At 44.5% G+C, this 72,089-nt stretch overlaps 1 protein-coding gene across 1 annotated transcript; it reads left to right on the top strand.

Moving 5' to 3' along the window:
* Nucleotides 1–35,380: 35,380 nt before the first annotated feature.
* Nucleotides 35,381–38,444, top strand: LOC147960285 (uncharacterized). Its single transcript, XM_087533259.1, has 5 exons — nucleotides 35,381–35,692; nucleotides 35,789–36,398; nucleotides 36,831–36,991; nucleotides 37,442–38,300; nucleotides 38,419–38,444. The coding sequence occupies exons 1-5, from the start codon at nucleotides 35,381–35,383 to the stop codon at nucleotides 38,442–38,444; spliced, it is 1,968 nt and encodes a 655-aa protein (XP_087389385.1).
* The last annotated feature ends 33,645 nt before the right edge of the window (nucleotides 38,445–72,089 follow it).

Genomic DNA, 72,089 nt, shown 5'->3' with positions numbered 1-72,089 from the left:
AAAGAGGATCATTTGATTTATTTATTAGATCTTCAATTATTTTCCTATATCAAAAATAAGAGAGGGAATAATATGACTTTCCCAAATTTAGGAAAAATGAAGATTTACTGAATAAATCAAATTTTGGTTTTTCTGGAGTTTTGTTTGCTTTAATTTGGATAGGGAAAAATGCATGTTTTCAAAAATTGCATTTTAGGTCCGGAGTAAAGTTCATTTTGTTCGACTCATTTTTAGGAGTCGGGGAAAATTTACTTTAGAATTTTTGGAGCCCGTTTAGATTTTCTTTTCTATGTTTTTCTGCGCGTGAAACCGTTAAAAAAAGGAACTCCCGCAGGCCAGCCGGGCCAAAGGCCCAGCCAGCCGCCGCCCCAGCCTCCCTGTGCGCCAGCGCCAGGCGCAGGCAGCCAGGCCGCCGCCTCTTGCCTCTTAGCCGAGTCCTAGAAGGACTCTAGGCTAGCCCCCTTTCCTTTGTTTCGTTTTCCTTTTCCTTCTCTTTTTCTTGCCCCCTACCCCAAGTCTCCTCTCCCCTCACCTATATAAATACCCCAACACCCCCCCTCCAAATCATCAAACCAAACCCCAAGCCCTCCACCGCACCCCACCCCACGCCCTACACCGCGCCACCCCACACCCGCGCCGCCGCACCTTGCCCACGCCGCCGCCCTATGCCACGCCACCGGAGGCCCTCACCGGAGACCTCGCCGGAGGTTGCCCCGCATCTCTTTTCCTTGGATCGTTTTCTTCTAATCGTTCCGATTCTTTTCTTCTCCTCTGATTCGTTTTCTAGATCGGTTTTTCGTTTCGGTTTTCTTCTCCGAAACCCTAGATCGGATTCGTTTTCTTTTCCAATTTAGCTGCCTTTGGACCGTTCGCCGGACCGTTCGTCCTAACGAACGTGATCACCGGATTCTTCTAGGTTAACGAAGGTCCGTTCGTATAACCGTTCTTCTTTTTCTTCTCGTCGGATTTATTCCGCGATCGCGATCTCAGATCCGATCTTCGTTCTAGTTTATCTTCTCGCTCGTTTATCGGAATCAGGTGATTCAAGCGCCTGGAGTTTCGTTTCGAAACCGCCGTTCCGTCTAATCAACTTAAACAAGTTTTTGCCCCGGTAAAATTTGACCTAGTTTCAACTTGCTAGAACCGAGTTGTTTTCTTCCGCCGTTTGTTTTCCGTTTCTTTGTTCGGTTCGTTCTTTCTTTGCAACCGGAGTTCTTAAGTTGAACTTTATGGTTCAATCTCTTGTTCGAGTTTTACCTGTGCATTAGGTTAGTACTTATTGTGTGCTTGTTGTTTGTCTACAATAGATCACCCGGATTGCGCCGCTTGTTATTTCGAAACCCTAGGACTCGCGGATCATCAGCAAGGCAAGTAACACTTTGATCATACCTTTTCTACAACCCATGTTTTATTGCATTAGATAAATCCTCTCACATTGCATGATTAGGATCTAATTAAATTGTGGGATGGGAAGTAGATGAGGTAGTACCTATCACCTGTATTATTATTATGAAACCTTTGGGAGTTACTTCTACGTTTGCTTATTATGCCATGCTATGCTAGTAGACATGGATTGGGTGAGTGATATCCATGACAGATGTGAGTTGATAATTTTAATGGTTTATCTAAGGTGGAAACTTAAACACACATCTGGGTGGATTGAGGCACCTGATGTCTATCAGGACTTGCCTATTTTTTTTGGACCACCACCCAGGCTCAAAGGGATCATAAGATCTTTCATGCTAGAAACTTCCGTGTGCAGCCACAAGCCATTATGGGCTCTGGCATAGTTGACTAAGTTGTGCGAACTCTTACGGGGTGGACTAGCAGATGTAGGGGTTGTAGGTGGTACGGTCTACCCCACATGTAAGGTGCTAGTGCTTCTGAAAGACTGTGTCTCGGTCATCCGTCTTCTCAAACACCATGTAGTGCGAGAAACCAAACGGAGGCGATCGAGTCTTGTGGGGAAAAGTCCGCAAACCTCTGCAGAGTGTACAAACTAATCATGATTAGCCATGTCCCCGGTTATGGACAACTTGAGTATCTAGTACTAGAATATCATGTGAATCTCATCATGTTACTTCTCGATGTTTCACAACCACCATGATAGTTAAATAAATTTATTCCTTTGCAGTAGGGAAAAACTGGCTTTACGCAAAACTGTAACCATAGAGCTTTCCACCAGCCATATATGCATATAGTATAGCTGTTTCATTCCATTACTCTCTATGTGTTACTTTGCCAGCATATTCCATGTGCTGACCCGTTTTCGGGCTGCAACTTCTCATGTTGCAGACTTTTTAGACGACGAGTAAGGTGCTTTTAGGTCGTGCTTCTATACTCAGTGATGCCGTTGGAGTTGATGGACCCATTTATCTTCCAAGTCTTCCGCTGTTATCGACACTAGATGGCCTTAAGCCATTTTTATTGTAATAAGTTCTCTTTGAGACAACGATGTAATAAGTGTGTGATTGCCACTCTGCTATAAATCCTTCGATGTACTGTGTGGTGTCAGCATTACTGATCCAGGGATGACACCTGAGCACAGAACGCTTGATCCATTCGGGTCGGGTCGCGACAACTAGGGTTTTGAGACGAGATGGTGTTGATGAAGATGTTGATGGAGATTTCCCTCTCCCGATGAGAGGAGCGTTGGTGATGACGATGGCGATGATTTCCCCCTCCGGGAGGGAAGTTTCCCCGGCAGAACAGCTTCGCCAGAGCCCTAGATTGGTTCCGCCAAGGTTCCGCCTCGTGGCGGCGGATTTTCATCCGAGAAGATGGCTTATGATTTTTTTTTCATCGAAAGACTCCATATACTTGCGGAGGGCCACCAGGGGGCCCACGAGGTAGGGGGCGCGCCCAGGGGGGTAGGGCGCGCCCCCACCCTCATGGGCAGGGTGTGGCCCCCTGGTGAAGTTGTTGCTCTCAGTATTTTTTATATATTTGGAAAACATCTTCCGTGAAGTTTCAGGACTTTTGGAGTTGTGCAGAATAGGTCTCTAATATTTGCTCCTTTTCCAGCCCAGAATCCTAGCTGCCGGCATTCTCCCTCTTTATGTAAACCTTGTAAAATAAGAGAGAATAGGCATAAGTATTGTGACATAATGTGTAATAACAGCCCATAATGCAATAAATATCGATATAAAAGCATGATGCAAAATGGACGTATCATTCTTCTTCTCCTTAGAGGCACCCTATCCCTCTTTACAAAAGTTTGCATGAGAGGAGGAGGTCGTTTGGCCTTGTCATTCTTCTTCTTGTTCTTGGACTTGGGTGCGAACCCAATCCCTTCCTTGGCCACAACTTCCTTTTGATTGCTCAAAAGGTCATTGAGGTTCTTCTCGCCTTGTATGCATGACAAATGGCCTTTCTCAAGTTGCTCCTTCAACTTTGCATTCTCCTCAATAAGATGCACATGCTCACAACAGGGGTTGGTAGCATTTGCATTATCAATTAAAACCATATGAGGAAAAGTGGCTTTCTCCTTGCTTAGCTTCACTTGGAGTTGATCATGAGACTATTTAAGACTAGCATGAGTACCCTGCAAGGCCTTGTGAGCCTTGTCAAGTATATCAAACTCCTCCTTGAGTCTGGCAAGATCAACCCCAAGTTTGGCCTTCTCGGAATTTAGCACACGAGATACAACAAGAGCATGATCAAGATCTTTCTTTAATTTAGCATGATCATCTCTGCGTGACTCCTCAAGAGCCAAACAATGACCGCACTCTTCCTCAAGAGCATTAGAGAGATCCGATATCTCATCAGCATAGTCATGACTATGCCCCTCCATCTTAGAGATGGTATCTTCGTGAGCCTCGATCATATCATTGGCTTCACCAAGCTGTTCCAAGAGAGCAACGAAGTGCTTCTTGGATTTAACCTTGAGCTTACTCATAAAAGACTCAAATTCATTTTCCTCTGCGTTAGACTCCCCACTTTCATCAATGTAATCCGTCAAGGAAGGGTGAGCAATGATGGTAGTTTTGATGTTGGGGGTTACCTTGTTAGTGTCTTTAGCCATGAGGCACTTGGCGGTGATGTTCTCATTGGGTGAGTCGAAGAAGGATGCCCGGGGAGTTGTCGCAATGGCCATGGAAGCCATAGCAACCATCTCACTATCTTCTTCATCATCCTCATTATACTCTTCTTGTGCCACCAATCCCTTGGGAGGAGTCTTCTTGGTGAAGTTGTTCTTGTTGGGGAAAGACTTGGCCTTGTCCTTCCGGATGAGCTTGCCACCATTGTCTTCCCTCTTCTCATAGGGGCACTCCGCAACAAAGTGGCTCACATTGCCACAATTGTAGCAAGTCCTCACACGTTGCTTGACCTTGGCGCCACTTGAGTTGCTCTTGTTGAAGTTGGGCCTTGAGTTCTTCTTGCTCCAAAATTGTCTTGAAGGGAGAGCCATGTGCTCATGATAATCATATTTTGTATCCTCGGGGTTGCTCTCCTCTTCTTCCTCTTCCTCCTCTTCTTCCACATTAGCCTTGGCTTTCAAGACAAGGTTGGGCTTCTTTGCTCTTTGAGAACGTAACACCGCATTGTCAGTGGTCTTGTCCAAGATACTCATTGCCACAAAACTCATCCAACACTTCACTTGAGGACAAGGTGTGGAAGTCCGGCCTTTGACGGATGATGGAGGACATGGCCTTATGGAAAGGCATCATGGCTTTGAGAAACTTCCGCTTGATCCAATTGTCATTTGTATCCTTGCTCCCATGATCTCATAGTGAGACCGCGAGTGTGGTTAGTCTCCGGTAGAGCTCACGAGGTTCTTCACCTTCATTCATGGCAAATTCATTGGCTTCATCTTGCACCACCTCATAGTTGGAGCATTGAATGCTTGTGCTTCCCTTGTAAAGGGAAACAACATGGTGAAATGCTTCCTTTGCCACGGTGAATGGTCAGAGATGCGCAATATCTTCGGGAGGGATTGCATCTTGGATGATGAAGAGAGCATTCTCGTTGAATTCATGATCTGCGGCTTCTCTAGGGGTCAAGTTGCTTGAGTCATGCGGATAGAAACCTTGCTCAATGATTCTCCAAAGGTCAGTATTAACATGATTTAAATGACGTTTAAATTGATAGACCCAAGTGTCAAAATCCTCATTTTTCACAATATTATGAGGATAACCGGCATGGTTTAAATGAGTAGAGGGAATCGGCCCTCCATAGGTAAGTGGAGGTTCCACATGGTCAAAGATGCCACTACGAATTCTACCACTAGAGGAAGGAACTTTCTCACTAGTAGCTTCCCCCTTGTCGGAGTTAGCATCCGTCACCTTGTTAGTGGGATCAACCACTTCCAATGGTGCGGTGGATAATTTGACACCATCAAGAAAGTTCTTGAGCATGCCTTTGACCTCGACCATCATGGAGGTTTTCAATGTTCCCAAAGCGGCATTGAACTCCTCACGTGAGATCGTGGTCCCCCCCATCGGCCATAGACGAGGACGGAATCACACCAGGGTGCTCCTCCTCACCATCTACGGTGTCAACCATACTCTTCGGATGGAAAAGTCCTTAATAAAGAGACGAGGCTCTGATACCAATTGAAAGGATCGATATAGTTGACTAGAGGGGTGAATAGGCAACTAACAATTTTTAGCTTTTCTTTACCAATTTAAACTTCGCATCAAAGTAGGTTGTCTAGATATGCAACTAGGTGAGCAACCTATATGATGCAACAACAACAAGTACACAAGCCAGCAAGAGATGCAACACAAAGTAAACTTGCACATGTAAAGGTACGAGATAACCAAGAGTGGAGTCGGTGAAGACGAGGATGTGTTACCGAAGTTCCTTCCTTTTGAGGGAAGTATGTCTCCGTTGGAGCGGTGTGGAGGCACAATGCTCCCCAAGAAGCCACTAGGGCCACCGTATTCTCCTCACACCCTCACACAATGCGAGATGTCGTGATTCCACTATTGGTGCCCTTGGAGGCCGCGACCGGACCTTTAGAAACATGGTTGGGGCAATCTCCACAACTTAATTGGAGGCTCCCAGCAACACCATGAAGTTTCACCACAATGGACTATGGCTCCGCGGTGACCTCAACCGTCTAGGGTGCTCAAACACCCAAGAGTAACAAGATCCGAAAGGTATTAGTGGGGGGAATCAAATTTCTCTTGGTGGAAGTGTAGATCGGGGCCTTCTCAACCAATCCCTAGAAAATCGACAAGTTTGATTGGATAGGGAGAGAGATCGAGCGAAAATGGAGCTTAGAGCAACAATGGAGCTTAGGGGTGGAAGAGGTAGTCAACTCGGAGAATAAGACTCCCCTTATATAGTGATAGAACAAATCCAATCGTTATCCACTAGCTCAGCCTATGACGAGCGGTACTACCGCACACACAAGCGGTACTACCGCAAGGGACCACGGTACTACCGCAAGGCACTGCGGTACTACCGCTGGCGCGGCAGGAGCTAAACCAGCCCTGATGCATTAAAGCAGAGGGCGGTAGAACCGCTGGCGTGGTACTACCGCTCCCCCTTGCGGTACTACCGCAAGGCAGTGATAGTCTAGAATGGGAAGGCACAGACATATAAAAATACATCCGTGACAACTTCTGCTGAGTTTCGATCCATGCAAAAATCCAACACGGTACTACCGCAAGCCTGGAGCGGTACTACCGCATAGGGCGCGGATGTAAAAAATTGCATCTGCACCTACTTCCGCTCATGCTGTTGTGTAGGCCTGAGGCTACGGTACTACCACGCCCAAGAAGCGGTACTACCGTGAGCTCCTGCGGTACTACCGCGCCCTTGGCCGGTACTACCGCAGGGGCCTGCGGTACTACCGCTTTGAGGAGCAGTACTACCGCATGCCCCAGTTCAGCAACACTAGGAATCCTTCATATTGCGGAGATACAGAGAGATGGAGGATGCTCAAAGGAGCCAAAGGAAAGGTGGTGCAGAAAGGAACAGACGTGTACGCGATGATTCCACCGAAACCTTTCCAACGCGGACCCCTTCTTAATAGTACGGCTCTCCTACGACTCAAATCCACCGAAAAGAAACATAGAGAAATGCCATCTTCAATGATCTTAGAGGGCCACCAAATCGTCTTGTGCTTAGGCATGATGTATCTGAAATACTCAAGCACACGATTAGTCCGCAAAAGCATTGTCATCAATCACCAAACCAACTAAGGGATAAATATGCCCTAACAGCTGCTCCTAACGCTTCTACCTCACAGTGTCCATGTATTGGGCACGGGCCTCGCTGATGGTCATGGTGCAATGCACCGGCGAGGATGGCGCGGAGGAGGGGTGATGACCCACAAGTATAGGCGATCTATCATAGTCCTTTCGATAAGTAAGAGTGTCGAACCCAATGAGGAGCAGAAGGAAATGATAAGTAGTTTTCAGTAGGGTGTTCTCTGCAAGCACTGAAATTATCGGTAACAGATAGTTTTGTGATAAGGTAATTTGTAATGGGTAACAAGTACTAAAAGTAAATAAGGTGTAGCAAGCTGGCCCAATCCTTTTTGTAGGAAAGGACAAGCCTGGAAAAACTCTTATATAAAGGAAAGCGCTCCCGAGGACACATGGGAATTATCGTCAAGCTAGTTTTCATCACGCTCATATGATTCGCGTTCGGTACTTTGATAATTTGATATGTGGGTGGACCGGTTCTTGGGTACTGCCTTTCCTTGGACAAGCATCCCAATTATGATTAACCCCTCTTGCAAGCATCCACAACTACAAAAAAAGTGTTAAGGTAAACCTAACCATAGCATGAAACATATGGATCCAAATCAGCCCCTTACGAAGCAATGCATAAACTAGCGTTTAAGCTTCTATCACTCTAGCAACCCATCATCTACTTATTACTTCCCAATGCCTTCCCCTAGGCCCAAACAATGGTGAAGTTTCATGTAGTCGACCTTCACATGACACCACTAGAGGAAAGACAACATACATCTCATCAAAATATCGAACGAACACCAAATTCACATGACTACTTATAGCAAGACTTCTCCCATGTCCTCGGGAACAAACATAACTAGTCACAAATCATATTGATGTTCATAATTAGAGGGGTATTAATATGCTTAAAGGATCTAAACATATGATCTTCCATCAAATAAACCAACTAGCATCAACTACAAGGAGTAATCAACACTACTAGCAACCCACAGGTACCAATCTGAGATTTTGGGACAAAGATTGGATACAAGAGATGAACTAGGGTTTGAGATGTGATGGTGCTGGTGAAGATGTTGATGGAGATTGACCCCCTCCCGATGAGAGGATCGATGGTGATGATTTCACCCTCCCGGAGGGATGTTTCCCCGGCAGAACAGCTCCGCCGGAGCCCTAGATTGGTTCCGCCAAGGTTCCGCCTCGTGGCGGCGGAGTTTCGTCCCGAGAGCTTGCTTCTGATTTTTTCCAAGGCGAAAGACTTCATATAGCCAAAGATGGGCACCGGAGGCCTGCCAGGGGGCCCACGAGACAGGGGACGCGCCCCCACGCTCGTGGATGGTGGGTGGCCCCCCTCTGGTGCTTCCTTCGCCCAATATTTTTTATATATTCAAAAACTGACTTCCATGAAGTTTTAGGACTTTTGGAGTTGTGCAGAATAGGTCTCTAAGATTTGCTCCTTTTCCAGCCCAGAATTCCAGCTGCCGGCATTCTCCCTCTTCGTGTAAACCTTGTAAAATAAGAGAATATAGGCATAAGTGTTGTGACGTAATGTGTAATAACAGCCCATAATGCAATAAATATCGATATAAAAGCATGATGCAGAATGGATGTATCAACTCCCCCAAGCTTAGACCTCGCTTGTCCTCAAGCGGAAGCCGATATCGAAAAATATGTCCACATGTTTAGAGATAGAGGTGTCGATAAAATAGAATACGGACATGAAGGCATCATGATCATTCTTATAACGGCAACATATGTATATCGTCATATGATTTCTTATGCTAAAGTAACAATTTATTCACAATTTCAAGTTTGAATCAGAAACTTCATTGAAAACTAACAAACTATAACCTAAGCCATTGAAGCAATTGCAATTTATCATAACATCGGAAAGAGTCAATATACGAGCTTTTCAGCAAGTCCACATACTAAGCTATCATTTAGTCTTTCACAATTGCTAACACTCACGCAACACTTATGGGTATGGAGTTTTAATCGGACACAGAGAAAGATAGGGGCTTATAGTTTTGCCTCCCAACCTTGTACCTCAAGGGTAATGTCAACAATAATAGTTCATGAAAACTCACATCCAATTAGCTATATATATTAGGGTCTTTCCAACACACAGTGCTTGCCAAAGGATAAAATGTAAAAAGGGAAGGTGAAGATCACCATGACTCTTGCATAAGACAAAAATAAAAGATAGGCCCTTCGCAGAGGGAATCAGAGGTTGTCATGTGTTTTTATGGTTGGATGCACGAAATCTTAATGCAAAAGAACGTCATTTTATATTGCCACTTGTGATATGGACCTTTATTATGTAGTCCGTTGTTTTTATTTATTCACATCACAAGATCGTATAAAGCTTATTTTCTCCACACTAATAAATCATACATATTTAGAGAGCAATTTTTATTTCTTGCAACAATGACAACTTACTTGAAGGATCTTACTCAATCCATAGGTAGATATGGTCGACTCTCATGGCAAAACTGGGTTTAAGGATATTTGGAGGCACAAGTAGTATCTCTACTTGGTGTAAAGAATTTGGCTAGCAGGAGGAGGAAAGGCAAGCTCAACATGTTCGATAATCCATGACAATATAATTTATTTCAGATGTAAGAAAACATAACCCATTACGTTGTCTTCCTTGTCCAACATCAACTTTTTAGCATGTCATATTTTAATGAGTTCTCACAATCATAAAAGATGTCCAAAATAGTATATTTATATGTGAAAACCTCTCTTCCTTTATTATTTCCTATTAATTGCAACGATGACGAAAACTATGCTTGTCAACTCTCAACAACTTTTATTCATCATACTCTTTATATGTGAAGTCATTACTCTCCATAAGATCAATATGATCTCTTTATTTCTTTTTATTCTTACTTTTATTCCCTATGATCATAGCAAGATAACCAAGCCCTTGACTCAAAACTAATCTTTATTATATATGGCTCACGGACTCGATTACATAGAAGGATCATAAAGCAAAACTCAAAACTAAATCGTACTAAAACTTTATTCTACTAGATCAAGATATTACCAAATGGATCGAACTAGAAAAATGGTAAAGATAAAAGTGTGATGGTGATACGATACCGGGGCACTCCCCCAAGCTTGGCAGTTGCCAAGGGGAGTGCCCATACCCATGTACTTATGTCTCTTTTGGTGGTAGTGGTGATGCAGTTGTTGATGATGTAGGCTTGTCGTCCAACATCGAGCGTAGGAGGTGCTCCAACTTACGAATAATGCCATTGAGTGCGGTGATATGCTCTTGCAACAAAATATTTTCATGAGTTAGACACTTGTTCTACACCCAAACTATTTCAATCGTCTTGAAAGCTTCAATTTCAGTAGGGGTAAGAAGATTGTAATGAGGTTGAAGGATGTCTTCTTCTTCTGTAGCCAGAGCTTGATCCTCTGTGGCCTTCTTGATCCCATCATCCTTGTTCATCTCACCGGTTCTTCTCTCTTTAGCTCTAACTTCATTAGCCAAGCATCGTCGCCCTCATTGTTGGAAAAGGGGGACGACATGATGCCTGGCCTTCACAACTCTGGTAGAAAACATCTTGAAACAAAAACAGAGGACAATTGCGTGGTACGGTGGTCAAAACCTTCGGGAGATTATATAATGAATTTTTACCGACCAAAAGAAGTACCACGCAAGAAAACGGAGTCCGAAGGGCACACGAGGTGCCCACGAGGCAGGGGGTGCGCCCAGGGGGTAGGGCGCGCCCTCCACCCTCGTGGATGCCTCGTGTCCTTTCCGGACTGCTTCTTATTTTCCTATTTTCTTAAATATTCCAAAATGGAGAAAAATTGCTATTAGAACAGTTTTGGAGTCGGTTTACTTACCGTACCACATACCTATTCCTTTTCGGAGGCTGAAACATTCTGGAAGATGTCCCTTATATACTCCTCCGGGGTTACGGTTTCAATAACATTAGTTTCAATATTTATAGGATTACCTGAGATATGGTGTTTGATTCTCTGACCGTTCACCACCCACGGATTTGTGCCTTCGAAGTTGTTGATTTTTATGGCACCGGAACGATAGACCTCCTCAATGACGTAAGGACCTTCCCATTTAGAGAGGACTTTTCCAGCAAATCTTAAATGAAAGTTGTATAACAATACATAATCACCTACATTAAACTCACGTTTTTGTATCCTTTTGTCATGTCATCTTTTAACTTTTTCTTTAAACAGTTTGGCATTCTCATAGGCCTGGGTTCTCCGTGAGCTAATGTCAAATAGTCTCTTCTCACCGGTAAGTTTGAAATCATAATTGAGCTCTTTAATGGCCCAATATGCCTTCTGTTCTAGTTCGAGAGGCAAGTGACATGCTTTTCCATAAACCATTTTATACGGAGACATACCCATAGGATTTTATATGCAGTTCTATAAGCCCATAATGCATCATCAAGTTTCTTGGACCAATTCTTTCTAGATATATTAACAGTCTTTTGCAAAATTAATTTAAGCTCTCTATTGCTCAGTTCTACTTGACCACTAGACTGAGGATGATATGGAGATGCAATTATATGATTAACATAATACTTAGCAAGCATTTTACGAAAAGCACCATGAATAAAATGTGGACCACCAACAGTCATTAAATATCCAGGGACTCCAAACCTCGGAAAAATAACTTCTTTAAGCATCTTAATAGAAATGTTATGATCATCACTACTAGTTGGAATAGCTTCTACCCACTTAGTAACGTAATCAATAGCAACTAAAATATGTGTATACCCATTAGAGGAAGGAAACGGTCCCATATAATCAAAGCCCCAAACATCAAATGGTTCAATAACAAGTGAATAATTCATAGGCATTTCTTGACATCTACTAATATTACCAATTCTTTAACATTCATCACAAGACAATACAAACTTACGAGCATCCTTGAAGAGAGCAGGCCAATAAAAACCGGATTGCAATACCTTACATGCAGTTCTATCTCCAGCATGGTGTCCTACATAAGCCTCGGAGTGACACTTGCGTAGGATCTGTTCCTGTTCATGCTCAGGTACACAATGTCTAATAAGCCCATCTGCTCCTTCTTTATAAAGGTGTGGGTCATCACAGAAGTAATGTCTTAAATCATAGAAAAACTTTTTCTTTTGCTGGTATGTGAAACTAGGTGGTATAAATTTAGCAACAATGTAATTAGCATAATCACCATACCATGGAGCAGTACGAGAAGCATTTATGACAGCTAATTGTTCATCAGGAAAGCTATCATCAATAGGTAGTGGGTCATCAAGAACATTCTCTAACCTAGACAAGTTTTCTGCAACGGGGTTCTCATCTCCTTTTCTATCAGTAATATGCAAATCAAATTCTTGTAGTAGGAGAACCCATCTAATAAGTCTAGGTTTAGCATCTTTCTTTTCCATAAGGTATTTAATAGGAGCATGATCAGTGTGAACAGTTACATTAGAATCAACAATATAAGGTCTAAACTTATCACAAGCAAATACAACTGCCAAAAATTCTTTTTCAGTAGTAGCATAATTTCTCTGGGCACTGTCTAGAGTTTTACGAGCATATTGGATGACATTTAATTTCTTATCAACTCTTTGTCCTAGGACAGCACCTATAGCATAATCACTAGCATCACACATAATTTCAAAGGGTAAATTCCAAGCAGGAGGCTGAACAATGGGTGCAGAGATCAAAGCTTTCTTAAGTATTTCAAATGCTTCTACACAATCATCATCAAAGACAAAAGGAACATCTTTTTGTAAGAGATTAGTCAGAGGCCTAGAAATTTTCGAGAAGTCTTTAATGAACCTCCTATAAAAACCAGCATGACCGAGGAAACTTCTTATACCTTTAATGTCCTTAGGACACGACATCTTTTCAATAGCATCAACTTTAGCTTTATCAACTTCAATACCTCTTTCAGAAATTTTATGCCCCAAGACAAGATTAGTTTCTTCACATCTATACAAAACTCGATCAAGGTTGCTTAAGCAATCATCAAAATAAGTTCCATGTATAGAAAAATCATCCATGAATACCTCAACAATCTTTTCACAAAAGTCAGAGAATATAACAGTCATGCATCTTTGAAAGGTAGCAGGTGCATTACATAAACCAAAAGGCATACGTCTATAAGCAAAGGTACCAAAAGGGCAAGTAAAGGTGGTCTTTTCTTGATCCTCTTTTGACACAGGTATTTGAGAGAAACCAGAATAACCATCTAGAAAGCAAAAATGTGTATGTTTAGATAATCTTCCTAGCATTTGATCAATAAAAGGTAAAGGGTAATGATCCTTTTTAGTAGCTTTATTTAGTTTGCGGAAATCAATTACCATTCTATAACTTGTAACAATTCATTGTGGGACCAATTCATCTTTATCATTAGGAACAACAGTAATACCTCCCTTCTTAGGGACACAATGGACAGGACTTACCCACTGACTATCAGCAACGGGATAAATTATACCTGCCTCCAGAAGCTTTAGTATTTCTTTTCTTACCACTTCTTTCATCTTAGGATTCAACCGTCGTTGGTGATCAACAACCGGTTTACCGTCTTTCTCCAATTTTATTTTGTGCTGGCATAGAGTGGGACTAATGCCCTTAAGATCATCAAGAGTATATCCAATAGTAGCACGGTGCTTCTTCAGAGTTTTCAATAATTTCTCCTCTTCTTGCTCTAAAAGGTTAGCAATAATTATAATAGGATATATCTTCTTTTCATCAATATAAGCATATTTAAGAGTATTAGGCAGTAGTTTAAGCTCAAACATGGGATCACCCTTGGGTGGAGGAGGATCCCCTAGAATTTTGACAAGCAAGTTGTGTTTCAAAATAGGTCCATGTTTAAAGAATACTTCATCTATTTCCCTTCTTTCATTCATAAACATATCATTTTCATGGTCTAGCAAATATTGTTCAAAAGGGTCATTAGGAGGCACGGCAATGGAAGCAAGACCAATAATTTCATCTTTACTAGGCAATTCTTTATCATGGGGTTGTCTACGAAATTTAGCAAAATTGAAATCATGAGACATATCCCCGAAACCAACAGAAACAATATCCTTTTTGCAATCTATCTTAGCATTAACAGTATTCAAGAAGGGTCTACCAAATATAATGGGACAAAAGTCATCTTGTGGGGAACCAAGAATAAGAAAGTCAGCAGGATATTTAACTTTCCCGCACAAGACTTCAACATCTCTAACAATCCCAATCGGTGAAATAGTATCTCTATTGGCAAGCTTAATTGTAACGTCAAAACCTTCTAACTTAGCAGGTGCAATATCATGCATAATTTCTTCATATAAAGAATGAGGTATTGCACTCGCACTAGCACCCATATCACATAAGCCATGATAGCAATGGTCTCCTATTTTAACAGAAATAACAGGCATGCTATAATAGGTCTATGTTTATTTTTAGTATCGGGTCTAGCAATTCTAGCAGCTTCATCGCAAAAGTAAATAACATGCCCATCAATATTATCAGCCAAGAGATCCTTAACCATAGCAATACTAGGTTAAACTTTAATTTTCTCAGAGGGTGTAGGTGTTCTAGTATTATTCTTACGAACCACAGTTGAAGCTTTCGCATGATCCTTTATTCTAACAGGGAAAGGTGGTTTCTCAATGTAAGCGGTAGGAACAATAGGATCAACATTATAAGTGATAGTCTTTTCTTCAACTTTAGTAGGTTCAACTACTTTTAATTCAATGGGAGGATTATATTTAAACCACTTCTCCTTAGGGAGATCAACAAGAGTAGCAAATGATTCACAGAAAGAAGCTACTATCTCAGAGTCAAGTCCATATTTAGTGCTAAATTCACGAAAAGCATCGGTATCCATAAAAGATTTAACACAATCAAACTTAGGTGTTATACCTGACTCCTTACCTTCGTCAAGTTCCCAATATTCAGAGTTGAGTTTAATTCTTTCCAATAAATCCTATCTGAATTCAATAGTCTTCATCATAAAAGATCCAGTCAAGAAGTACGAGCATGGAGCGATTATTGAGAGAAAGCTGAGCATAATTTTTTGAATAATAATTTCTTTTGAGAGCTCATGATTGGGGCATGAAAATAACATTGACTTAAGCCTCCCCCAAGCTTGAGTGATGCTTTCTCCTTTGTGAGGCCAAAAATTATATATATAATTACGATCATGATGAACCAGATGCATAGGATAAAACTTTTGATGAAATTCCAATTTCAATCGGTTGTAGTTCCATGATCCAATATCATCACATAGCCTAAACCATGTCAATGCATTTCCCTTCGAAGATAAAGGGAAGAACTTCTTCTTGATAACATCCTCGGGCATACCTGCAAGCTTAAATAATCCACAAACTTCATCCACATAGATTAGGTGCAAAGCGGGATGCAATGTTCCGTCTCCTGTAAAAGGATAATCTAGCAGTTTCTCTATCATACCCGAAGGAATTTCAAAGTAAACATTTTCAGTAGGTTCAGTAGGATGAGGAGCAACTCTTTGCTCTACTGGTCGGGGTCAAGATACCCCGAACAAGCCCCTCAAAGGATTACTTTCCATAGTAACAAGTGACAGTAAATTTCAGCACACTATATAAATTTTTCCTTACCAAATTCCACCTACCAAAGGCACTTCACTCCTCAGCAACGACACCAAAAAAGAGTCTTGATGATCCACAAGTATAGGGGATCTATCGTAGTCCTTTCGATAAGTAAGAGTGTCGAACCCAACGAGGAGCAGAAGGAAATGATAGGCAGTTTTCAGTAAGGTGTTCTCTGCAAGCACTGAAATTATCGGTAACAGATAGCTTTGTGATAAGGTAATTTGTAACGGGTAACAAGTAATAAAAGTAAAAAAGGTGCAGCAAGATGGCCCAATCCTTTTTGTAGAAAAGGACAAGCCTGGACAAACTCTTATATAAAGGAAAGTGTTCCCGAGGACACATGGGAATTATCGTCAAGCTAGTTTTCATCATGCTCATATGATTTGTGTTCAGTACCTTGATAATTTGATATGTGGCTGGACCGGTGCTTGGGTACTTCCCTTCCTTGGACGATCATCCCACTTATGATTAACCCCTCTTGCAAGCATCCGCAACTACAAAGGAAGTATTAAGGTAGACCTAACCATAGCATGAAACATATGGATCCAAATCATCCCCTTACGAAGCAACGCATAAACTAGGGTTTAAGCTTCTGTCACTCTAGCAACCCATCATCTACTTATTACTTCCCAATGCCTTCCCCTAGGCCCAAACAATGGTGAAGTTTCATGTAGTCAATGTTAACATGACACCACTAGAGAAAAGACAACATACATCTCATCAAAATATCGAACGAATACCAAATTCACATGACTACTTATAGCAAGACTTCTCCCATGTCCTCGGGAACAAATGTAACTACTCACAAATCACATTCGTGTTCATAATCAGAGGGGTATTAATATGCATAAAGGATCTGAACATATGATCTTCCACCAAATAGACCAACTAGCATCAACTACAAGGAGTAATCAACACTACTAACAACCCACATGTACCAATCTAAGGTTTTGGGACAAAGATTGGATACAAGAGATGAACTAGGGTTTGAGATGAGATGGTGCTGGTGAAGATGTTGATGGAGATTGACCCCTCCCGATGAGAGGATCGATGGTGATGATTTCACCCTCCCGGAGGGATGTTTCCCCGGCAGAACAGCTCCGCCGGAGCCCTAGATTGGTTTAGCCAAGGTTCCGCCTCGTGGCGGTGGAGTTTCGTCCCGAGAGCTTGCTTTTGATTTTTTTTCTAGGGAGAAAGACTTCATATAGCCAAAGATGGGCAACGGAGGCCTGCCAGGGGGGCCACGAGACAGGGGCGCGCCCCCCACCCTCATGGATGGTGGGCGAACCCCCTCTAGGGCTTCCTTCGGCCAATATTTTTTATATATTCTAAAACTGACTTCCGTGAAGTTTCAGGACTTTTGGAGTTTTGCAGAATAGGTCTCTAATATTTGCTCCATTTCCAGCCCAGAATTCCAGCTGTCAGCATTCTCCCTCTTCATGTAAACCTTGTAAAATAAGAGAATATATGCATAAGTATTGTGACATAATGTGTAATAACAGCCCATAATGCAATAAATATCGATATAAAAGCATGATGCAAAATGGACGTATCAAGGGGGTTGGCGCCGGATCGTCGGCTACCATGTTCTCCATTGGGACGTCATCGTCCTCCGGTTGCCTGCCGGCCAACCAGTCGGCAGCAATGGCCGCCATCTCCTTGTGGTCCGTCGTCCGTCCGTCCCAAAGAGCGTTGGAGCGCGAGGAAGCCCTGGTGGGCAGTAGTGCTATGGACAAGAGAAAGGGAACGGAGGCGGATGATTGCGGTTATGGCCAGCGTAGCAGTTTATATAGCAATGGTGGGCGGCGGAGGGACGGACAGGAGGCGCCAGAGTAGCCACCTCGGCAACCGCGCCTCATTAATGTAGGCGGCAGACGGACGGACAGACGACACTTGTGTCGTTTGAATGCGGAGCAAACGCCTGCACCGGGAAGCAGCACGGGCGGCGCTAACCGTTTCGGGCGGAAAGCGCGCGCGGGCGAGGGAGGCGGTCTGGGTGGGCCAAGGCGGTCAGACTCGTGCTTGGCAGCAGGTCAGTCCAGCAGCCGGACATGCTGGCTCACCAGCAAGCTCACTGAGTTGAGCGACGACAATCAGACAATGGGCATAGCTTCCGAACAGGAGCCGGCGCCACCGTCCAAGCCGGTTCATGTCGTGTTCACCATAGAGCAGGTGCGGCCGCACTTCGACGCCCTAAAGGCGGAAGAGCTACCAGTGCAGGAGGACCTGTGCTGCAAACTCCGTCTCCTCAACGAGCACCGGCGAACAAGCGAACGACAATGCCGTCGCGAACATGTGGCCCTATGATCCTGGCTTCCTGAATGAGTAGCGGGCACTGTATCAGACCATCCGTAGGGCCCGCGAGGCCCTCTCCATCATCCTTCGAGTTGTTGCGCTCGCCGTGGCGCCGCCGTCTCGCGTTGTCAACATGGTCAATGGACATGAGGAATGAGGATATGACTTTACTTGGAGAGGATGACAGTGGAGACCCACCAGGGCGATAGCCGCACGTACGCAAGTGCCTCCTTATTATATACAACTATAATTTTTTTTGCTTCCTCCTGGTTTCCTGACATCACGGTCCCACACCATTGTCAACCTATGTAGTCAATAAACGAGAGAATTGCACAAGGAGCAGCCGATAGTTGGGACCAAGCAGCTCGAGTAGTATTTGTGTTTTTGAGGTGTGAGCACTGCAGAGTTTTTCTTGAGTGATGTTTTTGTTGTTGTTCAGAGGAGAGCAGGGTATTAACTGGGCCAGTTGTGGCCAGTCTAGCCGAGGCCAGATATCCAGCCCAGATATTATTTTTTTCACGCTAAAAATGGCTAGCCCGGCTATAGTTTTTTTGAGTAATACCCAGGCAAGGTCAAATTGTTAGTCTCCGCCCCTCTGGGCTGCAACTTTTTCTTAGGAGGGATGCATTAGGCTTAACAAGAAAATGGGATGTGATTATAAAAACTGGGCAATAACTGTAAAAAATGCAACAAACACGTAATTAGTTTTAAAAAATATTATTATTGGATTTTGAAATTTTTAATTTCATTAATTGTTGCGCGCGCAATATTTCATTGGATTTTTACATAATACAAATTTATTTTGAAATTATATTTAATCTGACTAGAAATTTGGGGATAAAAATATTTTGGATCCCATCAAAATTTGGGAAATTTTATTGAATTCTGTTTTGAGCGGTTGGTTGAAATTATTAATCGTTGTCCTAGCTAGAAAATGGGTTGTACTTTTAACAAATTGTAAATTGGTCGTAGTAAATTCCATTAGAATTCAAACATGGGTTGTACATTCTTACAAATCGCAAATGGGCTATATGATCTCTGTCACACACTTGTGGGCCTACTAAGTTGACGCGTCCCCAAAAAAACTAAGTTGATGCATATGCAAGGCTTTATCAACTTATAGTCAACACACGGTTCTAGCAGCAGTGGTCATTGGATGTCCATCCAATGGATGTGTGGTTCTTCTTCAATCTCGGATATTCTTGTTTCAGCCGCCCAAAAACTGATTCCTCCCCCTGACATCTGGGGCGCACCATTTCGGAGGCTGACCTGTGGGCCTACTAAGTTGACGCGTACCAAGGGCTTTGTCAACTTAGTCAATTTAAACGATTCTAGCTGCAGTGACCGTACGATGTCCATCCAACGGCCGTCGTGCTTCTTCAACCTCTGGTCTTCTTGCTCCAGCTGCCCAAACCAACACCAGCCGTGCCGCTTGCTCCTGCCTCCCGTGTCCGGTTGTGCTGCAACCGCTGGCCATGCCATCCCTCTATACTCACCCACACCTCATGTTATTCTCCGGCGACGGCAGCCTCACACGGTAGTCGAAGCAGTCAACCCACGTACTCCCCTCCGTGTCTTCCCTGGCTCCACGTAGTTCCCTTCCTAGGCCTCGTCGTCATCCATCGCCTTGCTGCTCTCAGTGCGGCGTGGTCAACGTGGTCAACAAATGACAACCATCGGAAGAGGACTTTAGGCGGTGAGGCTAACAACTGGACCCACCAGCTACATCTTCGAACACAAGGAAGTGCCTCCTATTACTCACAAAATAAAAATGAATCCTCCCCCTGACAGCTGGGATCGAGTAGCTATATCTTCGCACGCAATGAAGTGCGTCCTTATCCTCCCTGATTGCTGGAACCCACCCAGTCAAAGCGTATGTAGCGTTGTCTGTCTGGTCGCGAACGTGTACATAAATACTGGTCGATCGGTCTCTCTGCAAGTATGAACCATGGCCGAGTAATTAGCGGCACGTGTCGTTGTAGAGCACCCGACATAGCAGTTCATGCAGTCCTGTCCAAGTCATGTACACGTACGTACAACCATAAGGGAAAAAATACGGCCACGTACGTACATACGGGTGGGGTCTCGAGCGCTTACTCGCGCATATATACGGACGGCCAGGGCTTGTGTACATGGAGAGGCAATGGACGGTAGTAACAGCGTCCTGTTCATCGGGCAGCGAACCGGCTGGGTAAAAATGGAGAAACAACGTCGTGTTCATTGGGAGGCAACCAACTATGTCGGAATGCATCGTGTTCATCGGGAGCCAACCGGCTTGGACGGAACAACTAATCTAAATGAGGCCTGTCATACCGCAGAACGGAGGAAACGGCCTTCTGTTTGACCGACCACGGTCGAAACGGGATCCTATTGATCAGGAGGGGTCTGGCGTACCGCAAAACAGAGGAAACGGACTTGTGTTCGAGTGCCTACGGTCGAAATGGGGTCCTGTTGATCGGGAGGGTTGTGTCGTACCACAAAATGGAGGAAACAGACTTGTGTTGGAGCACTACGGTCGAAACGGGGGTCATGTTCATCGGGAGAGGTGTGGCGTACCGCAAAACGGGACTCCACGGGCTATTGTTCATCTCCACCGTCGACCTCCTCCAGCCTCCACATGCTACTGTTCATCCATGGCTACTGTTCATCGAGCCTCCACTGGGTGCTATTCATCCAGCCTCCACCGGCTGCTGTTCATCCAGCCTCCATGGGGTCCTGTTGATCCACCCCCAACGGCTGGGGTGTGGCGGCCTCCTCGGGGTCATGTTCATCCAGCGGCAACGTCCTACTACCACGGGGTCCTGTTCATCCAACCCCCATCGGGAACTGTTCATCCACAGCCAACCAACCGGCTCGCTCACCACGTCTCGACTCATTCCACGTACCACGCGCACGGTAGCAACGGTCGCTGTTCGTCGAGAGGCAATCCAACACCGGCTGGCTACGTCTCACATGGGGGGCTCAATCGTCTTCAGTAAGTAGCAACAGTGATCGGTCGCTCGGGTTCAATTAGCAGCAGCAGAAAAGGAATTGCTCGGGTTCAGTCAGTAGTGAATGAATTGCTCGGGTTCAGTTAACAGCCAAGGGATCGATCGCTCAGGTTCAATAACATGTTATCGCTCGGGTTCAGTTAGCCAACGCTTCGCACACACGCGCGTACACAAGAGAAACGCGCAAACCACAGTGCATCGCTCGGCCCCGACCACCCACCGTAACTGGGAACTCTGCGATATTTTCCTCGCCCTTGCTTCTACCACAGTTTTTTCCGCCATGGATGGCCCAAAGAATGTCATGCAGCTGCATCTCCGGCCCGCCCAGGGTGAAAAGATCATTTTCTGTCATAATTTTTGTCATAGAAGTAGGATCCCACCACATCTATGATGATACCGGGTTTTGTCACAATTATCGTCATAGAAGTGTCATAATCATGACAGAAAAAATTCCATTCGGCCCAAAATGTCACGGGTGTGTGTCTTTTTTTGTAGTGTACGAGAACCTAGAGTTAGAGTTAGCAAAATAGTTTAACCCGAGTAGAAGACATATCAGAGTCCTAGAGTAAAGACGAGGAATAAAATATCTTAATACCACCCAACTGTGATGTGGGCCCGTAAGCCACACAACAATATTAGTAAAAGTTTTCCAAAGACTAGACTCAACTTCCGCCAAGGAATTGGAAATGGGGCTACCTACAGGCAGTCGGCTCTGATACCATCTTGCGATGCCCCCGATTCAATCATACACTAATCATACATGCAAACGTGTACGATCAAGATCAGGGACTCACGGGAAGATTGATACGTCCATTTTGCATCATGCTTTTATATCAATATTTATTGCATTATGGGCTGTTATTACACATTATGTCACAATAATTATGCCTATTCTCTCTTATTTTACAAGGTTTACACAAAGATGGAAAATGCCTGCAGCTGGGATTCTGGCTGGAAAAGGAGCAAATATTAGAGACCTATCCTGCACAGCTCCAAAAGTCCTGAAACTTCACGGATTATGTTTTCCAAATATATAAAAAACATTGAGCGCAAGAACTTCACTTGGGGGGCCACACCCTGCCCACGAGGGTGGGGGCGCGCCATACCCCCCTGGGCATGCCCCCCACCTCGTGGGCCCCCTGGTGGCCCTCCGATGACCATCTTCTGCTATATGGACTCTTTCGATGGGAAAAAATCATAAGCCATCTTCTCGGATGAAACTCCGCCGCCACGAGGCGGAACCTTGGCGGAGCGAATCTAGGGTTCTGGCGGGGCTGTTCTGCCGGGGAAACTTCCCTCCCGTAGGGGGAAATCATCGCCATCGTCATCACCAACGCTCCTCTCATCGGGAGAGGGCAATCTCCATCAACATCTTCATCAGCACCATCTCATCTCAAAACCCTAGTTCATCTCTTGTATCCAATTCTTGTCTCCAAGTTCGTGATTGGTGCTAGTAGGTTGCTAGTAGTGTTAATTACTCCTTGTAGTTGATTCTAGTTGGTTTAATTGGTGGAAGATCATATGTTCAGATCCTATATGCACATTAATACCCCTCTGATTATGAACATGTTTATGCTTTGTGAGTAGTTACTTTTGTTCCTGAGGACATGGGAGAAGTCTTGCTATTTCTAGTCATGTAAATTTGGTATTCGGTTGATATTTTGATGAGATGTATGTTGTCTCTCCTCTAGTGGTGTTATGTGAACGTCGACTACATGACACTTCACCATTGTTTGGGCCTAGAGGAAGGCGTTGGGAAGTAATAAGTAGATGATGGGTTGCTAGAGTGACAGAAGCTTAAACCCTAGTTTATGTGTTGCCTCGTAAGGGGCTGATTTGGATCCATATGTTTCATGCTATGGTTAGGTTTACCTTAATACTTTTGTTGTATTTGCGGATGCTTGCAATAGAGGTTAATCGTAAGTGGGATGTTTGTCCAAGTAAGGGCAGCACCCAAGCACCGGTCCACCCACATACCAAATTATCAAAGTACCGAACGCGAATCATATGAGCGTGATGAAAACTAGCTTGACGATATTCCCATGTGTCCTCGGGAGCGCTTTAGATCATATAAGAGTTTGTCCAGGCTTGTCCTTTGCTACAAAAAGGATTGGGCCACCTTGGTGCACTGTATTTACTTTTGCTACTTGTTGCTCGTTACAAATTATCTTATCACAAAACTATCTGTTACCACTTATTTCAGTACTTGCAGAGAATACCTTATTGGAAACCGCTTATCATTTCCTTCTGCTCCTCGTTGGGTTCGACACTCTTACTTATCGAAAGGACTACGATAGATCCCCTATACTTGTGGGTCACCAAGACTCTTTTCTGGTGCCGTTGCCGGGGAGTGAAGCGCCTTTGGTAGGTGGAATTTGGTAAGGAAAAATTTATATAGTGTGCTGAAATTTACTGTCACTTGTTACTATGGAAAGTAATCCTCTGAGGGGCTTGTTCGGGGTATCTTCACCCCGACTAGTAGAGCAAAGAGTTGCTCCTCAACCTACAGAACCTACTGAAAATGAAAATGCTTGCTTTGAAATTCCTTTGGGTATGGTAGAAAAACTGCTTGCTAATCCTTTTTTGGGAGATGGAACAAAACATCCTGATGAGCATCTAATATATGTGGATGAAGTTTGTGGATTATTTATGCTTGCAGGTGTACCCGGAGATGTTGTTAAGAATAAGTTCTTCCCTTTATCTTTGAGGGGAGATACATCGACATGGTATAGGCTATGTGATGATATGGAGTCATGGAACTACAAACGATTGAAATTGGAATTTCATCAAAAGTTTTATCCTATGCATCTTGTTCATCGTGATGGCAATTATATATATAATTTTTGGCCTCGCGAAGGAGAAAGCATCGCTCAAGCTTGGAGGAGGCTTAAATCAATGTTATACTCATGCCCCAATCATGAGCTCTCAAGATAAATGATCATTCAATATTTTTATGCTCGGCTTTCTGATAACAATCGCACCATGCTTGATACTTCTTGTGCTGGCTCTTTTATGATGAAGACTATTGAATTCAAATGGGATTTATTGGAAAGAATTAAACGCAACTCCGAAGATTGGGACCTCGACAATGGTAAGGAGCCAGGTATGACACCTAGTTTTGATTGTGAAATCTTTTATGGATACCGATATTTTCCGTAAATTTAGCACTCAATATGGACTTGACTCTGAGATAGTAGCTTGTTTCTGTGAATCTTTTGCTGCTTATGTTGATCTCCCCAAGGAGAAGTGGTTTAAATATCATCCTCCCATAGAAGTAAAAGTAGCTGCACCTATGAAAGTTGAAGAAAAGACTATTACTTATAATGATCCTATTGTCCATACTTCTTATGTCGAGAAACCACCTTTCCCTGTTAGGATAAAGGACCATGCTAAGGCTTCAACTGTGGTTCGTAAAAGCAATATTAAAACATATACACCTCCTGAGCAAGTTAAAGTTGAACCTAACTGCTAGAATTGCTAAACCCCGTGATACATATAAACCCAGACCTGTGGTAGGCATGCCTGTTATTTATGTTAAAATAGGAGATCATTGTTATCATGGCTTATGTGATATGGGTGCTAGTGCTAGTGCAATACCCTATTATTTATACCAAGAAGTTATGCATGATATTGCACCTGCTGAGATGGAAGATGTCGATGTCACAATTAAACTTGCTAATAGAGATACTATTTCACCAATGGGAATTGTTAGAGATGTTGAAGTCTTGTGTGGGAAAACTAAATATCCTGCTGATTTTCTTGTTCTTGGTTCCCCACAAGATAGCTTTTATCCCATTATATTTGGTAGACCCTTCTTAAATACTGTTAATGCTACCATAGATTGCAAAAGGGATGTTGTTACTATCGGTTTAGATGATATGACTCATGAATTTAATTTTTCTAAATTTAGTAGACAACACTGTGAAGAAGAACTACCTAGTAAGGATGAAATTATTGGTCTTGCTTCTATTGCCGTACCTCCTAGTGATCCTTTAGAACAATATTTGCTAGACCATGAAAATGATATGTTTATGAATGAAAGAAGGGAATTAGATCAAGTATTCTTTAAACAAGAACCTATTCTGAAACACAATTTACCTGTTGAAATCCTAGGGGATCCTCCTCCACCCAAGGGTGATCCCGTGTTTGAGCTTAAACCTTTACCGGATACTCTTAAATATGCTTATCTTGATGAGAAAAAGATATATCATGTTATTATTAGTGCTAACCTTTCAGAACATGAAGAAGAGAGATTATTGAAAACTCTGAAGAAGCACCGTGCTGCTATTGGGTATACTCTTGATGATCTTAAGGGCATTAGTCCCACTATATGTCAACATAAAATTAATTTGGAAGAAGATGCTAAACCAGTTTGTGATAATCAACGCTGACTAAATCCTAAAATCAAAGAAGTGGTAAGAAAGGAGATACTAAAGCTCCTTGAGGCAGGTATAATTTATCCTGTTGCCGATAGTTAGTGGGTAAGTCATGTCCATTGTGTCCGTAAGAAGGGAGGTATTACTGTTGTTCCTAATGATAAAGATGAATTGATTCCTCAAAGAATTATTACTGGTTATAGGATGGTAATTGATTTCCGCAAATTAAATAAGGCTACGAAAAAGGATCATTACCCCTTACCTTTTATCTATCAAATGCTAGAAAGATTATCCAAACATACACATGTTTGCTTTCTAGATGGTTATTCTGGTTTCTCTCAAATACCAGTGTCAGCCAAAGATCAATCAAAGACTACTTTTACATGCCCTTTTGGTACTTTTGCTTATAGACGTATGCCTTTTGGTTTATGTAATGCAACTGCTACCTTTCAAACATGCATGGTGGCTATATTCTCTGACTTTTGTGAAAAGATTTGTGAGGTTTTCATGGATGACTTTTCCGTCTATGGATCTTCTTTTGATGATTGCTTGAGCAACCTTGATCGAGTTTTGCAGAGATGTGAAGAAACTAATCTTGTCCTGAATTGGGAAAAGTGCCACTTTATGGTTAATGAAGGTATTATCTTGGGGCATAAAGTTTCTGAAAGAGGTATTGAAGTTGATAAAGCCAAGGTTGATGCTACTGAAAAGATGCCATGTCCCAAGGACATCAAAGGTATAAGAAGTTTCCTTGGTCATGCCGGTTTTTATAGGAGGTTCATTAAGGACTTCTCAAAAATCTCTCGGCCTCTGACTAATTTATTACAAAAAGATATACCATTTGTCTTTGATGATGATTGTGTAGAAGCATTTGAAATACTTAAGAAAGCATTGATCTCTGCACCTATTGTTTAGCCACCTGATTGGAATTTACCCTTTGAAATTATGTGTGATGCTAGTGATTATGTTGTAGGTGCTGTTCTAGGACAAAGAGTTGATAAGAAACTAAATGTTATTCAATATGCTAGTGAAACTCTAGACAATGCTTAAAGAAATTATGCTACTACTGAAAAAGAATTCTTAGTAGTTGTATTCGCTTGTGATAAGTTTAGACCTTATATTGTTGATTCTAAAGTAACTATTCACACTGATCATGCTGCTATTAACTATCTTATGGAAAAGAAAGATGCTAATCCTAGACTTATTAGATGGGTTCTCTTGCTACAAGAATTTGATTTACATATTGTTGATAGAAAAGGAGCTGAGAACCCCGTGGCAGACAACTTGTCTAGGTTAGAAAATGTGCTTAATGACCCACTACCTATTGATGATAGCTTTCCTGATGAGCAATTAAATGTCATGAATGTTTCTCATACTACTCCATGGTATGCTGATTATGGTAATTACAATGTTGCTAAGTTTATACCACCTAGTTTCACATACCAGCAAAAGAAGAAGTTCTTCTATGATTTGAGACATTACTTTTGGGATGACCCACATCTTTATAAAGAAGGGGTAGATGGTGTTATTAGAAATTGTGTACCTGAGCATGAACAGGAACAGATCCTACGCAAGTGTCACTCCGAAGCTTATGGAGGGCACCATGCTGGAGATAGAACTGCACATAATGTACTACAATCTGGTTTTTATTGGCCTACTCTCTTCAAGGATGCCCGTAAGTTTGTCTTATCTTGTGATGAATGTCAAAGAATTGGTAATATTAGTAGACGTCAAGAAATGCCTATGAATTATTCACTTGTTATTGAACCATTTGATGTTTGGGGCTTTGACTATATGGGACCTTTTCCTTCCTCTAATGGTTATACACATATTTTAGTTGATGTTGATTACGTTACTAAGTGGGTACAAGCTATTCCAACTAGTAGTTATGATCATAACACTTCTATTAAAATGCTTAAAGAAGTTATCTTTCCGAGGTTTGGAGTCCCTAGATATTTAATGACTGATGGTGGTTCACATTTTATTCATGGTGCTTTCCGTAAAATGCTTGCTAAATATGATGTTAATCATAGAATTGCATCCCCTTATCACCCTCAGTCTAGTGGTCAAGTAGAATTGAGTAATAGAGAACTCAAATTAATTTTGCAAAAGACTGTTAATAGGTCCAGAAAGAATTGGTCCAAGAAACTTGATGATGCATTATGGGCCTATAGGACTGCATATAAGAATCCTATGGGTATGTCTCCGTATAAAATGGTCTATTAAAAAGCATGTCACTTACCTCTCGAACTAGAACACAAGGCTTATTGGGCTATTAAAGAACTTAATTATGATTTTAAACTTGCCGGTGAGAAGAGGTTATTTGATATTATCTCACTTGATGAATGGAGAACCCAAGCCTACGAAAATGCCAAGTTGTTTAAAGAAAAAGTTAAAAGGTGGCATGATAAAAGAATACAGAAGCGTGAGTTTAATGTAGATGATTATGTATTGCTATACAACTCTCTTTTAAGATTTTTTGCAAGAAAACTTCTCTCTAAATGGGAAGGTCCTTACATTATCGAGGAGGTCTACCGTTCCGGTGCCATAAAAATCAACAACTTCGAAGGCACAAATCCGAAGGTGGTAAATGGTCAAAGGATCAAACATTATATCTCAGGTAATCCCATAAATGTCGAAACCAATGTTATTGAAACCGTAACCCCGGAGGAATACATAAGGGACACTTTCCAGAACGTTTCAGACTCTGAAAAGGAATAGGTATGTGGTACGGTAAGTAAACTGACTCCAAAACAGTTTTTAAGGCAATATTTCTCCGTTTTGGAATATTTAGAAAAATAGAAAAATAAGCAGCAGTCCGGAAAGGACACAAGGGCCCCACGAGGGTGGAGGGCGCGCCCTACCCCCTAGGCGCGCCCCCTACCTCGTGGGCACCTCGTGCACTCTCCGGATTCCGTTTTCTTACAGGACATGTATTTTGGTCGGTAAAAATTCATTATATAACCTCCCGGGGGTTTTGACTCCCGTATCACGCAAAAATATCTTGTCTTTGTTTTGAGCTGTCCTGCTGCAGATAGAGCAACATGTCGTCCCAGGATTCGGAAGGAGAAAGCTATGTGGATGATTACCTCGCAGATCCTAAGGTCTATGGGGATGTGGAGCACTATGGTTGGACTACGGAAGAAGAAGAAGACTATGAACCCAAGGGAAAGGAGGAGACGAGCTCAGATGAAGATGAAGTTCCACTACCTCAACCTGGGGACATGCATGTGGAGTTAAAAAAAGTCAAGCCTCCCGGATAGGGTAAAGAAACCTAAGATCAAGTTTATCCCTTTTCGACTCTTGCAGGAAAACAAGCAGCAAGTATGCAAAAAGATACTGAGCCTGGAACAGGAGACCGAGGACCTAAGGGACCAAAATTCTGTCCTCAAATGCAAATTAAGGAAGAAGCCTACGCCATCAACAAAATCACCACCGTCTCCTCCAACAAAGAAGAATTGAGTATCTGGTATGGGCACTCCACTTGGCAACTGCCAAGCTTGGGGGAGTGCCCCGGTATCGTATCACCATCACTTTTATCTTTACCATTTTTCTTAGTTCGATCCTTTTGGTAATATTTTGATCTATTAGAATAAAAGTTCTTAGTATGATCCAGTTGTGAGTTTTGCTTTATTATCCTTCTATGTAATCGAGTCCGTGAGCTAAAAATAAAGATTAGTGTTGAGTCAAGGGCTTGTTTATTTTTGCCATGATCCCAAGTGAATAAAAGAAAAGAGAAATAAATAAAAAGAAACAAAGAGATCATGTGACTCTTATGGAGAGTAATGAGCTCACATAGAAAGAGTATGATGAATAAAAGTTATTGAGGGTTGACAAACATAGTTTTGGTCATCATTGCAATTAATAGGAAGTAATAAAGAAAGAGAGGTCTTCACATATAAATATACTATCTTGGACATATTTTATGATTGTGAGCACTCATTAAAATATGACATGCTAAAGAGTTGACATTGGACAAGGAAGACAACATAATGGGTTATGTTTTCCTACATCTGAGATAAATTATATTGTCTTGGATCTTCCAACATGTTGAGCTTGCCTTTCTCCCTCATGCTAGCCAAATTCATTGCACCAAGTAGAGATACTACTTGTGCTTCCAAATACCCTTAAACCTTTTGCCATGAGAGTCCACCATAGCTACCGATGGATTGAGTAAGACCCATCAAGTAAGTTGTCATCGGTGCAAGCAATAAAAATTGCTCTCTAAATATGTATGATTGATTGGTGTGGTAGAAATAAGCTTTATACAATCGTGTGATATGGGAGTAATAAAAGCGACAGACTGCATAATAAAGGTCCATATCACAAGTGGCAATATAAAGTGATGTTCTTTCACATTAGGATTTTGTGCATCCAACCATAAAAGCGCATGACAACCTCTACTTCCCTCTGCGAAGGGCCTATCTTTTACTTTTATCTCCTACACTGCAAAAGAGTCATGGTGATCCTCACTGAGGGACTCCTGGATTAGGGGGTTTCCGGACAGCCGGACTATATCCTTTGGCCGGACTGTTGGACTATGAAGATACAAGATTGAAGACTTCGTCTTCTGTCCATATGGGACTCTACTTGGCGTGGAAGGCAAGCTAGGCAATATGGACATGTATATTTCCTCCTTTGTAACCGACCTTGTGTAACCCTAGCCCCCTCTGGTGTATATATAAACCGGAGGGTTTTAGTCCGTAGGACGACAGATAATCATACCAGAGGCTAGCTTCTAGGGTTTAGCCTCTCCGATCTCGTGGTAGATCAACTCTTGTAATACTCATATCATCAAGAATAAATCAAGAAGGACGTAGGGTTTTACCTCCATCAAGAGGGCCCGAACCTGGGTAAAACATCGTGTCCCTTGCCTCCTGTTACCATCCGCCTTAGACGCACACTTCAGGACCCCCTACCCGAGATCCGCCGGTTTTGACACCGACATTGGTGCTTTCATTGAGAGTTCCTCTGTGTCGTCGCCGTTAGGCTTGATGGCTCCTTCTATCATCGATAGCGATGCAGTCCAGGGTGAGACTTTTCTCCCTGGACAGATCTTTGCATTCGGCAGCTTCGCACTATGGGCCAACTCGCTTGGCCATCTGGAGCAGATCGAAAGTTATGCCCCTGGCCACCAGGTCAGGTTTGGAAGCTTAAACTACACGGCCGATATCCGCGGAGACTTGATCTTCGACGGATGCGAGCCTCTGCCTTGTGCATCACGCGGTCACGATGAGTACGATTTGGCTCTACCATCAGGCAGTGTTCAGGAGATCGCACCGGCAGCCGCTCCGACCCTCAATTCGGGGCAAGTCACGCCGTCCATGGATGGGTGGATGGACCCCACCACAGAGGCCTTACCCTCAGCGGCAATCGAGCCGAATATTGACCTTACCCTTCACGAGAGCCGTGTTGCCAAACTGTCGGATCCTTCCCCGGCCACGGACTCCGAACCGCCTGCGCGCGTGCCTATCAAATCCGACTGGGCGCCAATCATGGAGTTCACCTCCGCGGATATCTTTCAGCACTCGCCCTTCAGCGACATACTGAATTCATTAAAGTCTCTCTCCTTGTCAGGAGAGTCCTAGCCGAACTATGTCCGGCAGGATTGGGATGCGGATGACGAAGAAATTCGCCGCCCACCCACCACCCACTTAGTAGCCAGTGTCGATGATTTAACCGACATGCTCGACTTCGACTCCGAAGACATCGACGGTATGGACGACGATGCAGGAGACGAACAGGAACCACTGCCCACAGGGCACTGGACACCCACTTCATCACATGACGTATACATGGTGGACACACAAAAAGAAAACGACGACGAGGAACGGAAGGACGCAACGAAGGGTTGTCCCCTCGAGAAGCAGTCAAAGCGGTGGCGTAAGCGCCACTCCAAATCCCGCCTCGGCAGAAACAACGGTCATATAGACCCAACATAGGACACATTCCGCAAAATAGAACAGGAGGCGATGGCGATGGCTCCCACCTCTCCACCGCCTCCCTAACCCTAGCCACACACCACCGCCGGCGATCTCCACACCTCTCCGTGGGTTTCGCCATCTAATCGGCTCATCATCCCCGGCGTCTCCTCCTCTCTCTTCTGGTTGTCATCTTCATGGCGGTCCATGCAGCAATCTCCCTGGGATTGGATTTCTCCCTGGGGATGAAGTTCGCGTCTGAGATCCAATGTAGCTTCAACAGATCGGTGCATCCCACGTCAGACACGGGCCATTTCATCATGGTGGTCTCTTTTGCATGGCACACATTTCGGCTGGATGAGGAGAATGTGGGATTCGCTCTTGAGGCAGCCATCGGAGGATATTGTTCACATCTCAAGGTATCTTTCCTCCATCATGGAGTTTTTTCATTCAACGTCTCTTGCAAGGAAGTGGGTTTTTTCATTCTGCACCAGAGGAGTTTTGTTTGTGATCAGTTCAAGTGTTTCTTCCATCTTTGGGGTCATGGCGGCCCAGATTGGAAGAAAGAATTCAGCCTTTGGCAATCTGAATGCCAAGAAGAATGGGTTTTAGTTAGTCCTTCTAAGAGAAGAGCTCGGCTTGGTTTAGAGGCCAAGAAACATGCTCCGGCCAAATCCTCCCTTCGTGCTCGTGTGACCAAATCTATTCCTAAAAAGCATGCTACGTTCGCCACGTTCATGCAATACCCGGCACGTAAGGGATATAGCTATGGCCCGTCCGCCGATGAGGTGACCACAGTGCGAGCAGCTGGTTATCATGTTTCGTCCCATGAGGATGCAGATGTGTCTTCTCCGGTGATGACCTCGCCGCCGGCAAGGGTGGCGATACAGTTTGGAACAGTCCCGCCTTCCCCGGAGGGTTTATCTCCTGCCCATTTAAACCCTGGATCTTCGGGTGGTCGATTAGTTTTTGCCTTGGAAGGTTTGGACTCCCCACCTCTGCTGGGCTCGAGGGTCCAGCCCATCTACCTGTCTGATGACGAAAGTAGCATCCCATCACCCATGGCCTCAAGAGCTTCTTCCCCTCAGGATATTATCATGGATTTGCAAAGTTTTGACGATATGATTGAAGATATGGCTGCGAGTTACTGGGATTGTCAGAACTGTTTGGGTATGCGCCACACGTCAGAGACATGCACGAATCAGGTCCGCCGCCACAATTGTTTTCGTTTGGGACACATTAAAAAAACTGCACTGGCCAGCCGCCTGACTTATCCATCTGGGTGCCCAAATTCCCATCGCCTAGTTTTGGGAAATGAGACAGAAAAGAGGACTTCCTTTCCTCCCCCGTCTCTCCAGTTTCCCAAGGCCAAACGACTCCGGAGAAAACCCCATCCTCTGCTTCTCCGCCGCCACCATCGCCGCCTATCCACCCTGCCTCGCATACCCAAGCTTCCACCAGCTCGGGTCCAGCTCCTACTCCGCAACCTCCAATGGCGGTGTACGCGATTGACCCGCATCGCTTCATCCCTGCGGGCTTTGATATTGAAGATGGCGGTGCGGATCGTCTGCCCCGCAGCTTCTACACACCGGCCGTTCCTCCGCCCCGGGCGCATGAGCAGTTCATGGTGGCCATTATGGAGCCGATCCCACCTCCTGAGTTGGTTGGTGTCCGTCATCAGCAAGTTCTTGACTTCCTAGTTCAGGTGATGCATGTTCTAGTTATTTCTGCTCAAACTTGGTTTCAAGGGGTCGGTCTATTCGAGATGGAAGATCCACTTGTCAGGGGTTCTTTTACTCTGCACCCGCCGTTTCCTTTAGGAGTTGATGAAGAAGGCAATGAGTTCTTTGTCCGTTTTATCCCACATAATCAGGGTGAGGGTTTCCGTGCTATTCATGGCCAACAGACGGGGTGGCTGATGTTCATCGGCATCCCACTAGATTATAGAAACACTCAATGCATTGCTGATATGGTTGGCACCTTCGGGCAGTTTCATTACTGGAACAGCACTGACACACGTAAGGTTAGATCTTTGGTCCGTGCCTCGTTCCCTGATAATGCGCTCGTCCCTCGCTCGGTGACCTTTACGGAATTTGCCAATTGGGGCGATGCTATGGTGTCATGGTCTGCTGGCTGTTATATTTTATCTGGAGAATTTGCTGGTGCCATGATCCCAGCGGATGAAAATCCTATGCCTCTGAATGGGAATCCCCACCCGATGCCCGGAGCCGAGGTGCCGCAACCGTTTTGGGCAATGCCTCCATACCCAGCTCTCGGCTGGAATGCAGTTCCTCCGGGCCCAAATCAAGGTCAGAATGATGTGCCTGGGTGGGCTAATAATGTGCAGCACAATGAGGGATGGGGCCCATGGGAAGAACAGGTTCAGCCTATTCAGCAGCAGCAGGAAGAGATTCAGCCAGCCCAGGACCAGAATTCCATGATTTTGAACCCGTCTGTGGATTCTTCCGACGATGAGGACATGCTTGAAGTTCAGCAGCCTCTGCAAGCTCCACCTGTAGTGCATTTGGACCCCATTCATCTTGGCATAGTTCGGGACTTTTATGGGCCAGTTCTACCACCGGCAACGATCTGGGAGAGGTCGTTCAAGTCTTTACTGCCTGAGTTTGTCATCAGAGATATACCAACTCCTTTGTCTGGGTTTTCTGCGAGGATGCTGCAAGTTAAATTTGGCTCTGTTGATCTGCATCAGAAGTATCTGCTATGGTCTGACGAGCAATGTGTCCCCGGTCGTGGAATCAACTCTTCGGTGGTCATTGAAGAGTTGCCATCTGATGATCTGTCTTGCTCCAGTTCCCAGGTTCCACCCACTCCTTCACAGGTTTCTCAGGAGGAATTTCAATTTACTTTGGCCACTCCAACTATGTTGGGCAAACGACCCCGCACCAGGTGTCCTGTCACACTTGTGGAGCCAGTTCTAGACTTCTTCACCAGAAGGATGACGCGCAGTTCTGCCAAAAGGACGGGCATGAAACCAGTTTCTGCAATCCCTCCAAGGTTTGCCCCCCTGCGTCGCCCGAAGGCAAAGAAGCTTCGTCTCGATGATGATCAGAGTCAGCTTCCTCTCCCACCCCTGACGCCTATACCTACAATGCAGGCAATTGGAGTGGCCCTGGGTATCGACCCATTTGAGCTATCGGTCGAGAAGCTTATGGCTTCTCCTCGCCCTGCTGAAGAAGATGATGGTCCACATGATGATTGATGTCCCAAGAAGCTTCATGGACAGTTGGGCACTTTTTTTGTGCCCGTTTTATGTTAGTACTTACTGCTTTTGTGTCTATCTGAACTACTTGGTCATTTCTGTTGGCACTTTTGTTATGATCTTGTCCATGCTGTTAAGCAGCTGGATCTGCTACTATTCCTCAGCGCTCTTTTTTTATGGATAATTGCTATTATCAAAATTGGAATGTTCTCTGCTGGAACGCGCGTGGGCTGAATTCAGAGGCTAGGCAACGTGACTTACGTGCTAAGATTGAGGAGAGCAGATGTTCTGTACTTTGTCTACAGGAAACTAAATGCGAGAACTTTGATATTCGAATGATTAGATCCTTTTGTCCTAGGAGGTTTGATCAATTCGCGTTCTCGCCTTCTGTTGGAGCGTCTGGTGGGATTTTAGTCATTTGGAACTCCTCGATCTTTCATGGCCAGCTTATTGACATCCAGCGATTTGGTGTTGTGGTTTCCTTCCAATCGTTGCAGAACTCTGAAAAATGGACCTTAGCCTCGGTATATGGGCCTTGTGAGGGTCAGCCTAGGGATGATTTTGTTAGCTGGCTTTATCGTCTAGACATCCCTCTCGATGAAAATTGGTTGTTGTTGGGGGACTTTAATTTTATCAGGTCTTTGGATAACAGAAACCTCCCGGGTGGTGACGTTAATGATATTTTTCTCTTCAGTGAAATAATTGGTCACCTAGGTCTCTTGGAACTGCCATTGAAAGGTCATAGCTACACCTGGTCTAATATGCAACAAAACCCCCTCCTTGAACAGCTTGATTGGTTCTTCACTACTGCTGATTGGATTTCACATTATCCGAACATGGTGGTTAACCCACTGGCCAGAACTGCATCGGATCATGTGCCTTGTGTGGTGTCCATTGACACCACCATTCCTGTGGCCAGGACTTTTCGGTTTGAAAACTTCTGGCTTGATATGCCTGGATTCATGGATTGCATCACCAAGTCCTGGAATGCACCGGTATTCTCTGATCTATCTGCTTCTGCGGTTATCACAAAGAAATTTAAGAGGCTGCGGTATGATTTGAAAATTTGGAGCAAAAAGTTATCATACATCAAAAAGCTTACTGTTGATTGCTCGAAGGTGATTCTGCACTTTGATCAGCTAGAGGAAGTGAGACCTTTAACTAGGCCGGAATTCAATTTCAGGAAAATAGTGAAGATTCACTATGAGTATCTGTTAAAAATTCACTATATTTATTGGAACCAGAGGTGCACCATTCGATACATAAAGGTTGGCGAGGAGAATTCAGAATTCTTTCATGCAATGGCATGTGAGCGAATGAGAAGGAATTCAATTTTCAGCCTGAAGACAAATTCCATGAGTGATCCTATGACTGACCATGCACAGATGGCGGGAATTCTTTGGGCTTCGTTCAAATCTAGGATGGGCCAGGCCCAAGGGATCAATATGGGCTTTGATTTAAACCAGTTAATTCAGCCCATCCCGGGGCTGGAGGAGCTCTCTTTGCCGTTTTCTGACGAAGAAATCAACAAAGCTTTGAAGGAATTACCGGTGGATCGGGCACCTGGTCCGGATGGCTTTAATGGGATGTTTGTCAAGCGCTGTTGGCCTATAATTGAGAAGGACTTCTTGTGGATGATTCAGGATTTTTATGAAGGGAAGCTTTCGTTGGAAAACATCAATGGTTCCCTCATTACGCTCATCCCCAAGATCATTTCACCTGAAGGGCCTGATGACTTCCGGCCAATATCTCTCACCAACACTTGTCTTAAATTTCTTACAAAGTTGTTGGCTAACCGGTTGCAGAAGGTGATCCTTCAGTGTATCCACAAAAATCAGTATGGGTTCCTTAAGGGTAGGTCAATTCAAGATTGCCTGGCCTAGAGTTTTGAATATATTCATCAATGTAAGCAGTCTAAGCGTCCAATCATAATCCTGAAGCTAGATTTTGCCAAGGCATTTGACACAGTTGAGCATGAAGTTATTCTCCAGATGTTGCAGCATAAAGGGTTTGATGCCAAATGGATTTATTGGGTAAAGCAGTTGTTGTCCACAGGTTCTTCGTCTGTGTTGTTAAATGGCGTTCCTGGTAAACAATTTAAGTGCAAGTGTGGTGTCAGGCAGGGTGATCCTCTGTCACCTCTGTTGTTTTTCATTACAGCGGATTTGCTGAAGTCAGTGGTCCACCAAATGCTTGAGCATGGCACGCTCTCTTTGCCTATTCAAACCCAGGACAGAGAGTTTCCCATCATCCAATATGCGGATGACACAATTCTGTTTCTTGCAGCTAAGGATGACGAGCTTGTTGCATTAAAGAACATGCTGCTGACCTTCCAACAGTCCACAGGTTTAAAGGTCAACTTTGCTAAATCATCAGTGATCCCTTTGAATATGACTGATGAGGAGGCTTCTAGACTTGCTGCAATTCTTGGTTGTAAAATTGGACAGGTCCCATTTACTTATCTGGGATTGCCTTTGGGAACTACAAGGCCAAGGATCATTGACCTAATGCCCCTGGTTGACAGCCTTGAGAGGAGGCTAACTGCAAGCTCTTCCATGCTGAATCAAGGCTCTCGCTTGCAACTTCTTACCTCTGTCCTGACATCTCTGCCAATATACTTTCTCTGCAGCCTACAGATTCCACCAGGGATCATTAAACAACTTGACAGAATCTTTAGGCAGTGTCTTTGGAGGGGCAATAGTGATGCTCCAAAATAGTCTCTGGCTGCATGGGATCTAGTTTGCAGGCCAAAAGATAAAGGGGGTTTAGGAGTAATTAACCTGAACATCCAGAACAAAGGACTCCTTATCAAGCATCTCCACAAGTTCTACAACAAGGTTGATATTCCTTGGGTGACCCTCATATGGAATAGTTACTATGATCATGGTGTTCCACAGGCAACAGCTGAAGCTGGATCTTTCTGGTGGAGGGATGTTTTGAAGCTGCATGAGGCTTATACTGCTATTGCCTCGGTTACCATCAACATGGGAGATTCTGCTTTGTTCTGGACAGATTCTTGGCACATTGGGGGTTCTGCTAGACCACTATGTTGGAGATTGCCTAGGTTGTTTTCATTTGCCAATAATGATAAGATCTCCGTGCAGGAATTCCTTCAATCCCAGGATCTCTTCTCCATGTTTTATCTACCTATTTCTCATGAGGCTGTTGCTGAGTTACATATACTTGAAGGTTGGATCATGCAGTTGGAAAGAGACCCAACTATACCTGATGTTTGGATATGGCCTGGCAAATCAGGGGATTACACTGCTAAGAGCTTCTACATGATCATGCACTCTCATCTACCTACAATACAACCTTGCAAATGGTTGTGGCAGAGTAGGTGTACCATGAAGATCAAGGTGTTTGGGTGGCTCCTTTTCTTTGACAGACTAAACACCAAGGACATGCTGGTTAGAAGACACTGGCGCTCTAGCCAAGATGACAATTTCTGTCTCATTTGCAGTGAGCTGGTGTATGAGGATAGAATCCATCTGTTCTTTAACCGCACCTTCAGCTCTAGAGTCTGGAATTACCTGGGCATTGATTGGACTGCAGGCTCAGATATCTTGCAATGTATCATGCATGCTAGGTCCAGCTTCACGCATCCTTTCTTCTTTGAAGTCATGCTAACAGCAGCTTGGAACATTTGGATTTTAAGAAATGGCAGAACCTTCAGAGCTGAGAGAGCTACCTTCAGTGCTTGGAAGTGTAAATTCATCCATGACATCTCTCTGCTTGCTCATAGGGTGAAGGATGGTATTAAACCAAAACTATTGGCTTGGGTTAATTCTCTGTTGTAAAATAGGTAGGGATGTTTAGCCTTAGGTAAATTTTACCTTTATTTGTTTGTATAGCCTGTATTTTGTTTGTACAGTTTCACTTGCTTCAATAAAGGGCTGAGGGGCTTTGCCTCATAGTAAATATTCAAAAAAAAATAGACCCAACGTTAGAGCAGGGTGAACCATCGCCGGACCACGGCAACATGGAGAATCAAACCGAACAACCCGACTCTGTCAAAGATAATAGTGCAGATGAAATCACACCAAACAGACACCCGGAGCAACAGAATGCCCGTCAAAGGCTTGTTGCCACCGCGAGGAGTCTAAAAAAGCAGAAGCAAAGGCTCAAGGCTGCGCAAGACACACTCAGAATCAGATGGAGTAAAGTACTCAACACAGCAGCGAAGTACGGCGGTAATCGCCCCACCAAGAGCTACCCAAAGCGGAAGTTGCTACCTGAATTCGATGAGGAGGCCTTAGATCCCCCGCAACCAAAAATTAAAATGGCCATCTGGCCGGATAGACGACCTCACGGCTAACATAGAGCGGCAAACAACGCTGCACATAAGCCAATACGCGATCCATGCGAGGGCTCGCATCAAAAGGACGGCGCAACCAGATCCATCTATGCACCACGCAAGCGCGCTCCAGCATACGATGCAACACAACAAACATCCGAACAACGCGGTACACCCAGATACAGGGGTGCTGCACCCCCCCTATGTTTCACCGACGAGGTGCTGGACCATGAATTTCCAGAGGGATTCAAACCCGTAAACATAGAGGCATACAACGGAACAACAGACCCTGGGGTCTGGGTTGAGGACTATATCCTCCATATCCATATGGCCCGAGAAGATGATCTCCACGCCATTAAGTATTTACCCCTCGAACTCAAAGGGCCAGCTCGGCACTGGCTTAAAAGCCTCCCCGAAAGCTCCATTGGAAGCTGGGAAGATCTCAAAGATGCTTTTCGTGCAAATTTTCAAGGGACTTATGTCCGACCTCCGGATGCGGACGATTTAAGTCATATAACTCAACAGCCCGGAGAGTCAGCCCGAAAGCTTTGGAACAGGTTTCTTACTAAAAGGAACCAAATAGTTGACTGTCCGGACGCCGAAGCCTTGGCAGTTTTTAAACACAGCGTCCGAGATGAATGGCTTGCCAAACACCTCGGCCAAGAAAAAGCCAAGAACAATGGCAGCATTAACAAGCCTCATGCCCCGCTTTTGCGCGGGCGAGGACAGCTGGCTAGCCCGATGTAGCACCAGCGACCCAAGTACATCCGAAGTTAGAGATGGAAACGGGAAATCACGACGCAGAAAAAATAATAAGCGCCAGAATAAAGAAGACAGCCCGAAGAGCACGGCGGTAAATGCCGGATTCAGAAGCTCTCGGCCTGGTCAGCAAAAGCCGCCCCCTAAAGGCGCCAGAGATGAACTGTCCAGCTTAAAAAAAATTCTGGGCCAAATATGTCAAATCCATAGCACCCCCGATAAACCTGCAAATCATACCCACAGAGAATGTTGGGTCTTCAAGCAGTCCGGCAAGCTCAATGCCGAACATAAGGGGCAGGATACACCAAGCGAAGACGAGGATGAGCCTCGCAAGCAAAGCACTGGGGAACAGAAGAAATTTCCACCAGAAGTCAAAATAGTAAACGTGTTACACGTGATAAAGGGGAGAAGCAAAGCGGCACTCCCAGATAAACATGCCCAAGGGCCTATCACCGCGGAGTTCTGCCACTGGCCGTCTCAACCAATCACCTTCGACCATCAGGATTACTCAGCAAGTATCTGGAGCACAGGATGGGCTGCCTTGGTATTAGATCCAATAATTGATAGATACCACTTCACACGAGTCCTGATGGACGGCGGCAGCAGTCTAAACCTGATATATCAGGACACAATCCGCAAAATGGGGATAGACCCAACGAAAATTTGCCACGGTAATACTACCTTTAAAGGAGTAACGCCAGGCCCAGGGGCTCATTGCACGGGCTCCCTGCTACTAGAGGTTATATTCGGCTTCCCCGATAACTTCCGTAGCGAAAATTTAACCTTCCACATGGCTCCGTTCCAAAGTGGCTATCAAGCACTACTCAGACGTGAAGCTTTCGCTCGCTTTAATGCAATACCACATTACGCTTCCCTCACGCTTAAGATGCCCGGTCCACGTGGCATCATTACAGTAAATGGAAATATTGAGCGATCCCTGTGCGCCGAAGAGAGTGCGGCTGCCTTGGCAGCCGCACACTAAAACGGCCTCACCAACTAAAGCACTCGATAGGTCGTCAAGACTACGGACACGGTTAGACGAGTCCAACGCAGCTATATGTATTTCATACAGGTTTGATGGTCACACCCCTATCACAAATACAAGGGGCTCAACACGCGCAAACAAGTGGCAATTTTTACTCATCTTGAATTGTACATGGTTTCTTTAAACCTACCTTTTTGCACGACAACTTTTCACCTAAGTTCCTCTCTTTTACAGATGACCATCGTGCTACACCCGTCCAAGATACAGCACAACGGAGACACAGGCGCAGACGTGCAGCAGGGACCTGTTCAAACGATTCTTTTTAGATTAAGACCCTGCGTCAACCTTTTTTACTGTCTCTTGTTGATACACATCCCTCAGAATCTCAGTACCATTGAGAAGGATGCTGACGTCTTGGCATGTGGCCATGTCAGAACAATGCACGTACCTGGACACCAGGGGCTTCTTACAAATGGCACTGTTCAGGCCCGGTTTATACCATAAAGACCGAATACCTTAGGGAGTGTTCGGCGTCGCGAGTTTGGCCTTATATGCATCAGCTCCGAATCATGTCTTTGGTCAAATGTTGGGTTTGCCCGGCTCCTGTGTTTTGCTGCCTTACGTTCCGCTCTATCGGCTAAGGCGGCACCAGGAGAACTACTGCGATTGTGCCCCGGTTCATCCGGACGAGCACCTCAGTAGAGAAAGCCGAAAACTGACTGTCATGATATAGCGTGAGACTGGTCAACCGCTCGATGACCTATCGGAATGTTAGAATTCCTCCGCCTTAATGAAGGGCCGTTTCCCGGCAAGGCATGTACGCACCCCGAATTCGGGAGAGTGCGGAGCCACCAGGGGCTATATAGTAGCCCCACTGTCAAACTCCTATGGCTAAGTGAAAGTGTTAAAGCATTATAGTCCGGTTGCCTAGTTCGCTATGATATCACCTCCTTATTAGGACCAAGACGTTGGATTAAGTGTGAACACGCGTCTTCTGCGAACACCCCCGCATTATATGCGTGGGGGCTAAAGCCGACAACTACAATCTTTCAGGTTATACACATGTATACATAAATGGCCGCACAGGAGGCATCACAATACTTTCGGGCACAAGTATAAATACAGCCTTTTTAAATTCAATTAAAACATTATTTTTACAATGGGAATACATGTCATTCAAACATAATATTCTTCGAGCACTAGGCCTCTATCAAACGAGCACCCTCAAGAACTTCTTCAAAATAGTGCTCGGCAGCCACTCGGCCTATGGCCGAACCCTGCGCCGCGACAGTGGTAGCATTCATCTCCGCCTACTATGCTTTGACACGGGCAAGGGCCATCCACGAGCCTTCTATGCATGCCGACCTCTTCATCGCATTGATGCGCAGCACCACACCAAGGAACTGCTGCACTAAGCTGAAATAGTTGTTCGGCTTCGGCTTTTCTGGCCACAGATGATCTACGACGGACCTCATGGCAAGTCCGGACAACCTATTGAGTTCGGCCCATTCATCTAGCTGATCGGTCAATGGAAGCGGACGCTCTGGCACGTTGAACTGCGACCAGAACAGCTTGTCCACTTCCTGATCTATTTGATCTCGGAAGTATTCGGCCACATCGACAGCGCTCGCCGCCAAGTCCAGATATGCGTCCGCCGAACTCCATAGCCGATCCAGAGGGGCATACCGCGGATCTCCGAACTTCCTCTGCAGCAAAAAGGGCTTCCCAGCCACAATATCACAGGCTTCATGCAGTTCCTCCTTCTTCGCTCTCATAGCAGAGCGGGTGTCTTTGGTCACCATCGTGGCCTTTTCAAGGTCCATCGCCTTCGCTCGGTTTTCTTCTTCAAGGAACTATCAATGGTCGGCAGTGTCTTTTAACTTTACAGCCATCTTGGCCATTTTCTCTTTGCTCTCGCAATGCGCGGCCTTCTCGGCTCTCAAATCTTCGGCCGCCTTCAAAGCAGCCGCATTACTAATCCTTGCTTGTTCTTTGGCTCGGGCAAGTTCCGCCCGAAGGGTCTCCACGGTGGCAGCTCCATCTGCAGTCACAACATATTAAAGATACTGGCATCACGCTGCTCTTCCTATGTGACATTCACCAGAAAACATTACTTACCATGTGCCTCATCAAGCCGCTTGTTAACAAGCTCGATGTCGGCATCTGCCGCATCCAGTTGCCGCTTTAGTTCAGCAATCTCATTAGTTCGGCTAGCCACCGAAGCTTCCACCACCTGCACATAAATGCGGTATGGTTATTACCTGGGACTACGATCCTCTATTTGCCGCCGTTCTCGGCGACAACCAGAGTCTCAGGGGCTACTATCTACACAGGACACACCTAAAAATGTGCGGTACTATCACAAATGTATATCATTTCACGTACCTCAAAACCCGTCAGTAGACTCATAAAGGCTTCATGCAACCCGCTTTCGGCGGACGAAATCCTTTCCATCACCGTATCCATCAATGTACGGTGTTCTTCTGAGATAATTGCTTGCTCTAGCAGATCCCTCGGTGCGTCCGACCGCATACCAGACGGTGTCGGATTCTTTTGGTTGCTCTCTTCAAGAGCCGGACACTGGGGACTTCGGGCGACCATAGGATTATCTTCTGGCCTCACCTGATCCGGCGAGGCCCTCCATGACGACACTTCAAGGTCGCCCGCTTCTTGAGCGGGGGAGTCTGGGGGAGGCGTTCCGCTCTCCATCATCTCCGAAAGAAGATCCCCCGAAGACGAGCTCTGCTGAGAAGGGCTAAGATCTGAACTGCAAGATAAATGCTTCGGTTATTTTCCTCAGAGGTAAGGTAGTATATCTTCACTATTAAAGTACCTTTTGATTACTTACAGCTCGTTAGAGGGCTGATCCCCGCGCGGACTTTGTGCGGCAAGAGCACCCTCCGAGGCAGGACCCTCTGGTGGAGACTTCTTCTCCCGTTTGGAAGCCTTGGTTTCTAGATCTTCAGAGGCAGTCCTCTTCCTTCCCCGAAGCGAGAGAGGGTCAGATTCTTCCCCTTGGTTATCCTCCTTCACGGAGGCGCTCATTCCCTTGGTTGGAATTGGTAGCGATGGGGGCCCGCTTTCGCCCTCATTATTCCCCCGTTTATCTTCCCTTGAGGGCTCCGGGCAAGGTGCTAGCTCGAGCATCTTTTCCAGTACCAGATTGTCCAAACCCTCAGGAAGGGGGGCCGAACACCGAATCATCTTCGCCTTTCTTAGCCAGTCCTAGTCAAAGAGCGATTTCTCATAATGACGTCATGATAAATGAAAGACGGTGTGTTCGGCTAGAGGATTACTTACTTGGTCGGCGGTGTGGTTGCTGCTCAGGCCCACGTCCTCGGTAGTATCTGGACACTCTATTAGGGGTCCGAAGAATGATTTATACATCTCCTTGTGCGTCAGGCCGAGGAAATTCTGAATAGTGCATGGTCCTTCTGGGTTGAACTCCCACATGCGGAGGGGCCGGCGTTTGCAAGGCTGGACTCGACGAACCAGCATGACTTGCACCACTGTAACCAGACTGAAATCTCCTTCGAAGAGATCTTGAATGCGGCTTTGCAGTATAGGCACGTCCTTGGCTAGACCCCAGCTCAGCCCTCTCCTAATCCATGACGTCAGTTGTGGTGGAGGGCCCGAGCGGAAAGCAGGGGCAGCCACCCACTTGGCACTTCTGGGAGCTGTGATGTAAAACCACTCCCGTTGCCATAATCCGGACACCTCTGGAAAGGAACCCTTTGGCCATGGAGCTCCAGCGATCTTGCTTATTAATGCGCCTCCGCACGCTACATGTTGCCCCTCGACCATCTTCGGCTTCACGTCAAAGGTCTTGAGCCACAGGCCGAAGTGAGGGGTAATGCGGAGGAAGGCCTCACATACGACAATAAATGCCGAGATGTGGAGAAGGGAGTCCGGGGCTAGATCGTGGAAATCTATCCCGTAATAGAACATCAAACCCCTAACGAAGGGATCCAGAGTGAGGCCTAGACCTCGGAGGAAGTGGGAGATGAACACAATGTTCTCGTTGGGTTCGGGAGTAGGGACGACCTGCCCTCGGGCAGGTAGCCGATGTGAAACCTCGGCGGTCAGGTATCTGGCCTCCCTCAACTTCTTGATATCCTCTTCCGTAACGGAGGAGGGCATCCACCGGCCTTGAAGGCTAGATCCGGACATAATTGAAGGTCCAAAGCACCTGACCTGGGCTTTGGGTGTTAGAACTCGAGGCGGGGGAAGGATTCGATTGAGCATAGGAGGGAAAAAAGTAAAAGCCTTGTCCCTTTATAAAGAGGGTGAATATCAAGTGTCCTCCTAGTGGCCGTTTGGGACATGCCTAAAATCTAGGAGTCCTAGGCACAGTTGGGTTACCCATGAGCGTATTGATGAGAATCCCGTAATTAGGGGAACACGATCTCTGCTTTGACAAGACGTGTCAAGAAACCGCCTCGCGTTATGTGTGGAGCTGGTTGAAGAAAAACGGTTCGAATAATCACCGAGCCATGGCCTGATGTCATGTTGCCAAAGTGTGTCAGCAGATTAAGATTTTTGGAAATATTATTCTCTCTACGATGGTATGTGGAATTTATTTTGCAGGGTCGGACACTATCCTGGTATTCAAACTCTTCTGTGATGTGTTCGGAGGAGGAACCCGCCTTGCAATGCCAAAGACAACACTGCACGCCGGACTCATCGTCATTGAAGCCTGGTTCAGGGGCTACTGAGGGAGTCCTGGATTAGGGGGTCTCCGGACAGCCGGACTATATCCTTTGGTCAGACTGTTGGACTATGAAGATACAGGATTGAAGACTTTGTCTCGTGTCCGGATGGGACTCTACTTGGCATGGAAGGCAAGCTAGGCAATACGGATATGTATATTTCCTCCTTTGTAACCGACCTTGTGTAACCCTAGCCCCCTCTGGTGTCTATATAAACCAGAGGGTTTTAGTCCGTAGGACGATAGACAATCATACCATAGGCTAGCTTCTAGGGTTTAGCCTCTCCGATCTCATGGTAGATCAACTCTTGTAATACTCATATCATCAAGAATAAATCAAGCAGGACGTAGGGTTTTACCTCCATCAAGAGGGCCCAAACCTGGGTAAAACATTCTGTCCCTTGCCTCCTGTTACCATCCGCCTTAGACGCACAGTTCGGGACCCCCTACCCGAGATCCGCCGGTTTTGACACCGACACTCACCCTTCCTTTTTACATTTTATCCTTTGGCAAGCACAATATGTTCGAAAGATCCCGGTATATATGGCTAATTGGATGTGAGTTTTCATGAACTATTACTCTTGACATTGCCCTTGAGATAAAACGTTGGGAGGCAAATCTATAAGCCCATATCTTTCTCTGTGTCCGCTTAAAACTCCATACCCATAAGTATTGCGTGAGTGTCAGCAATTGTGAAAGATTATATGATAGTTGAGTATGTGGACTTGCTGAAAAGCTCTTATACATTGACTCTTTCCTATGTTATGATAAATTGCAATTGCTTCAATGACTGAGATTATAGTTTGTTAGTTTTCAATGAAGTTTATGATTCATACTTGATATTGTGATTGAATTATTACTCTAGCATAAGATATCATATGACGAGAATTATATAATTTACTGTTCTAAGAATGATCATGATGCCCTCATGTCCATATTTTATATTTATCGACACCTTCATCTCTAAACATGTGGACATATTTTTCGATTTCGGCTTTTCGCTTGAGGACAAGCGAGGTCTATGCTTGGGGGAGTTGATACATCCATTTTGCATCATGCTTTTATATCAATATTTATTGCATTATGGGCTGTTATTACACATTATGTCAGAATACTTATGCCTATTCTCTCTTATTTTACAAGGTTTACATAAAGAGGGAGAATGCCGGCAGCTGGGATTCTGGCTGGAAAAGGAGCAAATATTAGAGACCTATCCTGCACAGCTCCAAAAGTCCTGAAACTTCACGGATGATGTTTTCCAAATATATAAAAAACATTGAGCGCAAAAACTTCACCAGGGGGGCCACACCCTGCCCACGAGGGTGGGGGCACGCCCTACCCCCTGGGCACGCCCCCTACCTCGTGGGCCCCCTAGTGGCCCTCCGGTGACCATCTTCTGCTATATGGACTCTTTCGATGGGGAAAATCATAAGCCATCTTCTCGGACAAAACTCCGCCGCCACGAGGCGGAACCTTGGCGGAGCCAATCTAGGGTTCTGGCGGGGCTGTTCTGCCGGGGAAACTTCCCTCCCGTAGGGGGAAATCATCGCCATCGTCATCACCAACGCTCCTCTCATCGGGAGAGGGCAATCTCCATCAACATCTTCATCAGCACCATCTCATCTCAAAACCCTAGTTCATCTCTTGTATCCAATTCTTGTCTCCAAGTTCGTGATTGGTGCTAGTAGGTTGCTAGTAGTGTTAATTACTCCTTGTAGTTGATTCTAGTTGGTTTAATTGGTGGAAGATCATATGTTCAGATCCTATATGCACATTAATACCCCTCTGATTATGAACATGTTTATGCTTTGTGAGTAGTTACTTTTGTTCCTGAGGACATGGGAGAAGTCTTGCTATTTCTAGTCATGTAAATTTGGTATTCGGTTGATATTTTGATGAGATGTATGTTGTCTCTCCTCTAGTGGTGTTATGTGAACGTCGACTACATGACACTTCACCATTGTTTGGGCCTAGAGGAAGGCGTTGGGAAGTAATAAGTAGATGATGGGTTGCTAGAGTGACAGAAGCTTAAACCCTAGTTTATGTGTTGCCTCGTAAGGGGCTGATTTGGATCCATATGTTTCATGCTATGGTTAGGTTTACCTTAATACTTTTGTTGTATTTGCGGATGCTTGCAATAGAGGTTAATCGTAAGTGGGATGTTTGTCCAAGTAAGGGCAGCACCCAAGCACCGGTCCACCCACATACCAAATTATCAAAGTACCGAACGCGAATCATATGAGCGTGATGAAAACTAGCTTGACGATATTCCCATGTGTCCTCGGGAGCGCTTTAGATCATATAAGAGTTTGTCCAGGCTTGTCCTTTGCTACAAAAAGGATTGGGCCACCTTGGTGCACTGTATTTACTTTTGCTACTTGTTGCTCCTTACAAATTATCTTATCACAAAACTATCTGTTACCACTTATTTTAGTACTTGCAGAGAATACCTTACTGGAAACCGCTTATCATTTCCTTCTGCTCCTCGTTGGGTTCGACACTCTTACTTATCAAAAGGACTACGATAGATCCCCTATACTTGTGGGTCATCAAAGATATCACATCACAACTCTAGACACAAATTAAAATAATACAAGCTTTAAATTACAAGCAACCGGCCTCGAGGGCTCGAATACAAATGAGTCAGTGGAAGCAACAATATCTGAGTACATACATAAGTTAAACAATTTCTTCCTTAAGAAGGCTAGCACAAACATCAACGATCGAGAAGGCAAGGCCTCCTGCCTGGGAGCCTCCTAACTACTCCTGGTCGTCAGCGGTCTCCACATAGTAGTAGGCACCCTCGGAGTAGTAGTAGTTGTCGGTGGTGGCGTCTGGCTCCTCGGATCTGTCATCTGATCACAGCAATCGGGTATGGGGAAAAGAAGTAGCAAAGCAACCATGAGTACTTATCCAAAGTACTCGCAAAGACTTACATCAGATCTACACTACATATGCATTGGTATCAACAAAGGGAGTAGTATCTGTGGACTAAAGTGTGGAATGCCAGAATAAGAGGGGGAGAAGCTAATCCTATTGAAGACTACGCTTCTCGCAGCCTCCATCTTGAAGCAGTAGAAGAGAATAGTTAGTATAGTAACAAGTGTCATCGAAGCAATAATCCTACCCGGCGATCTCCTCCTCGTCGCCCTGTGGAAGAGCAATCACCGGGTTGTATCTAAAACTTGTAAGGGGTGTGTTTTATTAAGTATCTGGTTTTAGTTATAAGAGGTCGGAATACAACTCCAAGCGTCCTGTTACCATGGACACGGATATTCAAACAGATAAAATTCGCTGCAGGGGTGCACCACACTACCCAACACGCTTGATCACTCTGGCCGGATACACTTTCCTAGGTCATGCCCAGCCTCAGAAGATCAACACGTTGCAGCCCTACCTAGGCTCCACGGAGAGGCCAGCACGCTGGTCTAAACCCTAAGCGCACAGAGGTCTTGGGCCCATCGCTCGTTGCACTCCTACATGTTGCGAGGGCGGCCGGGATCAGTCTTGGCAACCTGCACTACAAGGCTGTTGCTTTACGCGGACCACCCGGGCGCGCGCCACTCAGTCGTTGACATCTGGAAAGCTTCGGCTGATACTACGACGCCGGTTGGCCATATCTTGTCCCACTTGGCGGTTAGTGCGTATATGGTGAACGACTAACTCAGATCAAATATTCAAACTCGTTAGGCGTGTTATTATGAAATAACCGCGGATAACGACCAGGGACCAGGCCCACCTCTCTCCTAGGTGCACTACAAAAAAAATACACTTCCGTGATGATATGTGTTTGTCACGGTAGGTCGCGTTTTTTGTCATGCATGTACATCCATGATGATTTTATGAGAGAATCAAGATAGTCATACCTGTGTTGTCGTAGAAGTGTTCCATGACATTACCAAAATTATCATCACAGAAGTGTCCACTTCCATGACGATAAATCGCGTGTCACAGAAGTGCTTTCGTCTAGGGTGACCGACGCGTGGCATCCACCGTAACGGAACACCGTTAAGCTATCAGGTCCGGTTCTGGATCCGATAACCCGTCAACAGCCCCGACCAATGGGGATTTTCCACGTGTAAAATCATCATTGGCTGGAGGAAACACGTGTCGGCTCACCGTTGGGACATATGTCATCCACTCATTGGACCCAAGGCGCCTATGATACATCGACACGTGGCACGGACCAACAGAGGCCCATTCCTGTGAAAAGACCGCCCGTTTGACTTGGTCAAAAGGTGGCGGGCCGGCCCACAAAAAGCCTGTTAACGGCATGTTTGCATATAGTCCATTTACAGCCCGCTAACTCATGGCATGTTACGTCCTACTGGAATTAGGCCCAGTAGCGTCATCTGGGCCATCCAATATGATTCTATCCCGTTGTAACTTCCGGCCCATGTATGGCCGATGACGTATTTCGGCCCATATGAGTCCCTTTGTAACTCTTGGCCCATTAACGGCCGTGGTGAAACCGGCCCGTAATGAACAGTGTATTGCTTTATACCCATTAGCGGCCCATTATTCCATTGGGTCGTTTCCAGCCCGTGTTACCTTTTGGCCTTCTCAGGGCCCATTTATTCTTGGGCTCATTTCCAGCATTCGGTTACTTACGGCCCGTTAGTTGCCTTTTCTGCTTGTGGGCCTGTTGGGGAACGTTGCAGAAAACAAAATTTTTCCTACGGTTTCACCAAGATCCATCTATGAGTTGCAACGAGTGATTGTATTGCATCTACATACCTTTGTAGATCACGCGTGGAAGCGTTCAAAGAATGGGGATGAGGAAGGCATACTCGACGTGATCCAAATCACCGGAGATCCTAGCACCGAACGGACGGCACCTCCGCGTTCAACACACGTACGGTCAGCGTAACGTCTCCTTCTTCTTGATCCAGCAAGGGGAAAGGAGAGGTTGAGGAAGATGGCTCCAACAGCAGCACGACGGCGTGGTGGTGATGGAGCTGCAGTACTCCGGCAGGGCTTCGCCAAGCGCTATGGAGGAGGAGGAGGTGTTGGAGAGGGAGAGGGAGGCACCAAAGGCAAGGGTAAGAAGTCCTCCATCTCCCCCACTATATATAGGAGGGCCAAGGGGGGGCGCCGGCCCTAGGATATCTAATCTCCTAGGGGGGTGCGGCCAAGGGGGAGGAATCCCTCCTCCCCAAGGCACCTAGGAGGTGCCTTCCCCTCCTAGGACTCTTCCCTCCTTGAAACCCTAGGCGCATGGGCCTCTTGGGGCTGGTGCCCTTGGCCCATGTAGGCCAAGGCGCACCCCCTACAGCCCATGTGGCCCCCCGGGACAGGTGGCCCCACCCGGTGGACCCCCGGGACCCTTCCGGTGGTCCCGGTACAATACCGGTGACCCCGAAACTTGTCCCGATGCCCGAAATAGTACTTCCTATATATAATTCTTTACCTCCGGATATTCTTGACCGATGTCCAGTGTTCCTTGCCGGGATTACTTTGGTACCTTCCTACCAAACTTACGGCAAGGTTTACATCTGGTCTGGTACACAGCATGGCATACATAATAGACCCTATGGCCGAGGCATAGGGGATGACACTCATCTCTTCTATATCTTCTGCCGTGGTCGGACATTGAGCTGAGCTCAATTTCACACCTTGTAATACAGGCAAGAACCCCTTCTTAGACTGATTCATATTGAACTTCTTCAATATCTTATCAAGGTATGTGCTTTGTGAAAGACCTAAGAGGCGTCTTGATCTATCTCTTTAGATCTTGATGCCTAATATATAAGCAGCTTCTCCAAGGTCCTTCATTGAAAAACTCTTATTCAAGTAGGCCTTTATGCTGTCCAAGAGTTCTATATCATTTCCCATCAAGAGTATGTCATCTACATATAATATGAGAAATGCTACAGAGCTCCCACTCACTTTCTTGTAAACACAGGCTTCTCCATAAGTCTGTGTAAACCCAAACGCTTTGATCATCTCATCAAAGCGAATGTTCCAACTCCGAGATGCTTGCACCAGCCCATAAATCGAGCGTTGGAGCTTGCACACCTTGTCAGCATTCTTAGGATCGACAAAACCTTCCGGCTGCATCATATACAATTCTTCCTTAAGGAAACCATTAAGGAATGCCGTTTTGACGTCCATTTGCCATATTTCATAATCATAGAATGCGGCAATTGCTAACATGATTCGGACGGACTTTAGCTTCGCTACCGGTGAGAAAGTCTCATCGTAGTCAACCCCTTGAACTTGTCGATAACCCTTAGCGACAAGCCGAGCTTTATAGATGGTCACATTACCATCCGCGTCTGTCTTCTTCTTAAAGATCCATTTATTCTCTATGGCTCACCGCTCTATGGGCAAGTCAGTCAAAGTCCATACTTCGTTTTCATACATGGATCCTATCTCGGATTTCATGGCTTCCAGCCATTTGTCGGAATCCGGGCCCGCCATCGCTTCTTCATAGTTCGAAGGTTCACCGTTGTCTAACAACATGATTTCCAAGACAGGGTTGCCGTACCACTCTGGTGCGGAACGTGTCCTTGTGGACCTTCGAATTTCAGTAGGAGCTTGATCAAAAGTATCTTGATCATCATCATTAACTTCCTCTCTAGTTGGTGCAGGCACCTCAGGAACATTTTCTTGAGTTGCGCCTTTTTCCGGTTCAAGAGGTAATACTTCATCAAGTTCTACTTTCCTCCCACTTACTTCTTTCGAGAGAAACTCTTTCTCTAGAAAGGACCCATTCTTGGCAACAAAGATCTTGCCTTCGGATCTGAGGTAGAAGGTATACCCAGTAATTTCTTTAGGGTATCCTATGAAGACGCATTTTTCCGACTTGGGTTCGAGCTTTTCAGGTTGAAGTTTCCTGACATAAGCATCGCATCCCCAAACCTTTAGAAATGACAGCTTAGGTTTCTTCCCAAACCATAATTCAAACGGTGTCGTCTCAACGGATTTCGATGGAGCCCTATTTAAAGTGAATGCAGCAGTCTCTAAAGCATACCCCCAAAAGGATAGCGGTAAATCGGCAAGAGACATCATAGATCGCACCATATCTAATAGAGACGTTCGGACACACCATTACGCTGAGGTGTTCCAGGCGGCGTGAGCTGTGAAACTATTCCACATTTTCTTAAGTGTGTGCCAGACTCATGACTCAAGTATTCTCCTCCACGATCTGATCGCGGGAACTTGATTTTCCTGTCACGTTGATTCTCAACCTCACTCTGAAATTCCTTGAACTTTTCAAAGGTCTCAGACTTGTGTTTCATTAAGTAGACATACCCATATCTACTCAAGTTATCAGTGAGGGTGAGAACATAACGATAGCCACCGCGAGCCTCAACACTCATTGGACCGCACACATCAGTATGTATGATTTCCAATAAGTTGGTTGCTCGCTCCATTGTTCCTGAAAATGGAGTCTTGGTCATTTTACCCATGAGGCATGGTTCGCACGTGTCAAATGATTCGTAATCAAGAGACTCTAAAAGTCCATCAGCATGGAGCTTCTTCATGCGTTTGACACCTATGTGACCAAAGCGGCAGTGCCACAAGTATGTGGGACTATCATTATCAATCTTACATCTTTTGGTACTGACACTATGAACATGTGTAGCATTACGCTTGAGATTCATTAAGAATAAACCATTCACCATCGGAGCATGACCATAAAACATATCTCTCATATAAATAGAACAACCATTATTCTCGGATTTAAATGAGTAGCCATCTCGAATTAAACGAGATCCTGATACAATGTTCATGCTCAAACTTGGCACTAAATAACAATTATTGAGGTTTAAAACTAATCCCGTAGGTAAATGAAGAGGTAGCGTGCCGACTGCGATCACATCGACCTTCGAACCATTCTCGACGCGCATCGTCACCTCATCCTTCGCCAGTCTCCGCTTATTCCGCAGCTCCTGCTTTGAGTTACAAATGTGAGCAACTGCGCCGGTATCAAATACCCAGGAGCTACTACAAGTACTGGTAAGGTACACATCAATTATCACATATACCTTTCGTTTTGCCGGCCTTCTTGTCCGCTAAGTATTTGGGGCAGTTCCGCTTCCAGTGACCACTCTCCTTGCAATAAAAGCACTCAGTCTCGGGCTTGGGTCCATTCTTTGGCTTCTTCCCGGCAGCTTGCTTGCCGGGCGCGGCAACTCCCTTGCCGTCCTTCTTGAAGGCTTTCTTACCCTTGCCCTTCTTGAACTTAGTGGTTTTATTCACCATCAACACTTGATGCTCCTTTTTGACTTCTACCTCTGCTGATTTCAGCATTGCAAATACTTCAGGAATGGTCTTTTCCATCCCCTGCATATTGAAGTTCATCACAAAGCTATAGTAGCTCCGTGGAAGAAACTGGAGGATTCTGTCAATGAGCGCGTCATCCGGGAGATTAACTCCCAGCTGAGTCAAGCGGTTATGTAACCCAGATATAGTGAGTATGTGCTCACTGACAGAACTGTTTTCCTCCATCTTACAGCTGAAGAACTTGTCAGAGACTTGATATCTCTCGACCCGGGCATGAGCTTGGAAAACCATTTTCAGCTCTTCGAACATCTCATATGCTCCGTGTCTCTCAAAACGCTTTTGGAGCCCCGGCTCTAAGCTGTAAAGCATGCCGCACTGAACGAGGGAGTAGTCATCGGTACGTTCCTTCCAAGCGTTCATAACATCTTGTTCCGCAGGGAGAACAGGTGCATCACCTAGCGGTGCTTGTAGGACATAATCTTTCTTGGCAGCTATGAGGATGATCCTCAGGTTCCGGACCCAGTCCGTGTAGTTGCTGCCATCGTCTTTCAGCTTGGTTTTCTCTAGGAACGCGTTGAAGTTGAGGACTACGTTGGCCATTTGATCTACAAGACATATTGTAAAGATTTTAGACTAAGTTCATGATAATTAAGTTCATCTAATCAAATTATTCAATGAACTCCCACTTAGATAGACATCCCTCCTGTCATCTAAGTATAACATGATCCGAGTTAACTAGGCCGTGTCCGATCATCACGTGAGACGGACTAGTCAACGTCGGTGAACATCTTCATGTTGATCGTATCTTCTATACGACTCATGCTCGACCTTTCGGTCTTCTGTGTTCCGAGGCCATGTCTGTACACACGCTAGGCTCGTCAAGTCAACCTAAGTGTATTGCGTGTGTAAATCTTTCTTACACCCGTTGTATGTGAACGTTAGAATCTATCACACCCGATCATCACATGGTGCTTCGAAACAACGAACTGTCGCAACGGTGCACAGTTAGGGGGAACACTTTCTTGAAATTATTATGAGGGATCATCTTATTTACTACCGTCGTTCTAAGTAAACAAGATGAAAAACATGATAAACATCACATGCAATCAAATAATAACAGTGACATGATATGGCCAATATCACATAGCTCCTTTGATCTCCATCTTGGGGCTCCATGATCATCTTGTCACCGGCATGACACCATGATCTCCATCATTGTGTCTCCATGAAGTTGCTCGCCAACTATTACTTCTACTACTATGGCTAACGCGTTTAGCAATAAAGTAAAGTAATTTACATGGCGTTTCTCAATGACACGTAGGTCATACAAAAAATATAGACAACTCCTATGGCTCCTGCCGGTTGTCACACTCATCGACATGCAAGTCGTGATTCCTATTACAATAGCATGAACATCTCATACATCACATATAGATCATTCATCATTCATCAAAACTTTGGCCATATCATATCACAAAGCACTTGCTGCAAAAACAAGTTAGACGTCCTCTAATTGTTGTTGCAAGTTTTACATGGCTGAAGTAGGGTTCTAGCAAGAACGTTTTCTTACCTACGTGAAAGCCACAACGTGATTTGTAAACTTCTATTTACCCTTCATAAGGACCCTTTTCATCGAATCTGCTCCAACTAAAGTAGGAGAGACAGACACCCGCCAGCCACCTTATGCAACTTGTGCATGTTAGTCGGTGGAACCGGTCTCACGTAAGCGTACGTGTAAGGTTGGTCCGGGCCGCTTCATCCCACAATACCGTTGAAGCAAGATAAGACTAGTAGCGGCAAGAAAGTTGACAACATCTACGCCCACAACAAATTGTGTTCTACTCGCGCAAGAAGAACTACGCATAGACCTAGCTCATGATGCCACTGTTGGGGAACGTTGCAGAAAACAAAAATTTTCCTGCGGTTTCACCAAGATCCATCTATGAGTTCATCTAGCAACGAGTGATTGGATTGCATCTACATACCTTTGTAGATCACGCGCGGAAGCGTTCAAAGAACGGGGATGAGGAAGGCGTACTCGACGTGATCCAAATCACCGGAGATCCTAGCACCGAACGGACGGCACCTCCGCGTTCAACACACGTACGGTCAGCGTAACGTCTCCTTCTTCTTGATCCAGCAAGGGGAAAGGAGAGGTTGAGGAAGATGGCTCCAACAGCAGCACGACGGCGTGGTGGTGATGGAGCTGCAGTACTCCGGCAGGGCTTCGCCAAGCGCTATGGAGGAGGAGGAGGTGTTGGAGAGGGAGAGGGAGGCACCAAAGGCAAGGGTAAGAAGTCCTCCATCTCCCCCACTATATATAGGAGGGCCAAGGGGGGGCGCCGGCCCTAGGAGATCTAATCTCCTAGGGGGGTGCGGCCAAGGGGGAGGAATCCCTCCTCCCCAAGGCACCTAGGAGGTGCCTTCCCCTCCTAGGACTCTTCCCTCCTTGAAACCCTAGGCGCATGGGCCTCTTGGGGCTGGTGCCCTTGGCCCATGTAGGCCAAGGCGCACCCCCTACAGCCCATGTGGCCCCCCGGGACAGGTGGCCCCACCTGGTGGACCCCCGGGACCCTTCCGGTGGTCCCGGTACAATACCGTGACCCCGAAACTTGTCCCGTGCCCGAAATAGTACTTCCTATATATAATTATTTACCTTCGGACCATTTGGGAACTCCTCGTGACGTCCGGGATCTCATCCGGGACTCCGAACAACATTCGGGTTACTGCATATACATATCCCTACAACCCTAGCCTCACCGAACCTTAAGTGTGTAGACCCTACGGGTTCGGGAGACATGTAGACATGACCGAGATTGCTCTCCGGTCAATAACCAACAGCGGGATCTGGATACCCATGTTGGCTCCCACATACTCCTCGATGATCTCATCGGATGAACCACGATGTCGAGGATTCAAGCAACCCCGTATACAATTCCCTTTGTCAATCGGATCGTTACTTGCCCGAGATTCGATCGTCGGTATCCCTATACCTTGTTCAATCTTGTTACCGGCAAGTCACTTTACTCGTACCGTAATGCATGATCCCGTGACCAGACACTTGGTCACTTTGAGCTCATTATGATGATGCATTACCGAGTGGGCCCAGTGATACCTCTCCGTCATACGGAGTGACAAATCCCAGTCTTGATCCATGTCAACCCAACAGACACTTTCGGTGATACCCGTAGTATACCTTTATAGTCACCCAGTTACTTTGTGACGTTTGGCACACCCAAAGCACTCCTACGGTATCCGGGAGTTACACAATCTCATGGTCTAAGGAAAAGATACTTGACATTGGAAAACTCTAGCAAACGAACTATACGATCTTATGCTATGTTTAGGATTGGGTCTTGTCCATCACATCATTCTCCTAATGATGTGATCTCGTTATCAATGACATCCAATGTCCATAGTCAGGAAACCATGACTATCGGTTGATCAACGAGCTAGTCAACTAGAGGCTTACTAGGGACATGTTGGTGTCTATTATTCACACATGTATTACGATTTCCGGATAACACAATTATAGCATGAATAAAGACAATTATCATGAACAAGGAAATATAATAATAATGCTTTTATTATTGCCTCTAGGGCATATTTCCAACAGGGCCAAATTCAGCCCATGGATACAGTCGGCCCGTTTGTGGCCCGTTAATCTGTTGGGCCATTTTCATAGCATCATCAAATATGGCCTATTAACGGCCCGTTATGGTCAGCCCATAAAACATACGATTTCCACTCTAGCTCGTTTACGACCCCTTATACGGCCCGTACAAGGCCCATAGATGAGACGGCCCGTACAAGGCCCATTTATTCGACGGCCCATATAAGGCCCATTGATCCGATGGCCCATAGAAGGCACATGGATCCGATAGCCCATAGAAGGCCCACGGATCCGTGATACGTCTCCGTCGTATCTATAATTTTTGATTGTTCCATGCCAATAATATTCAACTTTCATATACTTTTTGGCAACTTTTTATATTATTTTTGGGACTAACATATTGATCCAGTGCCCAGTGTCAGTTCCTGTCTATTGCATGTTTTTAGTTTCGCAGAATATCCATATCAAACGGAGTCCAAACGGGATAAAAACGGACGGAGCTTATTTTTCGAAAATATGGAAAATTTGGAAGGAAAATCAACGCGATCCAGTGCCCGAGGTGGTCACGAGGCAGGGGGGCGCGCCTGCCCCCTTGGGCGCGCCCACTACCCTCATGAGCCCACCGTAAGGCAGTTGACGCTCTTCTTTTGCCGCAAGAAAGCTAATATTCGGAAAAAAAATCACGGCGAAGGTTTCAGGCCAATCGGAGTTGTATATAGTGAAGGATCTCCATATATATATATATATATATACGAAACGGTGAAACAGGGCCAGGAGAGAACGCAGAAACAGAGAGAGACAGATCCAATTTCGGAGGGGCTCTCGCCCCTCCCACGCCATGGGAGCCAAGGACCAGAGGGGAAACCCTTCTCCCATCTAAGGAGGAGGTCAAGGAAGAAGAAGAAGGAGGGGGGCTCTCTCCCCCTCGCTTCCGGTGGCACCGGAGTGCCACCGGGGGCCATCATCATCACCGCCATCTTCACCAACAACTTCACCACCATCATCACCAACTGTTCCCCCCACTATGCAGTGGTGTAACCTCTCTCTTACCCTCTGTAATCTCTACTTAAACATGGTGCTCAACGCTATATATTATTTCCCAATGATGTATGGCTATCCTATGATGTTTGAGTAGATCTGTTTTGTCCTAATGGCTATTTAATGATCGTGATTGGTTTGAGTTGTATGTTTTATTATTGGTGTTGTCCTATGGTGCTCTCCGTATTGCGCAAGCGTGAGGGATTCCCGCTGTAGGGTTTGCAATATGTTTATGATTTGCTTATGGTAGGTGGCGTGAGTGACAGAAGCACAGACCCGAGTAAGTAGGTTGTTTGCGTATGGGATAAAGGGGACTTGATGCTTTAATGTTATGGTTGGGTTTTACCTTAATGAATCTTTAGTAGTTGCGAATGCTTTCTAGAGTTCCAATCATAAGTGCATATGATCCAAGTAGAGAAAGTATGTTAGCTTATGCCTCTCCCTCAAATAAAATTGCAATAATGATTACCGGTCTAGTTATCGATTGCCTAGGGACAAATAGCCTTCTTGTTGACAAAAGCTCTTTACTAAAACTAATTTAGTTGTGTCTTCATCTAAACAGCCCCTACTTTATATTTACTTGCTCTTTATTATCTTGCATACCTATCCAACAACACCTACAAAGTACTTCTAGTTTCGTACTTGTTTCCCGTAAAGCGAACGTCAAGTGTGCGTAGAGTTGTATCGGTGGTCAATAGAACTTGAGGGAATATTTGTTCTACCTTTAGCTCCTCGTTGGGTTCGACACTCTTACTTATCGAAAGAGGCTACAATTTATCCCCTATACTTGTGGGTTATCAAGACCTTTTTCTGGCGCCGTTGCCGGGGAGCAATAGCGAGGGGTGAATATTCTCGTGTGTGCTTATTTGCTTTATCACTAAGTAATTTTTATTTGCTGTTCTTAGTTGTGCTTTATCTTTAGTTATGGATATGGAACATGAAATACCAAAAAAAATTAGGTGTACTTTCTGCTCATGGAGATGGGGAACCTCCTAAAACCCTCGATGCTGGTTATGTGAAAGATATTTTGTACTACTTTAATAATCCTGAGAAAACCCCATTCAATTATGTAATGGGAGTAACGTTGGATCAACGTGAATACTTTAGGGATTATCGCTTGACACAAAAAGGGAAACTATTATGGGATCAAATTTATATATTGAAGTGGTATGCTAGACAACTATGCTCGGAATATGATTATACTTGTTGCTCTAGGATGAATTCTCCACACCTCCCCTTTTCATGCAGATTTAATGATAATGAAACCTTGGCTTCTTATGCTAGAGGTATATATGATTACTATGATGTGGAACAAATAGAAGAATTTGTTGCTTTTATGGGTGCTTATGAAATTGAATCTATGTTTAAAGAGTTTGATGATATTGATGATGCTTGTTATAGATCTGAAAATTTAGCTATCCTCAAATATTGCTATGAGAACTATGAATACAATTATGAAATTAATGCACTTATTAAGAAAGTCTCCGCTGTCCAAGAATAGACTAATATTTTGCAGGAATCTATGGAAGAAGAAGTTGATGACACTGTGAGCTCATTGGATGAAAAAGATGAGGAGGAGAGCGAAGAACAAAAGGAGGAAGAGCGGATTGATCACCCGTCCCCACCTTCTAATGAGAGTAACTCTCCAACTCATACATTGTTTAATTCCCCTTCATGCTACCGAAGGATGATTGCTATGATGACTGTTATGATCCCTATGATTTTTTTGAAATATCCCTTTTTGATGATGCTTGCTATGCTTGTGGCCAAGATGCCAATATGAATTATGCTTATGGGGATGAACTTGCTATAGTTCATTATGTTAAACATGAAATTGTTGCTATTGCACCCACGCATGATAGTCCTATTATCTTTTTGAATTCTCCAAACTACACTATATCGGAGAAGTTTGCTCTTATTAAGGAATATATTGATGGGTTGCCTTCTACCGTTGCACATGATGATTTTGATAGATATAATATGCATGTGCTTGCTGCTCCTACTTGAAATTATTATGAGAGAGGAACTATATCTCCACCTCTCTATTTTTCCAATACGATAGAATTGCAAGAAACTATTTATACTATGCATTGGCCTTTACTATGTGTGCATGAATTGTTCTTTTATGACATGCCGATGCATAGGAAGAGAGTTAGACTTCGTCATTACATGATATATGTTACCTTGTGCTCACCACTAAATTACAAATCATTGTTAATTAAAATTGGCTTTGATATACCTTGGGATCCGGGTGGATTCACTACTTGAGCACTATATGCCTAGCTTAATGGCTTTAAAGAAAGCGCTGCCAGGGAGACAACCTGGAAGTTTTAGAGAGTCATTTATTTCTGTTGAGTGCTTTCATATAGTTTAAAAACAACAAAAATAAAGAGGGTAACCCAAAACTTTTTTCTAAAAGAAAAGTCAAAGTGAGAGAGACGAGCATTGTGAAAGTGGGGGACGTCCTTGAACTTTGTTCATGCCCATGGGAACTTTGCGAATCTTAATTACAGAAACCTTTCAACAAAAATAATTATCCCCTTGTAAAAATCCATTGTATTATAAAAATAATGTGTCAAGGTTTGCCTTTAGGATGTTTACATTTGCTTGATGGTTTGTACGGTGCAGGACAGAAACTTTAGCTGTAGTGCGCGATTTTACATTTTTAGCTGGAATGTCAAATGGTTATGATTCTTTTTGCACTGTCTTCCTATACAAATTTTTTATTTTTCCTAATTTTGGTAGAATTTTTCAAGTACCAGAAGTATGGTGAATGTTCAGATTGCTACAGACTGTTCTGTTTTAGACAGATTCTGTTTTTGATGCATAGTTTGCTTGTTTTGATGAACCTACCAATTTATATTAGTGGATTAATCCATGAAAAAGTTATATTACAGTAGACACAATGAAAAAACAAAATATGAATTGGTTTGCAACAGTACTTATAGTGGTGATTTGCGTTATTATACTAACGGATCTTACCGAGTTTTCTGTTGAAGTTTTGTGTGGATGAAGTGTTCGATGATTGAGAAGGTTTCGATGTGAGAAGAAGGAAGAGAGGCAAGAGCTCAAGCTTGGGGATGCCCGAGGCACCCCAAGTAAATATTCAAGGAGACGCAAGCTTCTAAGCTTGGGAATGCTGGGAAGGCATCCCCTCTTTCTTCAACAAATATCGGTATGTTTTCGGATTCGTTTCGTTCATGCGATATGTGCAAGTCTTGGAGCGTGTTTTGCATTTAGGTTTTTATTTTTTTATGCACCATGCTGGTATGAGATGGTCCTTGGTTGATTTATAGAATGCTCTTTACACTTCACTTATATCTTTTGAGTATAGCTTTATAGAATGCTTCATGTGCTTCACTTATATCATTTGAAGTTTGGATTGCCTGTTTCTCTTCACTTAGAAAACCGCCATTTGTAGAATGCTCTTTTGCTTCACTTATATTTGTTAGAGCGTGGGCATATATTTTGTAGAAAGAATTAAACTCTCTTGCTTCACTTATATCTATTTAGAGAGATGACAGGAACTGGTCATTCACATGGTTAGTCATAAAATCCTACATAAAACTTGTAGATCACTGAATATGATATGTTTGATTCCTTGCAATGGTTTTGCGATATAGAGATGGTAATATTAGAGTCATGCTAGTGGGTAATTGTGGATTGTAGAAATACTTGTGTTGAGGTTTGTGATTCCCGTAGCATGCACGTATGGTGAACCGTTATGTAACGAAGTCGGAGCATGATTTATTTATTGATTGTCTTCCTTATGAGTGGCGGTCGGGGACGAGCGATGGTCTTTTCCTACCAATCTATCCCCCTAGGAGCATGCGCGTAGTACTTTGTTTCGATGACTAATAGATTTTTGCAATAAGTATGTGAGTTCTTTATGACTAATGTTGAGTCCATGGATTATACGCACTCTCACCCTTCCATCATTGCTAGGCTCTCTAGTACCGCGCAACTTTCGCTGGTACCATAAACCCACCATATACCTTCCTCAAAACAGCCACCATACCTACCTATCATGGCATTTCCATAGCCATTCCGAGATATACTGCCATGCAACTTTCATCATCATCGTATATAGGACTTGAGCATTCATTGTCATATTGCTTTGCATGATCGTAAGATAGCTAGCATGATGTTTTCATGGCTTGTCCGTTTTTTGATGTCATTGCTACGCTAGATCATTGGACATCCCGGTACACCGCCGGAGGCATTCATATAGAGTCATATCTTTGTTTTAGATATCGAGTTGTAATCATTGAGTTGTAAATAAATAGAAGTGTGATGATCATCATTAATAGAGCATTGTCCCAAAAAAAGGCCAAATAAAAAAAGGCAAAAAAGAAAAAAAAGAGAGAGAAAGGACAAATAAAAAAAGAAAATAAAGGGGCAATGCTACATTCCTTTTTCCACACTTGTGCTTCAAAATAGCACCATGTTCTACATATAGAGAGTCTCTTGAGTTATCACTTTCATATACTAGTGGGAATTTTCATTATAGAACTTGGCTTGTATATTCCAACAATGAGCCTCCTCAAGTGCCCTAGGTCTTCGTGAGCAAGCAAGTTGGATGCACACCCACTTAGTTTCTTTTGTTGAGCTTTCATACATTTATAGCTCTAGTGCATCCGTTGCATGGCAATCCCTACTCACTCACATTGATATCTATTGATGGGCATCTCCATAGCCCGTTGATACGCCTAGTTGAAGTGAGACTATCTTCTTATTTTTGTCTCCTCCACCATCATATTCTATTCCACCTATAGTGCTATGTCCATGGCTCACGCTCATGTATTGCGTGAAAGTTGAAAAGGTTTGAGAACGTCAAAAGTATGAAACAATTGCTTGGCTTGTCATTGGGGTTGTGCATGATGTGAATATTTTGTGTGGTGAAGATGGAGCATAGCCAGACTATATGATTTTGTAGGGATAGCTTTCTTTGGCCATGTTATTTTGAAAAGACATGATTGCTTTATTAGTAGGCTTGAAGTATTATTGTTTTTATGTCAAATGATAGATTATTGCTTTGAATCACTCGTGTCTTAATATTCATGCCATGATTAGACATATGATCAAGATTATGCTAGGTAGCATTCCACATCAAAAATTATCTTTTTTATCATTTACCTACTCGAGGACGAGTAGGAATTAAGCTTGGGGATGTTGATACGTCTCCGTCGTATCTATAATTTTTGATTGTTCCATGCCAATATTATTCAACTTTCATATACTTTTTGGCAACTTTTTATATTAATTTTGGGACTAACATATTGATCCAGCGCCCAGTGCCAGTTCCTGTCTATTGCATGTTTTTGGTTTCGCAGAATATCCATATCAAACGGAGTCCAAACGGGATAAAAACGGATGGAGCTTATTTTTGGAAATATGGAAAAATTGGAAGGAAAATCAACGCGATCCAGTGCCTGAGGTGGTCACGAGGAAGGGGGGCACGCCTGCCCCCCTGGGCACGCCCCCTACCCTCGTGAGCCCACCGTAAGGCGGTTGATGCTCTTCTTTTGCCGCAAGAAAGCTAATATTCGGAAAAAAATCACGGCGAAGGTTTCAGGCCAATCGGAGTTACGGATCTCCATATATATACGAAACGGTGAAACAGAGCCAGGATAGAACGCAGAAACAGAGAGAGACAGAGAGACAGAGAGACAGATCCAATCTCGGAGGGGCTCTCGCCCCTCCCACGCCATGGGAGCCAAGGACCAGAGGGGAAACCCTTCTCCCATCTAAGGAGGAGGTCAAGGAATAAGAAGAAGAAGGAGGGGGGCTCTCTCCCCCTCGCTTCCGGTGGCATCGAAGTGCCACCGGGGGCCATCATCATCACCGCCATCTTCACCAACAACTTCACCACCATCATCACCAACTCTTCCCCCCTCTATGCAGCGGTGTAACCTCTCTCTTACCCGCTGTAATCTCTACTTAAACATGGTGCTCAACGCTATATATTATTTCCCAATGATGTATGGCTATCCTATGATGTTTGAGTAGATCTGTTTTGTCCTAATGGCTATTTGATGATCGTGATTGGTTTGAGTTGTATGTTTTATTATTGGTGTTGTCCTATGGTGCTCTCCGTGTCGCGCAAGCATGAGGGATTCCCGCTGTAGGGTTTGCAATATGTTTATGATTTGCTTATGGTGGGTGGCGTGAGTGACAGAAGCACAGACCCGAGTAAGTAGGTTGTTTTGCGTATGGGATAAAGGGGACTTGATGCTTTAATGTTATGGTTGGGTTTTACCTTAATGAATCTTTAGTAGTTGCAGATGCTTGCTAGAGTTCCAATCATAAGTGCATATGATCCAAGTAGAGAAAGTATGTTAGCTTATGCCTCTCCCTCAAATAAAATTGCAATAATGATTACCGGTCTAGTTATCGATTGCCTAGGGACAAATAACCTTCTTGTTGACAAAATCTCTTTACTAAAACTAATTTAGTTTTGTCTTCATCTAAACAGCCCCTACTTTATATTTACTTGCTCTTTATTATCTTGCATACCTATCCAACAACACCTACAAAGTACTTCTAGTTTCATACTTGTTTCCGGTAAAGCGAACGTCAAGTGTGCGTAGAGTTGTATCGGTGGTTGATAGAACTTGAGGGAATATTTGTTCTACCTTTATCCCCTCGTTGGGTTCGACACTCTTACTTATCAAAAGAGGCTACATTTGATCCCCTATACTTGTGGGTTATCAATCCGATGGCCATAGATGGCCATGGATCGTCCATCCCGTAGATGGCCCATGGATCGTACAGCCTGTGGAGGGCCATGGTCACTACAACGTTTGGGCGAGTTGGCCCCCGTCTGAACGATATAGCATATTCAAAGAATTATCCTACTCTATACTATCACCTCTAAAAAACATACAATATACAATAAAGAGACTAAGGCATAGAAACATAGAATAATCCTACACTATACAATAAAGAAATTACAGCCGATTATACCCAGTGGGCATTATGGTTCGGCACCAGTGATAATAAAGCATACGCAAACAACAATTACATACACTGGGCAAATACAGCTCCTACATCATGGACGCGCATCAACATAACTTACCATTTGAACTATAATCTCTCCAGAAAATAGGATTGGCCGGATTTAGATAGCAGATATTTCAGTGTGCAAAATCTCCAATTCCTTTGTTGTTACCTCAGTGTCTTGTTTCATTTTTTGACTCCTGCATCTAATATATGCATGTCCAGTCTCAACTTCTTGATTGTATGTTGAGAATCATGTACACGTTGTCTTGCCACCTCTAGTTGATGCTCGAGAACATCAGCACATTCCAATTCCAATCCATAATCATTCGGTAACGGCCATGTCGCACTGCTCGCAGATCTTTGTGTTGATGTCACTTCATCCTGAAATGTTTCTGTAAGTACACATGACTAGGGAAAAAATATAGTTACAACAGTTAAGCGAGCAAGACAGACTATTTTGTACATGGAAAAACAGGACTAACAATAATTTTACACGTCATGAAGCATAAGCAGGTGATATTTTAAAAATTATAAAAAAAAGGTAGTCTGTGCAGCCTACATACGGAAATCTCTCTTAACTCACGAGAGGAGCATGATGTTGGGGCCCAATCCAAAACACAGACAAGTTACAAATTTAGACAGCACGTTGTGTAGAAGTAAGAAAGCAGTTGGCCATTCTGTAGCTCAATTAAAGTCTTAGGGAGCATAATGAACAGCAGAGGGTTTCATACAAACATACTACAGCAAGCAAAACTATGCGATCATTAGCCTAGTATAAACTAGATTGTGAGCCTCATGCAATAATAGTTGGTTAATCGACTTCAAAGCTTCAGGCACACTTTGGCAGAGTAATTAAATGGTAAGGCCTTTAATTATGTCAACTAATAGTTATACAAGTACCAACATCAGGCATCATTCTTTGGGCATCTCATTAGCTAAGGACAAATAAAGCAATTGAAAAGAGCAAATTAACTATGCCTGAAACAAACAAGGAATTGAACTGTTGAGTTCGATACAGTGACTTACCTTAACAGGTTGAAGAGGCTCAGCGCAGCTCCTACTTCTCTTGCAAGGCTCCTTCCTAACATCTTGTACTTGGAAATCCTCAATCTTATCTTCATTGCACCCCCTCTGCAAGGTGACACAAACTAGTTACTCGTCTCCTTAGAAGATAAATATGCATACTTTCCAGTCTGTGAACACAAAAGGATGAGATTATAACAAAACAACACCACATAATGAAACATGCCGCATCTCTTGCACTTGCACACAATGAAATGAGCATTTACTATGTCTGCACTATGTAAAAACTAGGCATGCCTTTGAACTGGATCTCCAGGTACTCTTGGAGAGCCTACGTTAGTGTACAGCCAAACCTTTATGTCACCTATGAGTTAGAAAAGGCCCCACGACAGCAGCCCTTAGTGTTTAAATCGTTGACAAGCTCTGTTAGAGTGTTAGGTCAAGAAAAGCAAGTAATCAAAGCAAACAGTCCTAGTATGGCTGGCTGATGCAAACAAGCAATTGAATAGATGTGTGAGCAAATCTTACATATCAAGAAAAGAAGCAAAGAAGGAGGCTTAAAGACCATCACTTGATTGACCAGATTTAAGGGGCATTTAAACATCATGTGCAACGTATGAACTAACATAAACATTGCATATTCCAGATTCTACAATGGAATGCACATGTATTATGTTATGCCATGTATGATGATGCCTAAATGTACACTATAGCAGGCAGGAGTGATTCATCATTGCACGCACAATTGAGTTATAGGTTAAGGGCCAGTTCTATTCCGCCTTTTCAGGGATTATTGTCAAAATAAGCCATAAAAGATGTAAAGAAGTCATTTTTGAGTTATGGGTTGGGCTTAACTAATTTCGCTTTGGAGGGGGGTGTTTCGGGTAGAACCTCACTAAAAATTGAAGGGAAGGGGAATAGTGAAATGACTCTGTTGTCTGCCTATATTACACTCAAAATGCAACTGCTGACGCCCGCGTCACACCTCAACCTCAAGTAAAAACAAACACGCAAGCGTTCATTGCCCTGCCTTCTTGCATCTCCTCTCCCCTTTCCCTCTACCTCAATTCCCTGCCTGCAGCACTAGGGTTCCTCTAGCGAGTCGTTGCCACTGGTCCCATCTTGCCTGGTCCTCGATGATGCTCTGTCCAGCTAGGCTACATGGCCGGCGGGTAGGGGCAAATCTCCCTGGCTGCTCCTCCCTCTGGCGCTGCCCCTCATTCTCATGGTCTCCAGCAGCTGCTCCACTGTGGTTCATCCAATGCACTACTCCGGCAGGCGCTGCACAACTACGGCTGATGCCACACTGCGGCAGAAGGCACCTTATTCCCCCTCCCCACCTCCCAGGCCGTGGCCTTGAGGTGCTGTTGAAGGATGAGCTCATCCAACAAGGTGAGGATCTCCTCTGTTTTTGCCAAATTTTCATTCTGATCCACTATACGATGAATTGCTATGAGCTGCTTCTGCTGCTGCTATATGATGCATTGCTATGAGCTGCTCCTGCTGTTGCTATATGATGAATTGCTATGAGTTGTTGCTGCTATATGATGAATTGCTATGAGCTGCTGCTGCTATATGATGAATTGCTATGAGCTACTGCTGCTATATGATGAGTTGCTATAAGCTGCTCCTGCTACTGTTGTATGATGAATTGCTATGAGCTGCTCCTGCTGATGCTATATGATGAATTGCTATGAGCTGCTCCTGCTTCTGCTATATGATGAATTGCTATGAGCTGCTCCTGCTGCTGCTATATGATGAATTGCTATGAGCTTCTCCTGCTGCTGCTATATGATAAATTGCTATGAGTTGCTCCTGCTGCTGCTATATGATGAATTGCTATGAGTTGTTGCTGGTATATGATGAATTGCACACTGTTGCTACTGTATGATGAGTTGCTATGATAATAACCAGCCACTTGGACCATCGAATTTCAATAAATAATTGTTCTTCATTTAAATGTGGGTCATGCATTCTTTGTTTAAATTAGGCAATGGGGTCTCTATGGAAAACATTGACCAAAGTAGATTGTGCCAAGTAGATGGTATCTTTGTATTTGCATTTTGAGCAAATAGTGATGGTCTGTTTTCCTATCATATTAATTACTGCACTGGGTTCAATTTGTGATGTTTGCAAGTCAAATTAATTTCCATATGGGCAGCAAAATGAAAAAATATAATGCAATCTAGACTTTTCACTGATCATACCAAAGATAAGCTGAAAACACAATGAAAAGAACTGGTTGGCTTGTTACATGGAGCTTATATTCACAGGTGCTTATTTTCTTAGGATAACTCGTAATAACTGTCCCTAAGAAACTTGGCCAATAGAACTGACATACAAATAACACGTCACGATGATTGCAATGGAGGAGTGACGTACCATAGCACACTGTATAGGCTCACCGCTGCCTCTCCTTTTTTTGTGATGTTCCATGAAATTGCCACATACATCTTGTACTTTCTCATTATGTAACCCTATTTGCAAGTTGACAGGGCTAATTTCAGACATCTCTACATGATAATACATTGCATATCCCTTGCGCATATTTAAACCACCAATTAATGATTGTGTGTGTAGCATAAACTAGCCATGACTCTGTGTGCTGGACTAGCAGGCACTCTAAGGGAGCCTAATGTAGTGCACTGGAATTCCTACATGCCACCTACGATTTTGTGTAATATACTGCCTCTATTCCAAAATATATGTCTTTGTAGAGATTCCAGTATGGACCACATACAGATGTATATAGATGCATTTTCGAGTGTAGATTCACTCATTTTGCTCCGTATGTAGCCTATAGTAGAATCTCTAGAAAGACTTATATTTAGGAACGGAGGTGCGAGGTAGTATCGTGTATGACATCTACATATCTAATTTAGCAGCTAGTAGTAGAAATCATTGTCTGCACAAAGGGATTACTGGTCGAAAATCCTAGCAAAGCACGCTGGCAGGCACAGAACAATACAAGAGAGAGAGAGAGAGATGCACTTACAAGATCATAGCAATGCCTCAGTCCAGGATCTTGGTTGGCCAAGTTGTTAGATCCAGAAGAAACATCATCCTTATAGTTTTTGCCAGCTGCATAATAGGTAACAGCGACCTATTAGTATATTTGAAGTACATCGGGTAGATGATGCTGGGCGGGTTTAAAGGTGACAAGTACCTAGGTCGTGGCGGGTGCTTGGCATCTTTCCAGACGGTGGGAATCAGGTTAGAAACGTCAAGGGTGATGACGCTGCGCTGGCTGTCGGGGTCCGGTAAGGTGATCTAGAACCGTCCAGTAGGGTGTTTGTGGAGCGGCTCCGGTAGGGTGGACTATGGTGTGGGCAAAGCGGATCTGTGGCCGTGGACGAGGGCGTAGGTGAAGCTGCTCCGGTGGTTGGGTTAAGGATGGTGTCGACGATGCGGATCTGCGGCCATGGACGGGGCGTCAGAAGCTGCTCCGGTAGGTTGGATGAGGGTGCGAGAAAGTGGATCTGAGGCCGTGGACTTGTGAGTTGGCAAAGCGGCCCCGGTAGGGTTGAGAATGGTATAGGCGAAGCTACTCCGATGGGGTTGACGATGGTGTCGGCGAAGCGGCTCCAGTAGGGTTGAGGAAGGTGTCGGCGAAGAGGATCAGAGGTCGTCGACGGGGGCGTCGGTGGGGCAGCTCCGGGGGGGTGTGGACGAAGCGTCTTCGGAGGGGAGTACGAATGAGCCGCTGCAGATGCGCTGCGGTTGACGAGAGTACCGGCGAAGCAGATCCAGCACCGTGGACAAGGCCGACACTGAATGGGCTGTGGTACAGTGGTGGATGAGCAGTTTACTAGTTTCTAGGGGAGGTAGGAGGGGTAGATGCGGCCACAGAAGCAGATCCGGCGAGGTGGACGCCGCTCGCAGTGAATGGGCTCTGGTACGCCGGTGGATGAGCAGTCTAGGGTTTTGAGAGGGGAGGGGAGAAAGGCCGATGAAGTACGGACGGTGTGATGTAAGATGCTCTGGTGTTGTGGAGTTAGTCGTTTTTGCGGGAGGGGGAGACGAAATGGGGGTGCCGTGTAGTGGGAGGAACCGGAAGTTACCAAAGCAACCCTGACCTATTATGTAGATGAGGGAAGTATTGTAACTGTTGGTCCCTGTGCACCAAGGACAAAAGGGTAATTTCGCATGCTAAAGACTAAGGTGGCAGAAATTTTAGAAGGAGGTAGGATATTTTGCCGCCCGCGGGATCGTTCGTATCCAGTTTCAACTAATTTTGGACCGTGCTAGCGGGAAGGTCCTGCGAGACTATGTACATGGGGCACACGTCAGCAGTTAATAACTGGTGTGAAGTCCACCCCGGAAAAAAAGACAATAACTCGGGATGATGCGCCGATAACTTGGACGTTCACACGGGTGCGGCCAATCGTACGGGTGTAGCGGCGTGTTCACAAAAAAGGGATCAAACGCTCAGCCTATGTATTTCTCGTGTAAATAGATAATTTAGTGCAATTGGTTATTTACTTTAAACATAATGCATTGACGTGTTAGTGTAGAGGTGCACAAACAGAAATGGATATTGTAGTCCGCTACTTAAAAATGTTACCTCATATGATTACATAGCCTCCATTTCATAAGTTGCGTACCCGTTGAATTCATATATGAATATTACATATATTACTTCATAATAGAACCTTAAATCATCCAAGACTAATGATTTTGAATGCAAGAGTAATAATGGTGCATGTACATGATAGCTACATTGGTTGTTTGAAGAGACATCACTGTAACTTTGGCATGCACAACTGAAAAGGTTTATTTAAATAGAAAAAATGGGATACGTGAGTGTCCAATCTTTATAGCGTTGAATCGATATTATACCTTTGGCCACGATACGAAGTAGATATTGACTTATGTTCAAGCGATGCACATCCACGATTGCTAGATAGTGATACGTGAATGAATTGTGCAATCTCTCTCACACGCATACATATCTCATTTCCCTATGGGCATCGGAATCACACACGCGCACTTCGTGTATTTCTCTCCCTCCGTCAAGGTTAGAATTCGTCTTTCTACCCCGTCCTACAAGTCTCTCACACAGAAACACACACGCTCTCTCTGTCGAACACGCCCACCCCTTTAATTCCGCCCACCCACTACCACTAATGTCTCAAAGTATAATAATGTCTCTCACACATATGCCTAAGGTTAACTCGAGTTCCGGAACCATATGAATACATACAATGGGATTCCAGCAGAGCACCTTTTGTTTTGAGATTTCGCTCTCTCTCTCTCTCTCTCTCAGACACACACACACACACGCTTGCATTTGCATGCACACCGTTTTGTTTATCTTCGTGATGCTTTAAGTATGCCTCGCACAAATGCTATCTACCTATCCCTTAATATAGCTAGATATGTGTCACACAAACTCCTTCTCCCTACTAGCAAGATGCCCATGCGTTGCACGGAACATCAAGATGCATTTGTATGAGTAGTTTATCTTGTGGGAGAAAAGGATGAACGAGGGAATGCCTTATTTGCAAATGCGGAGAGGGGTGTGGGTATCTTTTTGCAAAATTGCCACATTTTCCTTCCTATCCATCGGATATAAATCAGATGGCCTATATTCCAGGATGGCAGGAACACCATCATCACCAACTTTGTTTTTTATAAGAGTAGAGATATGTAAGTGTCACTGCCCCCCCCCTCCCCGACACACACACCCACACCCACACAACCACACACACACACACTTCCCAACACCGAAGGAGTAGGGTGACACCTCGATCTTGATACTAATCTATCGACTGGCTTCTCTCTCAAACACACACACGCGCACACACACTACCCGACACCGAAGGAGTAGGGTGGCACCTCGATCTTGATAGTAATCTATCTACTCCTCTTTCAAACACACATGCACA

The sequence above is a fragment of the Triticum urartu genome, chromosome 7A, assembly GCF_056163025.1.
Source record: "Triticum urartu cultivar PI428250 chromosome 7A, HENAU_Tu73, whole genome shotgun sequence".
Lineage (NCBI taxonomy): Eukaryota > Viridiplantae > Streptophyta > Magnoliopsida > Poales > Poaceae > Triticum > Triticum urartu.
This window is presented reverse-complemented; position numbering and strand designations above follow the sequence as displayed.

What these genes read in the sequence shown, in the direction of transcription:
- LOC147960285 (XM_087533259.1), top strand. Translation starts at nt 35,381, where the DNA reads ATGGTGGTTAACCCACTGGCCAGAACTGCATCGGATCATGTGCCTTGT. An exon ending in TTGGTTGTAAAATTGGACAG is followed by an intron (nt 36,992 to 37,441) that starts GTCCCATTTACT and finishes GGTGTTCCACAG; the next exon opens with GCAACAGCTGAAGCTGGATC. An exon ending in TGCTCATAGGGTGAAGGATG is followed by an intron (nt 38,301 to 38,418) that starts GTATTAAACCAA and finishes TTGTTTGTACAG; the next exon opens with TTTCACTTGCTTCAATAAAG.